Source organism: Maniola jurtina, chromosome 16 (assembly GCF_905333055.1).
Source record: "Maniola jurtina chromosome 16, ilManJurt1.1, whole genome shotgun sequence".
Classification (NCBI taxonomy): domain Eukaryota; kingdom Metazoa; phylum Arthropoda; class Insecta; order Lepidoptera; family Nymphalidae; genus Maniola; species Maniola jurtina.
Genome location: NC_060044.1, coordinates 2,154,677 through 2,226,765, shown reverse-complemented (window position 1 = coordinate 2,226,765; position 72,089 = coordinate 2,154,677). Strand labels below are relative to the sequence as shown.

Below are 72,089 nucleotides of genomic sequence, written 5' to 3'. Positions count from 1 at the left end.
GAAAATAGGTACTATAGTACCTACATGAGACTTATCTTTAGTTCAATGCGAACAGCTGTCCTTCGTCGAGCGGCTTGGAGGTGAGGCCCGAGTTCCTCTAACACCTGCTGGTAGCCAGCCTTGCTCAAACGAAAGTTCGCAATGAACTCCGTTTCTGGCAGCTCCATTGGGTTATACATATCGCGCAGCCTGCGCCTGTGGACCCGTAGCGCCTTTTGTTGGCGCTGCTCTTCAGCATGCCCCATCAATACGGCACGAGCCATATTTTTTTTTAATTATTATCTACAACATTAACATAACCACAAAATATAGTACCTACTTGCTTACAAAATAACAATAATTTAACTCCGACCAACCAACCTTACTTTATATTACTTACCTTTTTACAACTAATAGGTAAGTACCTAGGTACTAGGTATCAATTTTTTATTATAATATATTTTTCTGAAAAACCGAGCGGAATTCAGCCGATTTGTAATTAATAAAAATCCTTCGAAATTAAAACATCCCTACATTCGTTGAGATTGCTAAAAAATTATTACCTCTATAAAACGGACGGATTATAGTGGCGAGTCGCAAAACACTGGTCCCGACTAGTTGTTAAAACGATCGTAGCCACCTAATAAAGTTTCTAACTACAAACTGTCATTTTTGCTTAGTGAATAGAGTTTTGAAAACTATCGATACGAAAACATACGTGAAAAAGCATTTCCGGTTTCTATTCCATCCCATTAATGGCTATGATCGAGAGTCATTGTCTATGACGTCATCTTGGTTAAAAACTGACGTTAGCGAATAGAAAATTTGAGTTTGACATTTAATTATTAGAAATTTTCACGAAATTAGTGTGCCACTGAGATACAGCATAACCCAGCTGAAAATGCAAACGATCTCTAATAAAGTGGGGGCATCAAATATGGCTTACTTGTTATACTATTGACATCCGTGTTGTTAGGTTTCCGTACCCGAAGTGTGCCAACGGGACCCTTACTAATCTACTAAATTAAAAATGTTATTTCTTGTATGGTACGGAACCCTTCGTGGGCGAGTCCGACTCGAACTTAACCGAACCGAACTCTAACTTAAAAAACCGAACAGTATGCGATCACTTTAAAAACAGATTTTCGAATAATTGTTATTAGATATTTAACGTTTTTATTATGGGTACATAAAAAAGGTGTGGCTGCATTCATATTTATTTTCCATCATTATTAACATTGCGCGGATTTTTCACAAGGATTATGTCGGAGCATTCTGTGTCAAGATATAAATTTATTAGAAAAATACCTTTAGCATACCTATCATGAAGCCTTTGAATTCTTAGCAGTATAGATTAGCTTTTTATAAGGAAAAGTTTTACTGCCTTTAATTTTTAGGGTTCCGTACCTCAAGAGGAAAAACGGAACCCTTATAGGATCACTTTGTTGTCTGTCTGTCTGTCTGTCCGTCGGTCCGTCCGTCCGTCCGTCGTATCTGTCAAGGGTACTTCCCGTTGACCTAGAATCATGAAATTTGGCAGGTAGGCAGGTCTTATAGCACAAGTAAAGGAAAAAATCTGAAAACTGTGAATTTTTGTTTACATAATTAAAATTTTTTTTAAATGTGTTTCAATTTTCAAAGTAAGATAACTATACCAAGTGGGGTATCATAATTATGAAAGTGCTTTACCTGTACATTCTAAGAAAAAGGTTTTTATTTAATTTTATACAAATTTTTTTGATTTATCGTGCAAAATGTCGAAAAAGTACCCGAGTACGGAACCCTCGGTGCGCGAGTCGGACTCGCACTTGGCCGGTTTTTTTAATCATTCAGTCATCATTGTCGACCCATCACCGATTCACTACAGAGCACGGGTCTCCTCTCAGAATGTGAAGGATCTACCAAGCTGGCCAAGTGTGGATTGGCAGACTTCACACACCTTTGAGAAAATGGAAAACTTTCAGGCATGCAGGTTTCTTTACGATGTTTTCTTCACCGCTAAAAGTGTTTTTTTTTTACCGCAAGCGTAGTGTAGACCACACGAGTTGATATTCTACCCCCCGCCCGCCCACGTCCTTCAACTCGCTGGACCGATGCGGGTGGATGACCGTCTTTCTGACGGCCTGTAAATCTCTCTATGTCCAGCAATAGATGCATGCGTTTTGGCTAAGGTTTGCAATTCTCTTTCGCGATCTTGTGTTTCCTACCAATTACAATCCGGGTATCTTTAAAACAAAAGTCAATAGGCATCTTCTAGAATCTAGATAAACGCGTCCCATCTTAGGCCACACCATCACTTCCATCAGATGTGATTGCGGTCAAGCGCTTGCCTATAATAAATTTAAAAAAAACCCTTATATATAGTAAAATGACGCTATAGTAATATGAGAGTAAAAGTTGTATCTCATTCGGTGCAATAAATTTGAGTGATATAAACATGTATGCTTTATTTGCTTTGAATAGCTGGTTTACTGCTATGTAGGTACTTAAGAGGGCTCTCTCCGTCACTCATTTCATACAATCGTAGTTCCAATTTCATTTGAATATTAAGCAACCAAAGTCCATGAAATTTTGCAGACATATTCTAGAAACTAATATCTATGTCTGTGGTTTCCAGATTTCTGTTAAAATATTCGGTTTCAAAGTTAAGCGGTCTTAAAAAATTTCATACAAATCTTTGAGCCCCTGTAATTTTAAAACTACATATTTTTAGAAAAATCTAAAACACCACAGACACAGATATTAGTTTCTAGAATATGTCTGCAAAATTTCATGGACTTTGGTTGCTTGATATTCAAATGAAATTGGAACTACGATTGTATGAAACGAGTGACGGAGAGAGCCCTCTTCCATAAATCATTCCTAAAGATTTGAGGCAATATTAAAATATGGTACAAAAAACTGTCGCTAAATTATTCCACATATATACAAATTCCATAATATGAGAAGTAATTCTAATATAAAATGTGATCGTTGCATATTCATACCATTTAGGGTCGAAGTATGAATGAGACTACATGCTTACCATAATTTAAATCTTGTTTTTGTGAAAAAGATAATGTCTCAATCAATAAATTACTATATCTATGACGGCTATGACTTCGCGAGGATGTAGGTTTTTTAACCGACTTCAAAAAAGGAGGAGGTTCTCAATTCGTTGGAATCTTTTTTTGCCATGGGAACTTTTTGATTTTCCGGGATATAAAAAGTAACTTATGTGCGTCTTCAGGATGCTACGTGCTCTTGTGCCCTCTACTCTTTCTTAAAATACTAGACGTTCAATGACATCGTCGCGTCTAGTAAAATTAATAGTTTTCTCAAATCTCTTTCTAAATTAATAATAATAAAAAACGGTCATATTATAATTTAAAATTATACATTAAAATTATATACATGAGCGTTGTATACATGTGTATTGTGTATTATGGAAGCGTTGTATAATACATGTGTATTGTAAGTTATGCATAATTTTCTGCTGACTCTGTGAAACTAGAGTCTTTGACTAAAAGATGAACCCAGATAGAAGAAAAATTAAAACATTTTGAACTGAAAGCTAGTGATATAATTTTCACTGAAAAAAAAAAATCTGTTTTCTATCATCAATTAAGGTTTTACCAAAACAGATCGCTACAAGTTATAGACATAAATATAATTGCACCGTTAAGGTAAGTTCATTTAGTAGAAATGTTGATATATTTTCATATAAATGCAGTTTGGCAACTGCCGTTTGCTCTCGTTATCTCAATTTATGTCGTCCGTTTCGTCGCTAATATGCCGTGGTGGGTTTCGCAAAACTTTTGCAAAATGCCTTATAAACACTGACCTCTACTAACACAAGTACCTACGCTGGACTTGCTTTTGCCGACCTGTTTTTGAACTTGGCTTTTCGATCCACCAATTCTCTCTTGGGAAAATAGGGCAGTGGTTTCCCGTTGCCTCCTGCACCAGTCCTTTTAGGAGCCATTTGGATCCCCAAGGCCGCTGTTGCCTCCTCCAATCGGTTTCCCAGTTGGGGTCTAATGGATATTCCCATTGGTCGGTCACCATAGCGACACCTCCCACGTAAGTTGTTGTATCCCCAAAACTACAACTTTTCAGTAGAGCGTTTTAAAGATATAAATTGAAATTAAAGCTCCATTTTTCAATATATTTTTGTGAAATTCGGTATTTAGTTATAGTTTACAGTACTTTAACATATTCTGAAAGATAATTTATAGAAATACTTCACATTTCTGAGATTTTGTTCATACAACATTTTACGGCGTGTTTCATCTTTGTAAAATGTTGTATAAGATACTTACAACAAATTACGCTGGAAAAAACGGGCTGAGTGTCATCGTATGTGTTAAATACAACAGTGTACGTCGTTTAAAATTAAAAAAAAATTTAGTATGTGTAGTCTAATTCATCATTTCCAACCAATGGATGTCCACTACTGGACATAGGTCTCTTGTAGGGACTTCTATATGCCACGGTCTTGCACCACCTGAATCCAGTGGCTCCTTGTGACTCGTTTGATGTCGTCTGTGCACCTAGCGGGAATCTGTCAACGCTGCGCCTTACAGTGCGAGGTTCCAGCACCTTGGGACCTCGACGTCTATGGGTCCTTCGAATTATGTGCCCCGGCCATTTAAACTTCAGCTTCGCAACCCATTTATGCCGGTTACTCTGATTTTCCTACCGATATCCACATTCCAGATTCGATCAGATCGTAGAGAAACTTCAAATATAGCTCTCTAATTGCCCGCTTAGTGACTTTGAACTTACTTATGAATTCCATTATAATATGTGACCATATTATCTCGGATTTATAATATGTCATGACTGGTAACACGCACTGTTCGAAGACTAATTTAGTTTCCGTCGCTGCCGCCGAGTCGGATTCGTTGGCTGACCTGTTTCTTGAAATTGCACTTACCTACCTGGTCCAGGTACCTGTTCCAGGCTCACACTTTTCTATAATTTCGAGTGCAAAGCCCTCAACGATTACTGGGTGGGCCGAGATATAAGAATTAGACATAATTTTCGTCTTACTCATGTTCATTTTCAGGCCCATCTGTTGTGAAACTTTGCAAAGGTCATTGAGCTGTAAATGTAGAAACTCTGGGAAACCTCATTAGGTTTCCCAGTTTCTGCGATAGTGACTATGTCATCGACAAATCGAAGGTGAATTTCTTTTGATGTTAATGTCAAGTTCATTCCAATCCAAGCTTAAAGATAAGGACGTCTTCCAAAGCAGCGGTAAAGAGTTTCAGTGAATTACGTCTCAATGTGCACTCTGTCACTGCAATTGGACTGGCCTAGTCTGGTCCTATATGTCGACTGACATGGTGTTTTCGTACAGGATTCTATTTCAGCATTTGTATGAACAGGCAGTTGTTTCAGCATCTCAATAGCGACCTTAATACAGCCCCAGTTTCCACCAAATCAAAAACTTTCTCATAGTTTACAAACGCTTAGCAAAGAGGCAGATTATTATAATAGCCTTCAGTTATATTATGCATAACATGTCGCAACTTATGAATGTGACCTATAGTGCTTAAGCTTTTTCAGAATCAAGCTTGTTAGGGATGCTGAAAGTCATCGAACTTATTATTGTGACGATTTATAATGACTTACGATAACAACAGCTTATAAACATGGCTTAGCAGTGAGATGAGTCTATGACTCTTCTTGAGTAATGTTTGTAACTTTGTAATTTCGTTATGCAATGAACTAGATTAATTTGAATATAAGATTCACTAACCTTTTGTGCCCACATTGCAACAAATAAACCATTACTTATTATTTATTACGACATTATCGCCATGACGGGATTGAAAATCCCGTCATGGCGATTGGAAAATCGCTGAAAGACCTTAAGTACTGGTTTGCCACCCGCTTTCAGGAATTGTACTGTGATTCTGATATCACCGAGCGAATTTTTATCCTTGAGTTGTTTGAGAGCCATACTTATCTCGTATAAACTGGCATCTGGGATATCTTGGGTATAGTGTCCCGTCAATTTAGCTCTGGGATCTTTAGCCAAATCTTCAACAAGTCTTTGTATTGTGGTGTATAACTGTCCATAGAACTTCTCCACTTATTTCAAGAGCTCAAGTTTAGCTGAAATGAAGTGTTGTCAGTTTTTTGTCGTATCAGCAGGCCCTGTTTAGTAGACAGATCTTTCGTGAATACTTTGGAGTTCCTGTTCCGCTCTATGGTATCTTTAAAACGAAATTAAAGATCCATAAGTCACGTGTTTGCACAATAGAGATCTGCCAGTAGGTAGGTGCATCTGCTGAAGACTACAGTATTATTTCTGGCCTTTTTCTGGCCATAAGCTTTAAAATCATAAAAAAATATTTGTTATTTTTGGACGATAGGCCGTAAAGAAATTGGACTCCACCACCTGGCAGGTTCTACCAACCTATTTATTGGAAAGGTAGGCTCTGAAATAATATATTGTAGTAGTGATTTTTTTTGTTAATTATATGGTAACCTAGTGGTATGATGAGCCGATTAGTTATTTCATTGACTATCATAGGTTTACGTCGCCATCAAACTAAATTTTAACATAGTTTTATTGTATACAATGTCGTATGTAAGAAAAAAAACAATGTCATAGCAACGTAAAATATAGCATGTAATCATACAACAAAATTTTGAGAAATAAATGCCGAAGTAAAATGTTGTATGTATCACTTAACACAAAATTTATTATAATTCTGCAACGTAAACGGTTGTATGTCATCATACAATACTGTTTTTGGGTGTCCTCAACTACGTAAATTGTTGTATGTAATCTATACAATAGTTTAGCTTGGCATCACTATTAAATTACTAAAATACGATAATGAAATAAAAAAATGCAAACACAACCGTTACATATCAGTGTCTTGAGTTACAAACATTTCATTTGAAGTCCGGCGTGATCTGTTGTATCTGTTACATACAAGGCGCAAACGTGCGACTTCACCCCACATAAAACGTTGTAAAGGTCGATATGATATTTTACGTCGTCCTCGTTTGAAAAATACAACATTATACGCCTCATAAGTACTTTAAAAAACAACATTTTTAGGATTTTTTTTAATTGAACATATAAAATAGATGAAAATAGACATTGTTATGTAAAAAACGCAAAATGGCAATTTTGTGGCTTACAACAACTTACGTGGGAGGTGTCGATAGACTCGTCTGTTGTCTGGCATGGGACACCGCGTGCAGGTGAGGATGGTTTGGGGCCCCTTCAAAGGGTCCAGTTTAAGAAGTTAGTTCTAGTATCGACTATAACTCACAAACTAGTCGATAACTAACTTCTTAAACTGGACCCTTTCAAGTAAAGATTTTTATATAAACCTGTAAGGATGAAACTGCCATTGCCGCAATTAAAGTGCAATAAGCTTACGTTGTCGTATTAGTTTACAAATTGCGAAAAACCAAGTAAAATTTAATTTCGCGGGCAGACCCGTCGCTTCCACCTTAAGTATTTTTGTTATTTTGTTAACAACATAACAAAAATAACTAAGTATAATTTTGTATAGCGCACCTTATCTAGCGTAGGTAACTATTCATGTCTGTGTTTATAAATAGAGGTCCAAGCGGATGTTGTGTATTTTAAGTATCTATGAATAGAAAAGTTTTTCTGTTAGAATTATTCATACAAAGCAACTTTTTATTGGTTAATTTTCGCAATTTATTTAGATAAACCAATTTTACCTAAAATGGCTGCATCTGTTTTGGGAGGACGTCCATAGAAGCAGCTTTACAAGTGTAAATTAAAAATGTATAACACCCCCGACAAGTGAAGGTTACAGTAACTAGAAAAGAGCTGATAACTTTCAAACAGCTGAACCGATTTTCTTGAATTCTAGCTAAGAACACTCTCGATCAAGCCACCTTTTAAACAAAAAAAAACTAAATTAAAATCGGTTCATTCGTTTAGGAGCTACGACGCCACAGACAGATAGATACACAGATATACAGATACAGGTGGTTTGATCGAGAGTGTTCTTAGCTATAATCTATATTATACTATCTATAATCTATATAATATAAATTCAGCCGTTTGAAAGTTATCAGCTCTTTTCTAGTTACTGTAACCTTCACTTGTCGGGGGTGTTATAAATTTTTAATTTACACTTGTTAAAAACTTGCTCACAAGAGTCCGCGAAAAAGTATGTCATTATATTATACTGAAAATAAAAAATAAATTAGCCCCTGGCGAGCCATATAAAGTGCTCTGGTTTTTCATATAAAGGTGTTGTTTTGTTTGCTAAAAAAGGCTTATTACCATACATGGAAGACTAATTGAAATTCTAATAAGCGGGTAACCTGATATCATCTATCTCTCAGATCTATCTAATCAGTAATCATGATCAATCAGGGCCCCGCCGGATAAGCCTGCATGCCATCGAGCAAGACGCCTAGAAGTAGACATAAGTCTACAAACTAGTAGTACATAGTACTAGTAGAAAAGTAGTAGTAGTAGACTAAAAAGTTCTTGCATGTAATGGCAGGGTTTAGGCAATTTAACCCATACCACCTGGGTGCCTGGTGCACTTCGACCGTTCATTGTGATATTTTTTTCCACGCTTATTCATACTGTGGAATAAACTCCTTTTGGCTGTGTTCCTATTAGATTTCAACATGGGGCTATTCAAGGGATGGATCAACAAATTCATGAAAGGCTGGTAACGCATATATTGGCTGTACTTCTGGCGCTGCGAATGTTAATGGGCAGCAATAATCACTGAACATCAGATGACCCACCTGTTCGTTTGATCAGTTTAGTTGGTTGTACGGAGTGTCGTTAGAAATTGAAATTCCGAGTGACACTAATTCATGTAGATCATGTAGATCGAAAAGAAAAAAAACAATATAGCGCCTGTATAGTGCCATTTTTTCGCAAGCAAGTCGTGTTTTCAATTTTTTTTAATTACAACTTGACCTCAGTTAGATGACACGTTCATTTAATTTTTAGACCATAAGGTCCGGTACCTTGGCAGAAAGAAACTTATGGCATTCTGGGGAGGTGGTCATATCTTTTTAGCTGTATACAAATCTGGTGTCGGTACATATTTTAAGGCCGGCAAAAAATCAAGAGGTTCACCTAGTTAGTAAAACACGCATAATCTAGATGAGTTTTTGCGACTCCGCGATCGCTTATAAACGGACAGCATAGACTAGTTCCAAACAGAATGCAGGCTGAACTCGGCATGTCAAGACCTAACTAAGTTTTCCAAAGCAAAACTGCGCACGAATTAATTATTGTTTAGTAGAGTATGTTATGTAACACAGAATTATACAATAACCCCCAATTTTTGATAAATAACGACGCTGCTAACAGCTGATTAATAGTAATCAATATTTATCCGTAATCTGTCAATAAGTTATGTATACTTACCTGATCAACCCATTTCAGCCCCACTATAACTGAATATGGGTCTCCTCTCAGAATGAGAAGGGTTTAGGCCATAGTCCGCCACGCTGCCCAAGTGCGGATTGGCAGACTTCAGTCACCTTTGAGAATATGGAGAACTCTCAGGCATGCGGGTTTCCTCACGATGTTTTCCTTCACCGTTAAAACAAGTGATATTTTAATTGCTTAAAACGCACATAACTGAAAAGTTATGGTGCGTGCCCGGGATCGAACCCCCGACCTTGGATTAGGAGGCGGACGTTCTATCCTTAGTAGTTGTTAATTGACAGAAAAGCCATGCAAATTCCATAGATTACAGATAGGATTCGTCCGCAAACTTATTGGACTAAGAGCCAGCGCGTGCCAGACCTTCGTTATTTTGTAAAAATTGAAAGTTTCTCAGCATATTGTCACCAACACAGGAAGGTACGATCCGTGAATATAAAGTTTGAATCATTTGTGACTTAAGATATAATAGGTAGTAAAGGTGTAAAAAATCTTGCGTTGGCCTGTTCGTTTGCTTGCTATTTTTATATTAAGAAAAATGGCATTTATATTATTAGTAGGTATATACAGTAATAGTTTTTCACACTGTTGGATTTGCTTTACATAATATTTTTCTTCGAACGTACTATAAAAAGTTGCAATTGCCAGTCCAATAGAGCAATCGATACAAATTAAAGATGCATGTGTATCGACTGTTGGCTATGGTAACGTGTCGTGCGACCCGACGCCTATAATTTAGTCCCTAGATTATAATCTAGGTCTAGATACTTAGCTGGGGGCGGACTTGGTCGGGGAAGTGGGTCAAGACCCCCGCAATCGCGTTTGGCCACTGAATAAATGACGGCCGTCGACCTCCCTGGCATATGGGTGAGCGGGAAATCCCGGGGTTTACAGGCGGAATTTGGGGATTTATTACACTCACACTAATATTATGAAGGCAAAAATTTTTGTGTATGTAATATGTATGTATGTTTGTTACTCTTTCACGCAAAAACTACTGGGCGGATGTGGATTTAGATTTTCAAAAATCCCGTGGAAACTTTTTGATTTTCCGGTACAAAAAGTAGCCTATGTCACTCTCTAGGTCTTCAGCTTAGATATCTATCTATGTAAACAGAATGTCATTGTTTCGAAGCGGCGTGATTGAAGTACAAACCTACAAAGCGAAAAACAAACACATTTTATCAATTATATAATACTTAGTGATACTTAAGTAGTGATAAATTTTCTAGACATCTTTCTTTCTTTGTTTCAATTTCAATAATGTTTTATGGAAATGAAAGAAATAAAAAAATTAAGCAAATAATTTTATTCTCTGAAAATATCAGCTTTCTACCTATTACGGTTCATGAGATATAGCCCATTGGCAGACAGATCACGGAAAACGGAGGCTTAGAGTCACATTGGTACTCTTTGTGTACGGAACCCTAAAATGATTGAAAAAAGGATGAGTGAGTTAAATGATAAAAACCCACCCGTTTATTCCTACCTGGTGACGCTCATGTTATCAGTTAACCCTAATACGGTAAATCTATGATAATAACTAATAGCCAAATCCATAACGTCACGTCAGTTAACTTTAAATGGGCTATGTCATGAAATATGTACCTAATGTATAATTTCCATGTAACCTACCTACTTTCATGACAGAGTTTATTTAAACGCTTTATTTTGTACCTAGTTTTATAACAATTTACTATTATAGTCTTTACTAGCTAGGTACTGCCCACAGCTTTGCTCCCGATTTCGAAAAATCTGGCCTCACTTCTTTAAGGTAGGTACACTTTTTACGCGCCTCTCCATACAAACGTATTACATCTATTATTCTATTCTTTGATCTATAACTCTCCATTATCTATGCCTTAAAATAATAATTAACATAGTAAAATTGTACTTATTTCAAAAGTTATGGTTCTTGAAAATCTCTAATTTAGGTCAAATAAGGTGACTTCGTGCGTAAATATAGTAGTATAAAAAACAAGAAAATTAAAAGGTTTATTAGGATTTGGAATACTCTTTTAACATACCTATCTATGTTTCCTCGATTATATAAAATCCGGGGTTCTTTAAAATAAATATTGAATCGCCATCTTACTATACAAACGTGTCCCATCTTAGCTCATATCGTCACTTTCCATCAGGTATGATTGTGGTCAAACGTGTGCCTATAATGAATTAAGAAAATTTGGGAAAGCACACGTAAAATTATATCTCATATTCTCAACGGTCATCCTAAAAGCTGTTCAGTTTGTGCCTTTAGGTACCTACAGTTTTCTTGTTAGACCACAGAATCCTCATTCAGAATCTTTACACACTGATTAGCGACATCTAGGTTTCGATGGTAAAACTGTAACATAACACGGGTGTTGGAGTTTGCGCGAGGTGCAAGTAACCTCGTAGTGGTAACGAATGTAAAGTGTGAACAGTTCTACTTATACCTACTACGAGTATCTAATCAGCGCGCAAAAAGCCAAAAGTTCTATGAAAGTGGCGCCACAAGCAACGAGCTGAAAATAAGGGTTCCATCAACGTGGGTAACTATTTTGAGACCATATATAGACAGGTATTTACTATTTATTTGGACCGGCTAGCATAGGATTGAAGATTTTTAGGTGCCTATTGTCCAAATATACCTAAACATGTATTTACTAGTTGGTGGAAAAAGGAAGGAACACATTAAAAAAACATCTTTACTTACTTAATCGTCAACAAAAGTCATCGTCATCATCATCGTTAGCCGATAGACGTCCACTGCTGGACATACGTCTCTTGTAGGGACTTCCACACGCCTCGGTCTTGCGCCGCCTGAATTCAGCGGCTCCCTGCGTGGTGGTGGTGCGTATTGCTTGCTTGGTGGCCGGCTTTTCCTGCAGGTTTAGCAGTGGGAGAACGGGCGGTGTATATCGCATGCTGCATGTTGCACCGTACTTTTTCTGGTTTAGCAGATTATAGCGAATTAAACTTTTGGTTCCTTGTATGTCGGTTCGTTACCTAGTAACCACGTACCAAGAGTCAAGACCGAACATCACTCCACTGACACTGCATAGGTAATCATCATTGATAATCCATGGTAATCTAAGTCATACCTAGTTAATCACAGTAGTCCACAATAAAGACACATTACACAACGTCAGACGTGACCTGGGCGTGGAACACGGAACCCATATCAACTATAAGTAGGTCCCTACTGTTAACTGTTTTACTTGGGTTGCGTAAACGTGATCGAGGGTTAAGTAGCACTATTATGTGGACTGGACTACAATAAAATAGTCACTTTGGTATGTAGGAGGTTTGTAGTTTGTACTTAGTAGGTTAGCAATTCAAGTTTATCTAACAAATTAAGCATGATTTCTTGCAATACCTGGTTAACTTGAATAAAGATATGAGTAGCTAGCTGATCGTGCTTCGCTAGGCGTCTTTAGATATTTTGATTAAGGTTATCCTTGAATTTTCGCGGGTACTCAGGGAGAAACATAAAAAGTCCCTGCCTAGAGCATCATCTGAACATCCAAATGGATAGAGTCGTTTCCATTTCATCAAAGTCCGTTAAACGGATACGCCGAAAAAGGTAGATAATAGACAGACCAGACAGACAGGCACACTTTTGCATTCATAATATTAGTATGGATAAACTCAGCTTAGATATAGTCCATACTTAATATTATAAATGCGGAAGCGTGTCTCTCTGTCCGTCTGTCTGTCTGCTGCCTTTTCATGGCCCAACAGTTTAACCGATTTTGACGCAATTTGGTACAGGGTTAGCTTATATCCCGGGGACGAACCTTTTTATCTCTGAAAATCAAACAGTTCCCACGGGATTTTTAAAAACCTAAATCCACGCGGACGAAGTCGCGGGCATCCTCTTGTAATTATAATAATAATTCATTTGACTCGGCATTCTGCAATTATAATATGTTACTATAACTGAATTTTCTTCTTCATAAATCACTGATATAGGGCAATGGGTATGTTATAAAATAAACCTGTGTATTACACAAGACCCTTCTGAGAAATACTAGAGCAACTTTCCAGAAGTAGGATGTAATGTATGTTACAGTTTATCTAGTTTGTACCATAACCATAACACTATGTTCCGGCGTGTTATTCTTGAAACTTGTTTTTATGTGTTTCGATAACTAATGTATATATAGGTGATATCTTTTGTAATGGTTTCTATTAATCGTTAATAAATACAGAATTACCTATGTATTTTAACGGATTTAAGAAATCTGTATTAATTTTACCTAATTATAGGTAGGTACCTATCCCGCCATATCTAAAATTCTGTTGCGAAATTATTGTTAAAATATTTTGGTATCATGCCCAAAAACATTTGTTTTCGTAAAACGCTGTAGGGGCAATCGTTCCCTTTAAAACACCGTTTGTAAAAGATACATTTTAAATGGCCTTTACACATAATTAACACTTTACCTACCTAAAACTGTAATTTATTTGAAATTACTCACATCGCTACGATATTGCCCTTGAAAAAATTCTGAAACTTATAGTTTTCGATGCAAACGGTATAAGCGCTGTTAAGTATTTTGAAATTAAACTTTGAACTTTATTCACAACTCCAATTTCAAGTTACTGTATTTTACATTAAATTAGAGGTGTTAAGATGTGTCTGTAAGGTTTGACTGGGATAAGGGATCTTACCTTTGCTTACACAAGTGTAAATTAAAAATTTATAACACCCCCGACGATCCAAAGTATTTGAGTTTTCCAAAACATCATTTTCAAATAAATAATTATGTATTTAGGCAACGTCCATCTTGACAGCTTGACATTTGTCTATTGACATAATATTATGAACCTAACCTTCTTTTCTACAAGAAAACTAGAAAAGAGCTGATAACTCTTAAACGGCTGAACCAATTTTTTTAGATTATAGCTAAGAACACTCTCGATCGAGCCACCTTTCAAACAAAAAAAACTAAATTAAAATCGGTTCATTCGTTTAGGCGCTACGATGCCACAGACAGATACACAGATACACAGATACACAGACACACAGATACACACGTCAAACTTATAACACCCCTCTTTTTGGGTCGGGGGTTAATAAAAGGATATTTTTGAGCGATTTCCACCTAAAGTTGATGAAAATATTGTGGTACTGAATAAATAAAAAATAGATATTAATTCATAAGTACATTTTATTAGCAAAATAAAGGTCCCTCTATCAATAGTATTTAGTCGACTGCGGACGAAATAAACTTGATGTATCAAAACTTATAAACTAGTTCAGGAAATTCTATATACAAAAGTAAAAAACAGGTACATTTATACATTTGAAGCCTTGCCTCTATGGCTGTTACACTTGAGGAGATCAAATGAATGAATTATGTATAAAAAATACATAAAAACATATACAATATACATATATATATAAAAAATGGCAGCATCGATTAAAAATAATTTCACATCATAGTTGATATTGTTTAGTAATTTTATTGTACAAAAAACTAAGTTTATAGTACTAATAAAGGAATTTTTCCATTGTGTAAATAATGTTTCTCATTCCTGTAAATTTAACTTAGTTTTTACAGCTAATTTAACTTAATTTTCCTCAGCCTATTCAAAACAATACTTAAAAATGTATCAAAAAAAGTAAATTTTAAAACATTTTGAACGCCTTTTTACAGCCAAATTACATGATAATTTTGAAAAATATATGACCCAAAAATATTTTTGGTTGTAAAGCTATAAATACTGATATTTCTTTTGATATTACGTAGATATATAGCTATATATCTACGTAAAGGTTATAGAAATTATATAAGACAAAAACATAGCCTCTATACTTCATTGCACATCACCCCTTCCCTTAAGACTTAAGGCTCCAAATACAACACTATACGCACACTAAAACTAATTTACACTAAATCACAAACCTCCAATCAGACACTTATACCAAGCCTTACGCAAAACTCCATTCAAATACCAAAAAAAACAGTAACTCAGATAACGAGAATTATTTTTTACATTAAATAATGTTGATAGATCATGTAATCGCTCCCTTATAGCCAAATATATCAATCATTGCGATTGTCGCAATCCTTTTGACTGACTAACACTTTACCCCGTTGGCAATACAGTTTTAGTAAGGGTGGCTTAAATTCAGCCAATAAACAACAAGTTTCCCTGATCAGCACCTCCTCCTTTTTGGAAGTCATTCAGAAATCGGTTTGCGTAAAAACTTAATACAAAATCGTTAATCATCATATCCTCAAATACCTTGCCGTATTCAATCGTCTACCAGATTTTGGAGTGCAAGTGTCCTCCGTGGATTCCATGACCAATTCCACCGCCATGGATTCCACCGCCGTGGATTCCACCGCCAAGGTATCCGCCGCCGTAGTATCCTGAGCCGATGATACCTGATGAAATTCCAGGGCCGATAGCGGATCTGACGACTCCAACTGAAACTGGGACTGGTTGAGCGACTGGCACGGCAACTGGTCTTGCTACGGGTACGGGGTAGGGTGCGGGTACGGGTACACCGACCTGAAAGGGCAAAACATTCGTTAGTTTTTTAGGTTGGAGGTAAAATATTGTCTATGGTAATTTAGGGATTGATAGTTTATGGATATTGTGACGGCGCTACATGCTTGCGACAAACAGCACTGGTCTCTGCGTGTGGACGGGTTGTTTGCGTACGCTTGCCAACGCTTGGGACCGTTTGCCGTATGGAATTCTGCGACAGACGTAAACTTCCCACTGCCACTCTACGTATTCTTTTGGGGGTATGGCTGCATGGTTTTGCCACAGAGGCTATGGATTTATTACAATCGGCTCAATCTATTAGGGCTTTAAAATATATATTTTTTTTTAATTTAAATTGGAATTGGAACTCGGTTTACTGGTTCATCTCAACAGTGTGACAAGACTTAACAGTCTCAGAAGAACTACGTGAGGGATTGACACTGGCATGAGCCTGTCGACTGGCATAGTGGTACGTAAATTCTTGGGATTGATAATCTAGGACTAAACTAACCATTTCATAATAAAATTGGGACTACAAGTGAGGGATCGACACTGGCATGGGCCTGTCGACTGGCACCGTGGCGCGTATTTCACCTGCCACGTGTTTGGGACTGGTAAACTAGAATTGAACTGACCTGTTTAACAATGGGAACTGGCACTGCGTGAGGGACTGGCACTGGCACGGGCCTGTCGACTGGCACAGCGACGTGTTTCTCAACAGTCACCGGGTAAGGCCTCGGGACGGGCACGGCGTAGGGTCTGTCCACGGGGTATGGGACTGCCACCTGTAATATAATTGCAAAATTCATAATATTATTTTTCTCAGAAACCATATCTATAAAAAAGACATTTGATTTTAAAGATTTTGGTATTCAGTGGCATAACATAAAGTCTGCAAGAATTTACAATGCAAATGTAATGGACTAAGCGTCATAGGTTTCGAAGAAGTGTTGATTTCGTAAGCTGACCACCAACATCTAGACTTTTGTCGTCGTCCACTGCTGCACTTAGGTCTCTTGCAAGGAGTTCCATAGCATATGGCATTTTACCCCTTGACTCCAGCTGCTTCCAAGGACTCGCTTGTAATCATACATCCACCTTGTCCTAGTGATTCTCTTAATGCTGAGTTTTCTGGTGTGGAGTCGCAATTACAGCACCTTGATGTCTATCAGTTTAGTCTATATGCACCGCTCACGTAGCTAGTGCATTTTTGGAAAGAATACTAAGCAAAGATTTCTTTAATCTAATATTTAAGATTGTCGTGTAGCGATGTTTGTTACCAAACTCCTTCAAAACGGCTGGACCGATTTGTATGAAATTTTGTGTGCATATCGGGTAGGTCTGAGAATCGGCCAACATATAAAGGTGACCCACCCCTAAATATTTTTTGGCAAAACTACGTTTGCCGGGTCAGCTAGTAAGGTACTTATAAAATACTTTACCTTGTACGGTACTGGTACAGGTCTGTCAACAGCGACAGGGTACGGAGCTGGTACAGGCACTCCGATGTGCTTGGTCACAGTTGTGTGGACATCAGCGCCAACGAGCGTGCCAACTCCGCCGATGCCCACTGCCCCCGATGATAACGCCAATCCACTTCCAAGTCCACCTGTTCAAGTCAAAGGGTTTGATTTAGAACATAGATACACTGAAATGTCCTACACATTAGATTATATTGTCTTAATTATTCAAAGTATTTTGATAAGGATGGAGGAAGTGTGGCAGTCTTAAACTTGGTGGAGCGTGTGAGGTGGCGCGTTCTTCAGCAGTACACGTAAAATTACACAAAATTATTCTAGACGATCCCACTTCTGATGTCGGATCGTTTAGTGATTTCGACATCACATGTAGTTGATTTTCAGTATCGGCACCTACAACATGTCATCCTTACTCCGTGGTATCTGTTGGTCTTACATCACCAGCGTGAAGGCACAGTTGGTTATGAAAATACCGCTCTCCATCATTGCTACATTTGTTATATTCGGAATAGGCATCAATAACATCGTAGATCGATATGCAGCAATATACTACACCATCTTGTGGGCAACTAAATGCTCAACCAGCTGCTTCCACGCAACTTTGTTATTAGATAGACACAGGTTATAAATTGATTGATACCTAAGCCACCATATCCGCCGCCGTATCCGTATCCACCGCTGATGATTCCACCGCCCAAGTGGCCCAAGCCGACGCCGTGGCCAAGGACAGCTCCTCCGTAATGGCCGACCAGCCCGCTACGCTTCTGGATGACTTTGCTGCCCTCAGGTGCGACTTTGCTCGGCTCGGGCGCAGCCAGAACCGAGACAGTCACGAATAGGAGTGAGATCTGAAAGTTATAAGAATCGACGTTTAAAATATGAACGGTCGATATAGTCTACTCGTACTGTGGTAGAGTTACGTTTAGTGTTTAGATTATTGTAATATCCTTTTTAGCGCATCTTTACATCATCAAATGCAGACCTTTGGTAATATTTTTATGGAGTTTAAATAAAAAAATAGTGAGCAAACAAGCAGGTGAGTCTTCACACAATCTCACGATGTTTTCCTTTGCCATTAAAACAAGTGATATTTTAATTGCTTAAACGCACAAAACTCCGAAAAGTTAGGGGTGCGTGGCCGGGTTAGAATCCCCGACCCCCGACTAATTTAAGGCGTCCGTCCTAACCACTATAACGACAAGTTCCCTTTTAACCGACTTAAAAAAGAGTGATGCAGGGTGTATTTCGTTACGCAATGCAACTTGTCGCCTCAGGTTAACGTCCGAATAAATCAACATTGCCAAAATCGATACCATCAGCCATGCCCGAATGCACGACGAATCGGACGACTCGGACAATCGACATCACTTTTACTAGTTACGTGCGATGACTTCACACTCGATTGGCATGCACTAAGGGCGCGAACGAAAACGAAATTTCATCCATGCCCAGAATATTAATCAATTATGAACATAATAAAGGGGGTTTATGAATGATTAATGGGTGAATGGTTAATATTTTTTTTTTCGCTTTCGTTTGATATGAATTTAAAATGAGGTTCCGTTCTTCCGGCTGTGTTACGAAGATGATTTTATATGGGTGATGATAATAAACGACATAGTAATTGCAGTTTATTGGCATGGATGGTTGCTCAGGATTACTTGCTGTTATCGATTGGCGCACTGTCGATGTGGTAGTCCGTAGTTTAGAATAGACTCGAATTGATAAGCCTTCCTTATTGAAGATTCCTTGAAAATCTTGAAAATGTACCGATGTGTATGTGTATGAATTTTATGTACCTAGTACTACCCAGCACACACTGATTTCGTACTACTGATCGAATTTATCGAAAAACGGCGATTGGTGATATGCTACTGTCAATATTATTTTTATTATTAATTAGAAACTAATATCTGTCTGTGGTGTTTTAGATTTTTCTAAAAATATGTAGTTTTAAAATTACAGGGGCTCAAAGATTTGTATGAAAATTTTTAAGACCGCGTAACTTTGAAACCGAATATTTTAACAGAAATCTGGAAAACCACAGACATACATATTAGTTTCTAGAATATGTCTGCAAAATTTCATGGACTTTGGTTGCTTAATATTCAAGTGAAATTGGAACTACGTTTGTATGAAACGGGTGTCAGAGAGAGCCCTCTTAAGCTACCGTACATAATTATGAGCATCATATTTTGGGTGTATGAAATATTATTTCTTTTCCGAGCTAGAAAATTGCAGTAAACCGTAAAAGGAAAACCCAAAAAATGCTTGTTTGTTTTTAAACCCCGACCCAAAAAGAGGGGTGTTATAAGTTTGACGTGTGTATCTGTGTATCTGTCTGTGGCATCGTAGCTCCTAAACTAATGAACCGATTTTAATTTAGTTTTCTTTGTTTGAAAGGTTGCTTGATCGAGAGTGTTCTTGGCTATACTCCAAGAAAATCGGTTCAGCCGTTTGAAAGTTATCAGCTCTTTTCTAGTTACTGTAACCTTCACTTATCTGGGGTGTTATAAATTAATTTACACTTGTTTATGTTAGGTTTAACTGACAATATTTATAGACCTTGATATTTTAGGCTTAGTTTTTGTGGTGAATTATAGCACTTACAAATGGTTTCATACTTTTCCACTTAACACAGCACTGTACACTGACTGTTCCACAACACTGCTGCTTCATGGAGACTCCTCGAAGGTTATATACTTAGAAGCCGCCAAAAGAGCACCCCACTCGAAATTATACCCCTTTGACGATAGCCCAAGCATCAAGCCAGGAAGTAGATTATAGTACAGGTAGGTAAATGTTACTGTTTGACTAGATTAATTGCTTATTTTATCTATACTAATATTATAAAGAGGAAACCTTTGTATTTTTGTATGTTTGTATTGAATAGGCTCAAAAACTACTGGACCGATTTCAAAATTTCTTTTACCATTACTTAGAGGGATTCTTCCGAATCCGTATAGGCTATATTTTATCCCGGAAAATAGAAAAAAAAAATGTCCACCCGTGCGAAGCCGGGGCGGATCGCTAGTAAAAATATATAATAAACAAATAGGTACCTACCCTATGTTTAAAAGATTAATTGACTATCTTTAACCTATATAATATGGCTAGTATTATAAACTAATGTATCGATATAAACCGCCTTACTAGCCCTAAATGCCAAAATTAGCATGTATGTAAAAGATAGCACTTACAAAGGCCTTCATACTGTTCCACGTAACACAGCACTGTACACTGACTGTTCCACAACACTGCTGCTGCAAGGAGGCTCCTCGAAGGTTATATATAAGCCGCCAAAACAGCACCCCACTCGAAATTATACCCCTTTGACGGTAGCCCAAGCATCAAGCCAGGAAACAAATTATAGTACAGGTAGGTCTGTTTGTCTAGATTAATTGCTTATTTTATAAAAATATATAATAAACAAATAGGTACCTACCCTATGTTTAAAAGATTAATTGACTATCTTTAACTTATATATGGCTAGTATTATAAACTAATGTATCGATATAAACCGCCTAACTAGCCCTAAATGCCAAAATTAGCATGTATGTAAAAGATAGCACTTACAAAGGCCTTCATACTGTTCCACGTAACACAGCACTGTACACTGACTGTTCCACAACACTGCTGCTGCAAGGAGGCTCCTCGAAGGTTATATATAAGCCGCCAAAACAGCACCCCACTCGGAGGACTCGGCGAGCGCAGGTATTAGCAACGCGAACTCTCAACACTGCAGTTAACTTAGCTACAGGCATTTTTGTCTATTGGACATTTTTCGAAGAACCTGATTCCTGTACTCATGAACACAAACGGTTCTTAAAATTAAATCGCATCTCAAAGTAATTTAAAAGTGGTGGTAGCCTAGTGGACGCCGACCTCCTATGAGGTTTGTCTCAGTCCTGGGATTCGATCCTGGGTATACCAATATCTTGTCGATGTTATGTGCGTTTTAGCAAATAATATTTTTTGGTTTTTAATTAATTATCACCACTATATCGTACAAATATAACAATTTCGACCATCAAAAGGAGTACAGTACCTACCTACTTTGAATAAATGATTTTGACTTTGACTTTGGTTTAACAGTGAAGGAAAACATCGATAGGAAACCATGCAGGTTTGTGGGAGCAGCAGTCCGAATACACTTCCCTTGAAAGTCAAATAAGCTTACAATCTTTTTTTTTTTACAAAAAAACTAGTTTTACATTAAATAAAGTTTATTAAAATACAATTCTAACAATCAGATCCGAGCTTATTTGGAAAAGATCACACCTTACCCAACTGGTAATCAAACCCGTGACCTCTGTGTGCTATGTACTGTGTAGGTATTACTATAACATTGCCCTAGATAGGTCGTCGAAATACCTATTAACACTTGTACCTACCTACTACTATTTGTTAATGAAATTAGGCACTATTGCAAAAGGCTGCATTAGCACCACAACTGCAACAGTTTTAGGTAAAATGCCTATCTAATAAATACGTACGCCCAACAATTGCTTCCTGGCCGAGAATTGTGCTAAAAGGAGTGCAATAGGGCCATATTGCACACGGTTTAGATGTATTTCGTAAACTGACCCAAGTTGCAATCGAATCCATGACCATTCGGTACCAAACTTGATATAGGTAGGTACAATTTTGATAATAGGTAGTATCGCATTTGACCAAATCTCTAAGGTTCCATACCCGAAAGGTGCCAAAACGGGACCCTATTGTACTCCTATGCCTCCGCTATCTGTCCGTCCGTTTGTGTGTCAGCGGGATGTATCTTATGAACCGTAATAGGTAGAGTTGAAATTTTCAAAGAATATGTATTTCTATTGATGCTAACTTAATAAATAGTAAACATTTGAAAATGGCTGCCATAAAATTAAAAAACAAAAGTGTTATTTCTTGTACGGTGCAGTGGTACGGAACCCTTCGTGTGGGAATTCACTTGTGAGGTGGGAGGTTCTAGCCTGGACACGCACCTCTAAATTTTTGGACTTAGGTAAAGCTTGTGTTTTAAGCAATTAAATATCACTTGCTAGAACGGTGAAGGAAAACATAGCGAAGAAACTTGCATGCCTAAGAGTTTTCCATAGTGTTCTCAAAGCTGCCAATCTATATACCTACTACTTGTCTAACGTGGCGAACTATGGGCCTAAATCCTTCTTATTCTGAGAGGAGACCTGTGCTCAGTAGTGGGCCAGAAGATGACAATGAAGCGGAGTCAACTACATCCATACTATCCATCCATACTTCTATACTAAGATTATAAATGCAAAAGTGTGTCTGTCTGTGTCTGTTTGTCTGTCTGCTAGCTTTTCGTGGCCCAACAGCTTAACCGACTCTGACGAAATTTGGTACACAGTTAGCTTATATCCCGGGGACGGACATAGGCTACTTTTTATCCCGGAAAATCAAAAAGTTCCCACGGGATTCCTGAAGACCCATCCGCTTAAACGATCTATAGGTTTGATATCGAGGTAGCTTGCGTCCCTGTAATTGACATACCTACACAACTTTTTATCCCGGAGAATCAAACAATTCCCTCGGGGTCTTTAGAAACCTAAATCCACGCGGACGAAGTCGCGGGCATCGTCTAGTAGGTCATAATTGCAAAGACTGTATTAGCAAAATACCTATCTGAATAGATACTACGCCCAACAATCGCTTCCTGCATGAGAATTGTGATAAAAGGGAGTGCAATATGCCCTACTTGTGCGAATTAACTTCAACCTTCTAATCACAGAACAAGGGAAATGGTAGATGGAGCTGGCAACTCGTCTGTCTAAGCCGAACTCAAATTCTAATATATTTATTTCACGTAGACCAACCTGTGCCTCTCATGATAAGTCAAGACTCTACCTAAAACCTATCACACTTCACACTAATATTATAAAGGCGAAAGTTTGTATGTGTGTGTGTGTGTGTGTGTGTGTGTGTGTGTGTGTGTGTGTGTGTGTGTGTGTGTGTGTGTGTGTGTGTGTGTGTGTATGTTTGTTACTCCTTCACGCAAAAACTACTGGACGGATTTGGTTGTTTGGAATGGAGATAGATAATATCCTGGATTAGCACATAGGTTACTTTTTATCCCGGAAGATCAAAGAGTTCCCACGGGATTTCAAAAAACGTAAATCCAAGCGGGCGAAGTCGCGGGTGTCGGCTAGTAGCGAATAAAGCACTTATAATTTACAGGTAGCTCAAATAGTGACAAAAAATTAGGTTTAGCATAGCGCATAGTTTTTGATTTGTGTGATTTTCTTCGAGTTTTTCGTGAATTTTCGTAGGGTTTGAAAATTTTGTTGAGCTTTTTTTGCTTTTATTTTGTTAACATGAACGTTTTGAAGTGTACTTAAGTAGGTACTAAGAGTACAAAAAATGTCTTCCTTAACAATCGCGCGGCAAAATATCTTTAGGTAGTAGGTACTCCTTCGCCGCGGGCGCGCCACAACCACATAGATCGATGAATCACTAACTGAGGATATTCAAGATTATATACTTACAGTTGAGCCATTATAAACGTGCGAACTAGGTCAAAAATCATTTTTATGGAACCTCTTGCTCGATTTTTTTCAGTCACAGTAACTGTGTGTACATCGAGCGGCGTAAGCGATCTACATTGATTTTATTTATTATTATTGAACTCATAAAATTTTCCGTCTGTCTTTATTCTTCACTCTTAGCTTCTAATACGAAATGAGGCCCGTTGGAACGCCAAGAGTCTATCGTTAAATTATATGTTTATTTCTGTTTAATCATAACAACCATTTAACTTTGTGTTCGTGGTATGTATATTTTTACTTAGGTTAATGAGACACAGTGATAACGAAAGGCCTTTAAAGAAAAAGCCTTATGGCCTAATAAAAATTTGGCGACTTTTGGAACTTTCAATTGAAAATTAAAAACAATAACTTTTAAGTTTCAATAATATTAGGTATGTGCTTTTTAATAAAACACGATTGAATACAATTTCTTCGATAAAAAATTATCCGAAAACTGCTCAAAATATATATCTAATTTTTTTCAGTTTTAATCGAAAATTGTCATGAATTTTTCTGTTAGTAATTAATTATAACTTCTTAAAACGCCATTAAATTGTTTTTTATTTATTAACACATTCTTTGTGAAAACGAAAAGAGTGTGAAAAATATTGTGTGTAAAAATGAAAAAAGTGTTTGGGCTCGTCCGGGATTTGAACCCGGGACCTCTCGCACCCTAAGCGAAAATCATACCCCTAGACCAACGAGCCAGCTGTGCAATATGTCGAAATAGTGTAACACAAAACATAAATATCGTTCGCCTCTCACTTATGTGACGTCACATCTCAGCCACCATTATATTAATTTATCACGACTTTAGGAGATTGGCGGCCAAGGGCGAAGATAGATACTTTGATCATAAATGTGATTTGCTATTTGGGTAGGTACACAGTTTCAATCGTTAGTTACTAGATTCTAGGGTTGCCATCTGCCACTTCTTGATTTACGGGTTGCCAGCATCAAAAATACGGGCTTTAGTTTTTTACGTGAGACAGTGTTTTAACAATTATATTGAGTCGGTTTCGGCTAGGATGCTGAATTTGTAAAAAAAATACGGGAGCTTGATTTACCCCGTATTTTATTTTTGCAAATACGGGTTTCTGTATTATCATACCTTAAAATACGGGGTAACCCGTAAAATACGGGGCATCTGGCAATCCATCTGGCATATGACCATCTTCGTTCACTAAAAATGTACCAATGCAGATGAACGGTCCTAGTATGACTACTTAGGTATATTTTCATGGATTCAATAAACAATGAGATTTTTTTTCAATAGTTCAATAATAATTTGCTTCATGCCTAGACTTTTTTAAGACTGGACCATTGATTTAATCTGGAAACCCCTAGCGCAGTGGTGAGAGCTGTGGTCTTATTGGTGGGAGGTCCCGGGGTAGATTCTTGGCAGGAAGGAATTTCATAATATCTAAATATTCGCTGGTCTGGTGAGACTGCAGTCAAGGGCTAACTTGCATCTGAATAAAAAAAATCTAATAAGACAATTTAATCTCCAAATATAGGTACATACGATCATTAATAAAGTCTCAAATCAAGGTTTTGTAGAAAAAAATACTATTTTAGAGAATTCTTTGATTTGAATCGAACCTAGGACAATCATGTCTCTACTATACCTGTACTAGAGAGGTCTACGTCTACCTTCTCTACAACATTCTAATAATTAACTTTATCTAGAAGCGACATTCAGATTCCCGGTGACCAGTCCTTGGAAAAGACATCAGTGAGCTCTGTATATGCCATGAGACCCTTGACAATTTACAATTGATAATAAGCTCTGTTTTTAGGGAATTCACATTGTAAATCGATTAGCAATTTAATGGTTTATATGACTTTTGTTAAATAGTTTATATGCATGAGACCCTTGGATATTTTCAAGCTAAAATCAACTCTATTTTTTATAGTGTTAAAGGTATAAATCGATTGTAATTAATATAGCTTATAAGACATTTTGGTAAGTACATAGGGTTATCTAGATCAGTTTTGTGGGAACCTTAGAATAGTCCTTTCAAAAGGTGTAATTTATGAAGCCAATCGTTACAGATAGGTAAGTCAGTATGCAAATTAGTTGCAAATAATTGTGGTAATACAAGTAAGACACCATTGCTTCATAGACTGAACAAATTATCACATTTTGTATCCAAACATTTTAGTCATAACGGATATAATTACAATTAATAGTAAGGCAATCTAGACCGAGTCCATTTATTTCATTGTACCTACCTAGGTATTTATTTATATCCCAAACGTACACTATTATGCACACATAAAATCTACATATACAGGGTGGTCAAAAAGTCGTGGATCAAACGCAATAGGGAGATAGACCACCAACCTGTATACCAGCTTTGAAATAACTCAAAGTTTAAAAAACCCCCGACACAAAAACATCTATAAGAAAACAAGAAAAGAGCTGATAACTTTCAAACGGCTGATCCGATTTTCTTTGATTATTATAGCTAGGAACACTCTCGATCAAGCCAACTTTCAAACAAAAAAAAAAAATTAAAATCGGTTCATTCGTTTAGGAGCTACGATGCCACAGACAGATACACAGATACACACGTCAAACTTATAACACCCCTCTTTTTGGATCGGGGGATAAAAAGAAGAATTTCCACAAAAATATTTTTTTGAACATGGAAAACGAGAGCCAAAAAAATAATTTTGGCTTATCGAGCGACACAAAGATAGGTATTAGGTATTGAAACCTTCCTGGTGATGTGGGTTGAATAATTCAAAATACTTGTGAGGCTTCTGAGACATTTTTCGGAAAACTGCCCCGTGTTATGACTTCTGAATTCAGGTTTAGGTATGTTACAGAGAAACCCGAGGTGCAAAATCTCAATTTTCTAGACCCTTGAGCTGTAGGTAGGTATATTGATATAGTCAGTCAGTTAGTCAGTTTTCCAATTTTCTTTGGTGGAAAAGGGAGTAAGTAATAAGTATATTAGCCACAGCACACAATAAGTGCATTACTATTTAAACATAGCTAACATTCTTGGTTACATTGCTAATAGGTTCGTATGACATAACGCTCAAGTAACTTTGAGACAATTTTTTTGCTGTAGTGTACTCGTACAGTGTAACTTAGGGCACTTAGGTTACTTAATCGATTCAATACAGGTTTGTGTTTAATTTTTTATCTCTTTAATCATATAACCCTGGTAAGTAAATGCGTAAAAGTAGTCGCGCGGGTATAGGTGTGATTTGGTCTGAAAATTCAGGTGGTTTCAGATTTTTTCAGTGAAACCATCTGATTTCAAAATTTACAACTTTATGACATTATTGTTTACATAATCTTCGATGGTAGGTAGGTATATGGTTTTTCTAGGAGCATAATAACTTGTGTAAATAGGACATACTAAAAATGCTTTCCACTCTCCACCAAGAAAAAGGTTTTCTTGACTGATTAGATTTTTCTAATTGATAGGAATGATACCGACCTCACCGACCTCTGAACCAATAGACTAAATTATAATGAAAAAATTTAGGAAATCTTCAATGGGTTGGAAAAAGGTTGGAAAAGCAACTTAAATTCATATTGATTCTCTACCATTCTTTGAAATGGTAACATGGTTCAGCCGAAGTGCCCCACTAGATTAATTCTGACTCATAGATTGCAATGCTAATACGGTGACATAATATCAGTGCATGCTCCATCAAGACCTATTAGAAAGCGAGAAAATCAAGGTAGTTTTGATACAGTTAGAGATAACTAGCTAATAGCTATTATGTTTGACCTAATTTTATCTGAAATGAACAACCGCTGTTGAATTTATAAAATCATAACCCTTCCTTTCGGCTTTGCCGTAGCCGGGTAATAAGTGTAAATTAAAAATTTATAACACCCCCGACAAGTGAAGGTTACAGTAACTAGAAATGAGCTGATAACTTTCAAACGGCTAAACCGATTTTCTTGGATTATAGCTAAGAACACTCTCGATCAAGCCACCTTCCAACAAAAAAAAATAATTAAATTAAAATCGGTTCATTTGTTTAGGAGCTACGATGCCACAGATAGGTAGATACACAGATACACACGTCAAACGTATAACGCCCCTCTTTTTGGGCCGGGGGTTAAAAAGGAAGATTTTTATATTTTATGACAAGATAACCCCTTGACTGACTTAACTGGGATCTCTCCTGGTGGTGAGAGTGAAGAGAAGAAGTGTGTTAATTTGGAAGGGGCATGTTAGTTTTTCTAATCAAGTTCTTTGCAGCATCCTTCCTCCCTCCTCACCCTCCCTTTGATGCAGTGGTAAGCGCTGTGGTCTTAGTAGAGGAACGTTCCAGGTTTGATTCCCGGCAGGAGTTTGGAACTTTATAATAATTCTCTGGTCTGGTCTGGTGGGAGGCTTCGGCCGTGGCTAGTTATCACCCTACCGGCGATTTAGCGCTCCGGTACGATGCCGTGTAGAAGCTAAAGGGGTTTGGGTTTAATGAAAACTGTCATACCCCTTCCAGGTTGGTCCGCTTCCATCTTAGACTGCATCATCACTTACCACCAGGTGTGATTGCAGTTAAGGCCTAACATGTATCTGAATAAAAAAAGTCGCAAGGCTGGATGGCGACAGCGCAAAACCGTGGTGTGTTGAAGTCCTTACAAGAGGCCTATGCCCAGCAGTGGACAGTAGAAACTGAGGAAATAGAAACATTATGGATAGAGATAATATGACAATATTACATCCTAGGTATATTGTTTCAGATACATAAGTAATCAAAGTACAAAATCATTTCGCACCAATACAATACCGTCCGAATAATGAATGATATTACATCACACGACAATACACTCAAAGCTTAATCGTAATAAAAACGATCAGCTTTGTTGGCAAACGGACAATGATGGTGAACGTATTGAATGTTAATATGGGAATTTCTTTGTATGAAGTATAATACCGCAGGTTGTTTAAAGCGTAATGCCGTGCGAAGTTGTGAGCGAAGTCATTAATGAACATTGAACAAGTCTCCTGAATTCTAAGGTTATTCTAATTAACCCCCGACCCAGAAAGAGGGGTGTTATAAGTTTGTACTTTTCTAGTTACTGTAACCTTCACTTGTCGGGGGTGTTATTTTTTAATTTACACTTGCGTTATTCAACGTTAAAGCTCGATTGGATAATAATAATCAGCCCTACATATATTATGTCTACAAAATCAGTAGCAATGTCAATGTAATCTGCACTCTCATACATACAAAACCTAGCTATGACATAATCCTAGCCCGATTACCAACGTATCAGCCATATACATGTGTTAGTTACAAGTTGCAACCTTGTTACACCACTTGATGTGCTTTGTGAATGAACATAGAATGGCAGTGACGAAGTTGCTAATTTGGTTGCAAAAATTCAACTCAATCAATCAATCGATCAACTCATCGCCTGCTCATATTTACTGAACACGAGTCTCGTTTTAGAAAGGGTTTAGGTCATAGCCCTCCACGCTGGCCCAGTGCGGATTTGCAGATTTCACACACCTTTGAAGGTATTATGGGAATCTTCAAAAAACCTCCGTTTTTAACCCCCGACCCAAAAAGACGGGGGGTGTTATAAGTTTGACGTGTGTATCTGTGTATCTGTCTGTGGCATCGTAGCTCCTAAACTAATGAACCGATTTTAATTTTTTTTTTTTGTTTGAAAGGTGGCTTGAGCGAGAGTGTTCTTAGCTATAATCCAAGAAAAAGCCGTTTAAAAGTTATTAAAAGTTATCAACTCTTTTCTAGTTAATGTAACCTTCAGTTGTCGGGGGTGTTATACATTTTTAATTTACACAATTGTTGATCCACTGGAAAATCCAAGCAAAAAAGGCCTGGAACTATACTGAGATTGTTTCCACAATTCATGATTTCGATTATATTGGTAAGCTTGAACTAGGGATATTCCGATACTAATAAATACTAGTAGGTACTCGATACTTTTGATTCGATACCAAGTATTTATTGTATCGAATCAATTTTGCGATACATAATCGGTATCGAAACAAAAATACTTGGTATCGAATCGAATCAGCAAACGCATCATACAGAACTAAGAGAGCAAAAACGAGGCAAAAACAGTCAGCTAATCAGGTTACCGAGTTACCGGTATTCGTCGCGTGGCGGCGTGAGTGACGCGTTGTCTCGCGCTGGGCTAGCCGAATTCGTCCGACTTCAGCCGAGCCCGCCCGAGCCGAAAGCGAGAGAAGAAAACACCCGCACCCGCTCGCAAATCATCTCGCCATTCCGCCATTGTGAAAGTGTTAAGTGATTGTTTACAAGTAATTTTATTAATTGTAATCATCAAATTCATCGGTTTATTCCAATGTTATCATGGCACCACCAAAATCTATAATATGGACACATTTTACCAAAACAAACGAAACAATTGCAAAATGTAAACAGTGTTTTAAGTCTGTGAAGTATTGTGGGAATACGTCGAATTTATTCAAGCATTCTAAAACTCATGGAATTTCTGTGGACAAAGGCAAATTACAGAAAAAAGAAAATAATAAGTCCAACGAAAGGTAGGATTCTAAACTTTTCTTTTTTTTTGCGATTGCTTTCCTAAGATGTTAAATAAAAAATCCTACCTACTCCTACCTATTTTATTTGTATAAAAAATAGTTTTGCAGCAGTGGTACTGTGATTGTCTTGTCTATATATTAATAATATATGAATAATAATTGATGACCGGTGATGAGATATTTCCTTTGTATAAATACGATTTAAACAATTTAAGGTTATGTGTTTGTTTTTGTTAGTGTAATAGTGTTGTTAAATGGCGGTAGTGTTGGAGTTGGTATTATCGATACTTTGAAGATTATCGATCTATCAAGTGTTAATTTTTGTTATTATGTTTCAGTTCAAAAAATACAATAGTGTTGGCCAACTCAAGGCATTTAATGGAAGATGATCAACCCCAAGCATCAACATCGAAAATTTCAGAAGATCGTGATGATTGCTCTAGTGTAACCACATTAACAAGTATGGACTCGGAGACTGCAAGGGAGCTATGTCTGAGCAATTCAATAAAGAATGCGTTTGAACGAATTTCATCTAATAAAGGTAAATAAATAGATATTTAATTAAATATTAGCAAAATAATATTAATACATATAGAATTAGTGTTAAAGAAAAATATATAAATATTTAATTTAATATTACATGTATTAAAATTGAGTTTTATTTTTAGCTGGTGGTACGAAGTATAACAGAATTGTTCAAGCATTGATATTTTTTATCTGTCAAGATATGCGTCCATTTAATATAGTTGAAGGTGAAGGCTTTTTACGACTTGTAAAAGAACTGGAGCCTACTTTTAAAGTTCCTGGCGCAAAGTATTTAAAGAAAATGACTACCGAAAAGTACGAAGCTTGTATAACTATTTGTAAGTCCAAATTATCCAAGATAGACAATTTCTGTTTAACGCTGGACATATGGACAGAGACAATGAATGAAGTAGGATTCATGGGCGTCACCATACATTTTGTAGAAAATGGTCAAATGTGTATGTATTATCTTGCAACTCGTGCATTAAGAGAGCGACATACAGCTGAATACATATCGGAAAACCTGCTGGATATTTTGAAAAAATGGAATATTCCACTTACCAAAATTCGTGCTGCTGTATCAGATAATGCCAGTTCAATGTTGGCTGCCATACGAATGTCTTTAGGCGAAAAAAAACATTTACCGTGTTTTGCCCATACTATTAACCTTGTAGTTGAAGAGGCACTAAAGTTGCCCAGTGTTAAATCAGCTGTTATAAAAGTACGAGAAATTGTTAATTGGATAAAAAATAGTGTTGTGCAGTCGGATAAGCTACGAAAAATCCAAATGCGTAATAATGTTTCGGCAGGATCAGTTTTAAAACTTATTGCAGATGTAAGAACTAGGTGGAACTCAACTTTTTTTATGTTAGAGCGATTTCTAAAGTTAAGAATAGTAATATCAGAAATTGTAATTGAGAGTGTAGTGGCTCCAAATTTGCCAAGTGCAGTGGAAATGGAAACCTTGAATGAGCTTACAACTGTATTAAAGCCTTTTGAATATGTAACAAGAGAATCATCGGGCCAAAAGTATGTAACAATCTCCAAAATTATACCAATGCTTAATTGCTTAACTACAGAACTGAATAGTATCACTCCAAACTCCGCTATCGTTAAAGAATGTAAGGATGTTTTATTGAGAGAGCTGAAAAGGAGGTATGGGATGATTGAATTAAACGATCATGCAGCCATTGCAACAATTCTAGACCCAAGGTTTAAAAATCTGCATTTCCAAGACCCCTCTGCATGCGGAAGAGCTATTCAAAAACTTAGAACCATGGTTGTCGGACAACTAAGTAGCCCAAGTGAGTCAGAAGATGATGTCTCATCTACTGCACCACCTGAATACGATTTTTGGAAACATCATAAAGAGTTAGCACATGGGCACAAGAAGAAAAAAAAATCTCATCAGGGAGATGAAGTTTCTCTTTATTTATCAAATCCAGTAGTTTCTCTTAAAAGCAACCCATTTGCAGAATGGGATGACATGAAGTTGGTGTTTCCTTGTCTGTACAAGTATGCACAGCAATATTTAATTGTTGTTGCAACATCAGTTCCTAGCGAGTGCCTTTTTTCCAAAGCCGGTGCAACAATGACACAAACAAGAAACAGATTGTCTTCTAAATACCTTGAACAGTTACTGTTTTTGGGCAATCTTAATGCTGAAGAGTTTTTTGTTTAAATTATAATAAGCCTAATAAACATTTATAATAAATAAATCGTTTTTTTCGTCTCAATTTTCTTTAAATTATTATCCTTCAACGTTCATTGATAGCACCCTCAAAATAATAAAATAAAAGTTCCAAAAAGTATCGATATCAGTAAGTATCGATACTTGAGGAGTACTTATTTGTATAGTATCGAAAAAAGATTTGAGTATTATCGAAATGAGTAAGTATCGATACTTAGGTGGTATCGGAAAATCCCTAGCTTGAACTGATTTTCAGGCAAAACGGCTGAATAGTGTGGTGCTAAAAATAAGTCCCAATTTGAGATTTCGGTCGAAACATAGGTATATCAAGTATCAATACACTTAGTAAAGTTTCACCTACTAGGTACCTATTTAATTTTTGGTTCTCCTGTAAAATCACACCATTTTGTTTGCCAGTTCCTCAAATCATTTCGGCGGTTCTATCATATAACGAAGTCAAAGTAAAACATTTATTTAAATTAGGTACTATTGTAGCCTTTTTGATTGTCAATTGCTGGACTTTTAACTTTTGTGTATTTAGTTTCAAACCTATATAAAGTTTCCTTCATCAAACTTTTCCTCTGATACACTTCTTGGGCTCTTAGGCCCCTCCTTTTCCACCGACGTATTACGTCACACTTGCTTAGGAATGTTGGTCTGTCTGTTCGCTAATAAGGCTGAAACATTTCCCGACTCACCTTTTTCTCGCAGCGTCGTTACTGTTTCTTAGAAGCGACTTCCCTGTTGTTCACAATTCAGGTTACCTACTTGTTGACTATCATTAATATAAAATGATACAGTTTATTTATATTTTTAACCGACTTCAATAAAAGGAGGAGGTTCTCTATTCGACTGTATGTTTTTTTTTTTCTTATCTAAAAGAAGGACTGAAATGAAACTGCTACAATATGAATCGTCTTAAAAGCTTTTTGATGGCGATTTCAGGACAGAACCTTACAGGCCATTCATCAAGTTAGTTCAAGACATAGTTACCTATTTTGTCCGCTGCCAAATTTCATGATTCTAGGTCAACGGAAAGTACCTACCTTAAAGATTTTCAGGACAGATATGACAGACGGACAGACAGACAGACAGACAGGCAGACAGACAGACGAATAACAAAGAGATCCTATAAATAAGGGTTCCTTTATTCTTTTTGAGGTACGGACCCATAAAAAAGTACATAATGCACTTTTTGAGAACCTATGTACTATGTAGATATACCTGAAATCCAAATGCCGACTAATGTAGTCGGCATTTGGATTGTTACCTACCTACGTTGCAACATCAAACCATCTATTGAATTAAAACTCATCACTCATTGACAATCTGATGAAATTTATCGAAAATGTAGGCTTCTGACCAGCTGGTGCTCTGGTTTTACAGAATGATAGAAATTCAGAGTCGCACCATGAGACGTGACAGTTTTTTAAAACCACCTACAAAACGATTCGTTACACCACGAGGTAAAAATAGATTTTCTGGCACACAAATTAGTTTAGACATAGGAACGGCCATTAAGCTTGTACTTGTATGGCATTAGAAGTGGTGTAAATAGGCTTCCGTCTACTGGCATCATTCTATTATGATGCATTTCAAGTTAGAACAACGAGACAAATATTATAAATACGAAAGTGTATCTGTCTGTTTGTCTGTCTGCTAGCTTTTCACGACCTAAAAGCTTAACTAATTTTGATGTTTGGTACAGAGTTAGTTTACATCCCGGGGAAGGACATGGGCTTTTTTATCCCGGAAAATCAAAGAGTTCCCTCGGGAATATTAAAGGCCCATCCGTTTAATTTCGTATATGAAATTTGGTGCAGAGGTAACTTACATCCCGGAGTTGACATAAGTAACTTTTTTCCGGGAACTCACAGAGTACCTATACGGGAGTTTATAGGGAAGCAGCATATAGTAATAAATAAATTAACCAGCAGTAAGTTCTTGTTATTTGCAATATACAAAACAGGTCAAGTCCGAGTCGGTCTCGGACACAAAGGGGTTCGTACCATCGTACAAGATATTAAACGTTCCTAAGTAGGTAACACTTTTATGTAGAAAAAGCTGTAAGTTAATGTGATTTAGTAAATTATTATTTTATTTCGTGAACATTTTTTTTTTTTTGCGATGTTACTCCAAATTCTTTGATTTTTGGATTTTGTCCTTTAGTTCCTGTAGTTGTAGGTTTTGTTGACAGACACGCCAGATGGACAGACGGATAGACAGCCGGCCAGACAGGCAGACAGAAAAACAGGCAGACAAACAGACAGACAGACAACAAAATGATTCCATAAGGGTTCCTTTTTCCCTTTTGAGGCACGGAAGTCGGAACCATAAAAATGTAAAGTTGTAATTAAGCTGGAATTGTTGCATCTTGGAGGAAAACTCAAATGCGTCTAGACAGGATATTATGCCATAATGTTCCAGTACCTTTAGGTCTACGTGCAGAGCACATCATCGATTACGTTACGCGTTTAAAAAGTTAGCAAACGTTCCAAAGCCCTAATAAGGCGGCGATATTTCAATCGGACCACGTGATTGGCGGCATCCCAACTATCTCCCGATGATGTTACGACAGGGAAACTTATAAATATTCATGAGTTAGTAAGTAAGTCAACTTCACTTGTACTTACAGTACCTACACTTAGACTGATCGCCTATTTGACTGCAACATACGGGTCACATATTTACGGCATTTCGTATTGGGTTCGCTTGCCGGATCTGGCCAACACGTAAGGCCATCGATCCTTGTCTGATTTCCCTTCGGTCTTGTAAGTTCATGAGGGAATGGGAATTGCACCTGGTTTGCGCACAACTTGTCACACTTCACACTAATATTATAAAGGCGAAAGTTTGTATGTGTGTGTGTGTGTGTGTGTGTGTGTGTGTATGTTTGTTACTCCTTCACGCAAAAACTACTAGATGGATTTGGGTGTAATTTGGAATGGAGATAGATAATATCCTGGATTAGCACATAGGCACTTTTTATCCCGGAAAATCAAAGAGTTCCCACGGGATTTCGAAAAACCAAAATCCATGTGAGCGAAGTCGCGGGCATCAGCTAGTACACTATAATATCTTGCACAGTTGGCTAATCTGTATGGAGGTTGGCGACCTAGGGCGAAATTCGGGAGGACATTATTTATTATAAAGAATAGTACGAAATTCGATGCGCACAGCGCATGCAATGCATATAAATGTGCGACTGGCTTTACGTACCGATCAGCGAATACTGCAAATTTGCGTAAAGTGACGAATTTCGACACAAACGCGAATCATACTTGCGTGGGTTGCATGGATTGACAAATTGAAGCTGAATGAAATATTGAGTGCATCTTCCAAGGTCTTTTCCTTGTTGAATCATTATTATTTAACGATTCTCGTACCTCGAAGAGGACATGCAGCCGTAAGTCCTGCGCCTGATCTCTCTCCGATCGTGTCGGATTTGCCGTCCCATCGGGGTATGAGAGTAAGGGAATAGAGAATGGACCTGCGTGTGTGCACATATTGTGCACTACAATATCTCTTGTGCAGATGGCTAAATCTCTAAAGATTGGCCGTCGGCGTGGCCGAAATTCGGTCGGGACGACATTTTTATTATACTAATAAGTCTCGGGGATAATAGCAAGCGACATGGTCTGAAAGATAGAGGTGCATGCCCGGGATCGAACCCCCGAACTCCCGAATAGGAGCTGGACGTCTATATCATGGCTCGTAAAGTTTTAATATTTAACATCAGTAAAACACAAGTCTAAATTAAAAATTTATAACACCCCCGACAAGTGAAGGTTACAGTAACTAGAAAAGCGATGATAACTTTCAAACCGATTTTCTCGGATTATAGCTAAGAACACTCTTGATCAAGACACCTTTCAAACAAAAAAAACTAAATTAAAATCGGTTCATTAGTTTAGGAGCTACGATGCCACAGACAGATACACAGATACACAGACACACAGATACACACGTCAAACTTATAACACTCCTCTTTTTGGGTCGGGGGTTAAAAACCTGTATAATTAAATCTCTGTAGTTATTTTATTAGATCGTTTAGTTACTTAACATTGGTTACAGACACAGAATGGTTACAGACGGTTACGTCCACATCTGGACCAGACGCTGTATGCCTTTGTAAGTGCAGGCAACTTCGCTATTAACTCCGGGTGATAGGCGGAAAAGTAATTAGTTAGAGCTGTTAAAACCACCACTCATTTCTGAACTGATCACGTAGAGAAACTCTAAGCGCCCGAAGACCTCCCTGGCGCAGTGGGAAGAGCGGTGATCTCATAAGTGGGAGGTCTCGGGTTTGGTTCCTGGCAGGGGTTTGCAATTTTATAATTTCTAAATCTCTGGTTGGGTGGGAGACTTTGGCCGTGACTAGAAAGAAAGAAAGAAAGAAAGAAAATTCATTTATTCATCTTGTTAGTAGGTTAGTAGTTTTTACTAATTACTTAATAATAATCGAAAAACTTCCTGCACCCACATGGCACAAGATGAAAAGGCCCCGGCTCAGCATTAATGCTGCAGTTACTATACTACCAGCAGAGCCGTGCTGCCACCGAATTAGCGTACCGTAATTAGATTAGGCAATCCTAAGTTTTATATAACACTAGCTGATGACCGGGACTTCGCATGGACATAGGTTTTTTAAAAATCCCGCGGGAACTCATTAATTTTCCGGGATAAAAGTAGCCTATGTATGTAGCTCCAGAATATAATCTATCTCCATTCCAAGTTTCACCCAAATCCGCCCAGTAGTTTTGCGTGAAAGAGTAACAAACATCCATACACCCATCCATACATTCAAACTTTCGCGTTTATAATATTACTAGCTGAAATTTGGGATGGAGATAGATAATATCCTGGATTAGCACATAGGCTACTTTTTATCCCAGAAAATCATAGAGTTCCCACGGGATTTCGAAAAACCTAAATCCACGCGGGCAAAGTCGCGAGCATCGGCTAGTTTCCGATAAAAAGGATGTTTCGTGCGACACTTGTCAGAATCAAAGCTGTCTCGCTCACGCATAATTATGGTGTTTCATTATGGCATTTGTTCGTTCGTTTGCTTAACATTTTTCATTTATTCATACGACCACAATGCGCTCCGCTTAAAAAAATTATAGCATCTATAATAAGTAGGTATTACTAATAAATAAAATCGAAGTGACTCTCTGTTTAAATGGGCTCATCTTCGGAATGGCTGAACATATTTTGACGGGACTTTCACAGACAAGTAGAGGATTAACCAAGGAGTAACATAGGCTACTTTTTTAACCGACTTTAAAAATGGAGGAGTTGTGTTTATCTACCTATGCACTGATATCTCCTAGATATCTGAACCGATGTACGTAATTTTTTTTAATCGATAGAGGAACTTTGCGACATTGTTCCAAAAAATTTTGGATTCCAACTCCTCAATCCTGATGCTGCAGGGGATCTGACCAATCCACGCGGGTGAAGCTGCGGGCATCATCTAGTTTATAGATAAGTAGGTAATAACAACTTTAGTAGTTCCCACATAATTTTCTTGCTTTCTTCCATCTAGCGAGGTGTAGAGCGCCTAGTTTCCGCCCAGAATCGGGTTTAATATGGTTTAATCACATGTGACATATAAATACCATGCTTTCGTAAATTGCACCACTTTCCAGCCAAGTCTCACTGGCACTAGACCGCAGGGGACTATCTTAGAAATGTACCGGCATCAATTTGTAAGTTTTCGATTGTATATTAACGAATAACTTTGATTTAATGTACCTATTTTATTAGAAACCAGACTTCGAACATGTGGATTTAGCTTTTTTTAAAAATCCCGTGGAACTCTTTGATTTTCAGCTCCTCCTGGCCATATGCCTGATCATCACACAAGCAAGAGCAGAAAACAAGAAGCGATCCCCTTCCGGCTACGGTCACATCCCAATCCGACATAGCTACTCCGAGTACAACAACCGAGTGGCCATCCCCGTACCACACCCCGTACCAGTCAGCGTACCACGAGCCGTACCAGTGCCGGTACATGTCAGCGTGCCCGTAGATAGTCCCCGTCCTGTACCAGTGCCCGTACCTCAACCTGTGCCTCACATAATATCCCGACCTATTGCCGTGCCAGTTGATCGACCAGTTCCCGTACCAGTGTCTCAACCAGTACCAGTTACAGTTACACAAGGTACCATTTTACTATTATGTAATTTTGTATAGATGCTTTATAATGGCTAATAAGACCTTCTTCAGCTCATAATTGAGGGGAAAATATACAGCAGAAGACTCCTTGGCTGAAGAAAAACTACTTCTTTGACACAACATAGAAAAACAACAATTTTGTGTTAGGAGTGCTTTGTCAGTAACACCACAAAAGAATAAATTCTTTTTTCTTTTCAGGAGTCGGGATTCCTGTCCCTCAACCGTATGCAGTCAGTGTACCCGCCCCTGTACCTGTGAGAGTGCCTGTACCTGTGCCAGTAGCTACACAAGCGGTTGCCATTGGTTCAATCGGTTCTGGTGCCGCTGTCGGTGGACTTGGCGGCCTTGGCATTGGTGGATATGGAGGAATTGGTGGAGGATATGGAATAGGTGGAGGATATGGAATTGGTGGAGGATATGGAATTGGCGGCATCGGCATTGGAGGATTACATTCAGGCGTTCCTGTAATATCATCAAAAATAGGTTCTATTGGCCATATAGGTGGTTCAGTTATTGGGTCTGGATATGGCGGAATTCTACATGGTGGCTACTCTGGATATGGAGGTGGAATTCTCCATGGTGACCATTCTTTATACTCACATCATTAAAGTTACCATTTGTATTGAGTAGTTTGTGGAATGATTTGCCAAATATTTGTAGATATTTTTGTAAATGTAATTTTTTGGTAAGGGGTCCCCTTGTTTTAGTTGATCTAGTCCAATGCCTTTTTTGAGTTGTTTTGTTTTGTGTTTTGGTGTTAGGGTGAATTGTGTAAAATGTGTAAAAGACTGAGATGGTTACCTACTGTAAAGGCTTACATACTGTTAAGCATATTAAGAATAGTTTGTGAATGGGAAGCTGGGGTCTTTGTCCACAAGGTTTTCACACGGTGAAGTTATGGGTCACAGGCAATTAAAGCGAGTTACGAACATATTAAGATAGTTGCAGCCGTTCAATATCAGTGTAGTATAAATTAACAAAACATATTTTCAAAAAGTGACTTCCAAAGCCACAACAAAGTACAAAAAGTATTTTTTGTTTGTATGATCAAGACGGTGGAGCGAAATGGGTGGTCGAATTGATGATCATTCATCATCATTCGTGACGAATGATTCATGATGATTGATGATTGTATATCACTGAGCGATATACAAATATAATATATCGTAGCATATCTTCAATGGATTAAAAATAAATGTCAAATGAGCCATAAGAGAATCTTGACAGTTAGATAAAGTCAAGATAGATTGAAAAGGTTGAAGAGTAGCATCAGCACTTTATAATAAGTAGGTATTATGTACACGCAAGAGACTTGAGAAGATAGGCCATTTAAGTATTGATTGTAAATTGTAATATTGGAATGATATATAACACTCCCACCTATTCAATTTATTTTTATTGCCATGTTTTATATTATATTATAGAATCTTCTGTGGTGAAAAACTCAACTAATAAAAGGATGAGTTAAATTATTGTTTTTTTATTTTATTTTCTCTTGATGGTTTTATTATTTTATAAGCTTAGTGGAGTTATAACTAAGCCTCCGCTGTCCGTCCTTCTGTCCGTCTGTCTGTCAGCGGGCTATATCTCATGGATCGTAATAGGTAGAGAGACTTTGTTTTATGATGAGATGTCGGTAGCCTAATAATAAAATAAGTAGCTGTGGCTGTCCAGTTTCCAATAAGGACCGTAGTTAATTTATTATTTCATCTCAATTTAAAGTTAAACACGTAGTTATTTGAACAAACAAAAATTATCGAGATATCTTCATAGTTAGTATTATTAATAAGAAAAATTGTGACGCACTGTCTGTCTAATGAACGCCCAGCCCAAACCCTTAGGCCTAGAAACCTGTGCAAGGAGATCCCCTTTATAATGTAGACAAGGAATAAAGTCGAAATTTTTTCGAAATTCCCACTCGATAAAGAATAAAGAGAATTAATATTTTTGCCAAGCGAAGCCGCGGGGATGGATAGTCAATAGGCATCTCCAAAGGGGGTTAAATGGCGGATGAAAGTTTACATGAAAATCCGTCATTTTTCAAGTTGTCTGTGAAAATTAGTTTTTTGGGATTTAGGGCAATAGTGAAGAAGTACGTAGGTATTTCAGGACTTAAAGAAAATCCACCCCTTAATGATTATCAAAAATTCTATCCGAGTGAAACTAGGGCTATAAACAACCCTGCTATACCCCTTCCAAGTTAGCCCACTTCCATCTTAGATTGCAACATCAATTACCATTAGGTAAGATCGCAGTTAAAAGTTAACTTATAATGGAATAAAAAATAATGAAAACCCGGTCAAGTGCGAGACGCACTTGCACACGAAGGGTCTCGTACTATCAAAGATACACACATACAAAAATTATACTTTTTAATTCATTTCATCATTCAAGTATCAGTATCTCAATGATCGTAATAAGTAGGGCCATGAAAAGTACCTTCTACCTAGGTTTTCTATTTTTGATGTGTCTTGATCTTAATATAAGGGCTCTTTTTTTATCTGGAGAATGTAACCCCAAAGAATACATTACAATATAATCACTTAAACACATATCGGTAATTCGGGGGACGTTATGATAGTATCCATTATCTAGTACTTCGCGATTAAAGTTTGTTTTGATAACGTATCAGTGTCCATTGTTAGCACGGATGAGTTTGTCGTTTATCACTAGTGCAGTGATAGTGGATACTTGAATATCACTTCAAGGAATTACTGTATCCTGCGGGATATTATTGGCGTATTGGAGCTTGTGAGGAAGCGAAAATGAAGTCAAGTAAGTGATTATTTTTTTGCGTATATTTACTCCGGCCACTGTGTTTGTTGACTTCCTTTTAGATAAAACTATGATAACGCACTTATTGATTATTTTGATTATGGAAATGGGAATTTATTCCTTGACCACAAAATATTTAGGTTTATATCGTCGTATATCGTTTACAATTTTATTTAAGTAGGTACATAATATTATAGTGTTTACAATTTACATAATATAAAATTTAAAAAATCTCATTTATTTTGTAAGAAGATTCACCTTGTAAAAAAGGTTCTAGCTTCGATTTTTGGTTGCACAATTATTGTATGAAATTAGGTACCTTTTCTGAAATTGTGTAAATTCATGCAGGCTAATCAATTATAGCACTTCTACGTCTTTTGATTTATCAATAGTACCTACTTATTGCACAATCTAATGCAAAGTGATCTTAGTTTGTTGTAAGCTTCTTCTCGGACCAGGGAGGGTTTAGAACGTATCCGGTCTGAGAAGCTTGAGGTTTAGGTTGACGTGAATAATAATAATTAGCTGATTGATTAATTAATTTGCTGAAAATCACGCTGATTTTTTTAATATGCTATTTATTGTACCTAAAGTAAAATTGAATTCTTGACATTCAAAAACTGTGCTAAGTAGGTACCATACTACATAATATGTAGTGTGATGATAAAAGAGCGTGGATTTGACCTGCAATTCGCTCCAGCAATGCGCGGGACTTCAATTGCTTTTATACATGGCATAATATTGTATATCAAATCTTTGAAAAGAGCAACCACCGAGTTTCTTGCTGATTCTTCTCGGTAGGAAAGGCATTCCGAACCAGTGGTAAATGCTTTTGACGATTTAAAAGAACTTGTAAAAGTCTAATTGAATAAAAATATTTTGAATTTTCAATTTTGTAGGTACCCTAGTTACTTTCACTCACTAATCATAGTGATTTTTCAGAATTTCAACTATCCTTGGAGAACATTCCGAGGCAGTCGAGTTTCGCCTGTCTGTCCTTGAAATTTGGAAGCGTTTTGTCCGCTTTGATTTTGATTGTAAGTAAAAATTATATAGGGTGCAATTAGAACTCTAGCAAAAACAAAGACAGAGGGTAGTAAATTGATGATTACGGATAAATTACTACATCAAAAACGCAGAAAAAACTTCAATTATATAAAAGTTCGCAATGTATTGCAAATAAAACATCTGGCTGACGCTAGAGGTCAACGAACGTTGCATGGACGTCGAGGTAAATGCCACGTTGTTGGCAGGCAATGACCCCGAGTTCTGCAAGCTATACATTGCGTGTTTGAAAATACTAAATAACTAAAACTACAAATATAAGGGAAATAATTATTGGTATTGGATTGTGTTTACATAGTATAATTAATCCCCGACCCAAAAATAGGGGTGTTATAAGTTTGACGTGTGTATCTGTGTATCTGACTGTGGCATCGTAGCTCCTAAACTAATGAACCGATTTTAATTTAGTTTTTTTGTTTCAAAAGTTGACTTGATCGACAGTGTTCTTAGCTATATTTCAAGAAAATCGGTTCAGCCGTTTGAAAGTTATCAGCTCTTTTCTAGTTACTGTAACTTCACTTGTCGGGGTGTTAAAATTTTTAATTTACACTTGTCTTCCACATACATATAACATTCTTCTAGTAACATGATTTTCATCCCTCTGCATAACATTCCCATACCATGCCATTCTATTACCCCTCATCTTTTCATTTTTTATTAATTCCAGCTATACTCTGTATTCGTGCTAGCACAATGTCTAGCGGCGCTCAACATCCTGCCTCAACACTGGACGCCAGAGGACGTCGACGTCATGGTGTCATATGGAGTCGTCGTGGGTGTCACCATTGCTCATACTATCACGCTGTTTCTTAGCACGATCATGCTGATTGGTGTTCTGAAGGTATGCCTGTGTATTCCTAGGGTTCCGTACCTCAAAAAGAAAAACGGAACCCTTATAGGATCACTTTGTTGTCTGTCTGTCCGTCCGTCCGTCCGTCCATCCGTCTGTCCATCCGTCCGTCGCATCCGTCCGTTGTGTCTGTCAAGAAAACCTATAGGGTACTTCCCGTTGATCTAGAATCATGAAATTTGGCAGGTAGATAGGTCTTATAGTACAAGTAAAGGAATAAATCCGAAAACCGTGAATTTGTGGTTATATCATTTTACAAAATTAAGATGTGTTTAAATTTTCAAAGTAAGATAACTGTACAAAGTGGGGTATCATATTATGAAAGGGCTTTATCTAGCATTCTAAAAAATATTTTTATTTATTTTTATGCATAATAGTTTTTGATTTATCGTGCAAAATGTCGGAAAAAATACCCGAGTTTGGAACCCCCTGGGCGCGAGTCTGACTCGCACTTGGCCGGTTTTTCTGTTTGTTTCTAGTATACTACAGAGTCCACTTTTATTTTAATACGTTTAATATTTGTTAGGCTACTAGTTTTAACACAGAGAGATTGCGGGCATAATATAATCTTTGATAATATTATAATTGAATGATATAAATGGGCATGTCATTATAACCTGTAAAATTGAGTCAACGCTGAGTCGACAAAATTTAAAGATAAGTAACTAGGTGTTTATCCAGAAGTAACATAGGCTATGAATGACATTATACATAATATATGATATACCTTGGACGAAGTCGTGGGCAAAAGCTAGTAATTAAGTAAATTAATCAAAAGAAAACGTTTTCAGGAAAAATGCCAGCTAGTTAAACCCTGGATAATCTGGACGTCTCTTCAAGTGCTGGTCTCCATACTCGTGTTCGTGTTTTGGTCAACAATGAGTGTCATCAACCACTATGGAAGTAACACCCTCCTGATTTACGTTGTCGAGTTTTTGGGCCTCAGTAAGTTTACTTTATATTCCTCAGTGTTTGAAGACCCGTCTTCGAACAGTACTTCTTGGCAGGACTTAACATGGATATGAGACATGGTCGCTAACTATGTACTTACATTGGGCTTCATAAGAAAGCTCAAAGTCACTTAGCGGGCGATAGAGAGCTCAATGTGATCAAATCAGAAATATGGAGATCCGTAGGAGAACCAGAGTAGGTAACCGATATAGTTCAACGGGAAAATATAAGAGTAACAAGTGTAAATTAAAAATTTATAACACCCCCGACAAGTGAAGGTTACAGTAACTTGAAAAGAGCTGATAACTCTCAAACGGCTGAACCGATTTTCTTGGATTATAACTAAGAACACTCTCGATCAAGCCACCTTTCAAACAAAAAAAACTAAATTAAAATCGGTTCATTAGTTTAGGAGCACCGATGCCACAGACAGATACACAGATACACACGTCAAACTTATAACACCCCTCTTTTTGGGTCGGGGGTTAAAAATACTGTTTTGAGCTAGAGCCACAGATCACTTAAGGTTATTATCAAAAAAATATACCTATTTTACTAGCTAATGCCCGCGACTTTGTTCATGTGGTTTTTCATGAGACAAAAATAAAAATCCACTCCCCAGGTCTTTTATTTCTATAACCATGCAAAAACTCCCATAGAAATTCAAATTGGCGGTGACGCTTCTAAAATCGATGGTTGCTCCGTAGTCCGTTGTTAGTAGTAGTTAGCCCTTGACTGCCATCTCACCTGGTGGTAAGTGATGATGATGGTAAGTGGTGGTAAGTGAAGTTTGGAGGACAACAAATACATTTTCGCATTTATAATACAAGTAGTGATGTATAGAAATCGCACACTAAAGTTTTGAAGTATAAAGTAGGTATAGGTACTAACTAGAAATAATTTTCATGACAAATTCATAATGTCGTATTTCCTACGTATTTTCAGTGGTCCGGTTCTACATGCTAATGATAGTATCAAGCTTCTACAAGAATCTAGAAGAGAAGACCCAAGAAGAGAGGGAGAGGTTGCGAAATTTAGTGGTATCTGAAAATTGGTATAATTCAGCTTGAAATCTTTTTTATTTAATTAAGGGCATTTTCTTTATTTATATTGTTTGTTTATATTGTTATTTAATAATAAATTTTATTCTTATACATACCTTCTTTTTCATTGGTTTGAATCAGTTTTTCTAGGGTTGCGTACCCAAAGGGTACAAACGGTACCCTATTAAATGTCACTCTGTTGTCTGTCTGTCTGTCTGTGTCCAGCTCGTAGATGAAATAAGTTACCAACGTGTAAAACGTTGACCCAACCAAATATTGAATTAAAAATTAAATTATATTATATTATTCCTTTATATTGACCCAGAGTATTAGCTCTGAACACGTATGCCATGTGCGTTCAAATCTGTTCAGTAGTTTCAGAGTGAAACGTGCACAGATAGACAGACAGAAAAAAAAACTGTTTTGGGCTCTATGTATATCATCAATACCTGCTTTCTGGGATTAATATTTCCAAAATATATTTAGGACCGATTTTTCAATCGTTAAATAACTTTTATCTGAGGAATAAATTTAAGGTTTTGATAACTTTTGTGTAGGAAATTTATCAAAACGTCAAATTTATTCCTCAGATAAGTTATTTGACGATCGGAAATTCGGCCCGTTGTACAAAAATCGTCTAGCTTAACTTTTAGTATGAGTAGGTATAGTAATAGACAGGTATTCCCTATAAAAATATACAGGAAGTGAAACATAATTCCAATCTATAAAAATATTTTATTTGGCGTATAATTTTGTATATCTTTTTTAATCAATATAAAATTGACTATAAAAAAATAATGCTATATTATATTTTTATGTATTATATAATTATATTTACAAAAAATATCTTAAAAAATATTTTACTCATATTTTTTATGTTATTAAAATAATATATTTTATTTAATAACGGACATATTTTTTTCAACCATCACAGTTAATGTTTACGATAAAATAATGTACCTATTTGTAACTTTTCTACACGATTGTGTACAAACGATCTATAGTTGCGAGTTCTGCGTTCCGCTAGTAATCATCATCATCATCAGCCTGTGGACGTCCACTGCTGGACATAGGCCTTCCCTAAAGAGCACCACCACACCCGGTCCTCAGCCTTCCTCATCCGCTAGTAAAACTGACTATCAAATACCAATACATAATTAAACTTTTGCGTGAAAAAAAAATTGTCGTCGCATATAATATTACACTGAACACAGAACGCAGAACTCTGAACTCTAGACCTTTACCTAATAGTAGGAATTTGACATTGTTGGTAGGTATAGGTACTTAATATGATTACGAAAACTTGGGATTTACTCCTAGGTATTGTATAAAAGATATAACATTAGTTGCAAAATTGCCTGAAATATATTATTAGGCGATATTTTACAAGGCAATAAATTATATCGGATATCTACCTATTTTTTCAGAAACTAACATTTTTACGATCAGTCACAATAATTCTAATATATATTTTATATATTTCAAAGGAAGTAATATTTGTACATTCTTTAGTAACAATCAACATTTAATCAACGTACCTAATAAAAATAATTTAATATATGAAAGAAAAACTTGAAATAAGTATAATGAAATAGACACTATGAAAAATTTACACGAGGAACTCGTATAGTTTTGAGATATTATAAGGAAAACTAGTTTCCTTAGAATATCTCAAAACTATTAAATTATTTGCTTCCATATTAATTTCTGAAAGTGGAATAAAAAATCACAATTTGACAACCGATTTTTATCCCACTTCTGATAAAAACGTATCAATCGAATATATTCTTTGAAAGGAACTTTTCACTAAGGTGACATTATTAATATCAGTATTGTATTGGATTCTTGGCACATAAGAGACACCAGTTGGTCTATAAAAATGATAAAAGTGAACATTTTTGAGTTTAATTTTTGATTGGTGTCAAAAACGCCAGGAAATGCATTTCGCGGGTAGTAATTAGTGTAAATAGAGAACCTTATTTAATATTACGGTAACTAATTTAACCTACGCTACGTTAAAATAACATTATTATATTAAAATCTGAACGTCTATTTACTATTGATGGTCTAAATCCAGTATAATCACAAGGAGCGTTTTTACATTATTTTTTAAAATGGTAGTGACGATGATAAAAAGCGAGTAGATAAACGTTCGTAAATCCCATATTTAGTTCTAATAACGTAAATATCTATAACTAGAGGATGCCCGCGACTTCGTCCGCGTGGATTTATGTTTTTAAAGATCCCGTGGGAACTGTTTGATTTTCCGGGATAAAAAGTTGCCCTTGTCAATTACAGGGACGTAAGCTACCTCGGTACCTCATGCAAATCGTTTAAGCGGATGGGTCTTTAGGAATCCCGTGGGAACTGTTTGATTTTCCAGGATAAAAAGTTGTCTATGTCAAGTATGTATGACAGGGACGTAAGCTACCTCGGTACCTCATGCAAATCGTTTAAGCGGATGGGTCTTTAGGAATCCCGTGGGAACTGTTTGATTTTCCGGGATAAAAAGTTGCCCTTGTCAATTACAGGGACGTAAGCTACCTCGGTACCTCATGCAAATCGTTTAAGCGGATGGGTCTTTAGGAATCCCGTGGGAACTGTTTGATTTTCCAGGATAAAAAGTTGTCTATGTCAAGTATGTATGACAGGGACGTAAGCTACCTCGGTACCAAATTTCTTGCAAATCGTTTAAGCGGATGGGTCTTTAGGAATCCCGTGGGAACTCTTTGATTTTCCGGGATAAAAAGTCCTATGTCCGTCCCCGGGATATAAGCTGACCCTGTACCAAATTTTGTCAGAATCGGTTAACCTGTTGGGCCGTGAAAAGGTAGCAGACAGACAGACAGACACACTTTCGCATTTATAATATTAGTATGGATTTAAATATTCTTAAACTATACGGTGCCCTGCTCGCGTGTGTACTTGACAGTTCCATCTCTCTCCATCTTCACTATCGAGCTCCAGATTAGGATCACCAGGTAGATTTGTACCACTGGAAATGAAGAAAATAAACACATAAAACTAAATGTTTTTTACACACGAACAACACAGTGCTGCAACATGTAGCTGATTCTTTGAAACTGAGTACATAATCTCTAAACTAAAATGATAGGTCTAAAATATATATCATTTAACTTTATAATTTATTATTTATAACATAAAGAACATACTCAGTTGGAAAACTCGGTCAGAAACAGAACTCGGTCGCAGGGTATAAGTCATTTATTAGCTGTTAATCTTAGAACTTTCTTAGTTGAAAAAGTATCAGGAACGGTTCGCTATCCGCCTCACTGGCAAGAAAAACAAGGCTATACATGAACCCGATGTTTGAGAACACCATCCCGATTTACAGATAGATCTTCATTAGAACTACTTGTTAGTCAAATCATTTCATGAACTTACTCAATTGGAAAAGTATCAGGAACAGTTCGCTAGCCGTCTCCTTGGTAAGGAACGCGAGACTGTATATGAACCCGATGATTGAGAACACAATCTCGAAATACAGGTAGATCTTCATTAGCAGCACATGTTTCTGGAATTAGACAAAATTGCATTTATAGAACGCATCAGTGGCTCAATTACGGTACAATGTGCTACAGTGTGACGATTGCAATCACCTCTGATTGGCCGACACTCTCTCGCTATTGGCTAGAATGCAAAATTCTATAAATTCTACCAATCCCAGCAATTGAGATTGTCACAATGATTGATGCAGCTCTTTTGCGTTTTTCAGCGAGAAACTACTTGTTTAATTTTAAGTAAATAAAGAAAACAAAAGTATAGGTAGGTACTCTTGGGTTAAAAAAAAGTTAGATAACTAACTGGATCGACAAACTGTATTCCGATTAGCATTTTAATGATGTCAGTTTTACTTTTATGAGAAAAAAGCATTCTTTCTTTTCTTAGTGATTTCCATTCATTATATTTCACGAGCAATGGACCGGCAAGGCCGTTTTGCCGAGCTAGTTTGCGTATAGGCTTTTCCTCTTCCAGGTAAACACGTTTTACCCAAATCATTCATTTCAATCGGTGTTGAACAACATTAATAAAATTGTTAGTCGCTCCTCGGAGTTTCTCTACGCAATTAGGTAAACCAGAAATCAGGAGATCCGTAGAAGAACTAGAGTAACCGACAGCTCAGCGGGTTGTGAAGCTGAAGCGGCAATGGGCAGAACACACAGTTCAAAAAGCCGATAGATGTTTGGGGTACCGAGGTGTAAGAGTGGCGACTTTGCACCGGCAAGCGAAGTTTATACGATCTTTTTTTTTTTTTATTATTCACTATAGGTAAGCGCTTGACCACAATCACACCTGATGGAAAGTGATGATGTGGTCTAAGATGAGACGCGTTTACCTAGAAGGTGCCTATTCACTCTTGTTTTAAAGATACCCGGATTGTAATTGGTAGGAAACACAGATCGCGGAAGAGTATTCCAAACCTTAGCCATGCGTTTGAGGAATGAAGACGCAAAACGTTTTGTGCGTGTAGATGGAATGTCGACGACATAAGGATGGAAACTCGCCCGACGTCTTGCCTTTCCTCACTAGGTGGGCAGACGAGTAACCGACAGAGCCCAGCGGGTTGCGAAGCTGAAATGGCATGGGCAGGGCACACACTCCGAAATGCTGTTTGGGTATTGAGGTGCTGGGATGGTGATCTCGCATCAAAAAGCGCAGCGTGGAAGATCCTACACCCGACATCAAATGAGTTTCAGGGAGCCACTGGATTCAGGCAGCACGGTCATATACGTGTAGAGGTCCCTACAAGAGACCAGAGATGTAAAACAGTGAAGGTCTATCGGTCGACGACGATAATGATGTTGTACAGAAGCAGGCGTACTTGGCGGAAGTCAATGATATACAAGGAACCAAAGGTTGAATTTGCTATAGTGTATAAATATAGTCAGACAAAATATGTATGGTGCAACATACGATATACACCGCCTGCCCTCCCACTGCAAAACGTGCAGGAAAAGCCAGGTACCAAGCGAGTAATACGCACCACCACCACGAAGCAGCACACAAATCCCCCATATCCCCATTCCTGAGGATGCTCCGGTGTTGGTGCGAAATGTGCGTCGAGTGTGTTTTAGGAGATTTGTGTGGTGCTGCGTGATGGTGCTGTGTATCGTACCACCAAGCAAGCAATAGGTATGGGTAGGTGACCCATACCTATTGCTTGCTTGGTGGATGACTTTTTTGTATGTTTAGCAGTGGGAGAGTAGGCGGTGCATATCGCAAGCTGCATTTGTACCAAACATGTGTCTGTTTAAAAATTAAATTTTGTTTCCTGGCAGATGAAGATGATGAAGTATTTGGGCTCATGCATTTACCTTGTGCAATGCCACTATGAAGACGATAGTCATCCCGACTTCTAGCACCAGGGCGGTGGTGTCTGCGATGAGTCGAGGGTATTCCGAGCCATCTTCGAGTTGTTTCCCCAAGTTCCTGATGTAGGAGATATACATCGACAGCATCGTCGTCACCACTACTGTTAGCACCTGGAATGGAAAGGAAATAAAGCATTAGGAACTAATAATAATCATATGTTCGTGATTAAAGTTATTTAGATGGTAGGTACTAGTAACTAGATGATGCCCGCAACTGCCCGATTTGGGTTTAAACGATCCCGTAGGAACTATTTGATTTTCCGAGATAAAAAGTAGTCTATGTCGATCTCCAGGACTCAAGCTATATCTCTGTACCAAGTAGATGATGCCCAGTAATAATTCCATGTGGATTTAAGTTTTTCAAAAATCCCATGGGAACTCTTTGATTTTCTGGGAGCAAAAGTAGCATGCAAGTCGAGATGCAAGCAATCTGCAAATTTCATCGAAATCGATTAAACGGACTGGCGAAAAGCTAACAGAGAGACAGAGAGATACCTTGGCCAGTATTTTTTAGTATGATGGTTTTTTAAGCATAATTATGGAACCCTACCTCATGCGTGTACTGAGTTCTGACACCCACAAGACCAGTTCACGGTATCTTGTACTAAGTATTATATTAGATAGTTACTTGCGACTTCCATGAGCTATTCCTAATTAGATGATGTGTAAGGAAGTATGTATTTACTTACTAAATTGACGTAAGCGAAGGCGATGAGGCCCTTCCTCAGCGGCACGCAGAAGCAGCATTTTGTTAGTATGGGGATCTCCACGTGACTGCATATTTTATCTCTGAAAATGAAAACAATTTCATTAGATTCTTTCAATTGGTCAATTCAAAAAGCGGTTTTAAGATAAAGGCCTCCTATTTCTGGAAATTGAATTTTTTTAATGGAAAAGGGGCGCTACCCACAGCACTGAAATTCGACCGCAGCAGAGAGAATAAGGCTGAGATCTATAGAGCGCACTTTGACTTTGTTCAGACTTAAGATACCGTTAAAAGGAGACAGCGTTATACCGCTGGCATAAATCTATCTCGTTTAGCTGAAATTTAAGTTAAAGTCCAAAGGTTATGCGTGTCGTAGAGGCGATGGCCGTTGGAGCCAGAAAGTCCTTGAGTGGAGACCGCGATTAAGCAAGCGTAGTGTGGGACGTCCTCCAGCACGATGGACCGACGATATAAAGCGGCTGGCGGGAAGTGTCTGGATGAGGAAGTTTGAGGACCGGGTGTGGTGGCGCTCTATAGGGCAGGCCTATGTCCAACAGTGGACATCCACAGGCTGATGATGTTGATGATGATGAAAGTACGCTCTATAGCTTTCAGCCTAAGCAGGTATTAACTAAACTCGGAAATGTAATTTATTCGAGATCAAAAATGTAAACTAAAATGATTTTTTAATACTTACTTTTTCACAAACTACATGGACAAGGTTATTATTTTGAATTGGTCATGCCACTGTTTACATTTTTGATCTCGTATTACATTTCCGAGTATTTAATACCTGTGTTTAAACTTTAAACACCCGGTTATCGCTAAAATAAAAACAATGCTGTCATAAGTGTAAAAGTCAGTTGTCACCAAAGATAGTGAAAATGAAAACATCGGGTTGCTAGGTACGCTAGTATATATAAGAGTTTAAAGTTTAATAAAAACCTATGTCTTAATCGGTTGCTTACCGGAACCAATACCAACGCTCTATACAAACACAGATAGGAAGGTACAAGCGCGCTGATTTAAGTATCTGTGACTACTACCGAAACACCGGCATGTCCGCACACGATTTGTGTACCTACCACGTGGTATCTACTAACAACTCTACATTAATAATTAATTATTGTAGAGTTGGTAGGTCTGAGCAGAGTCTAAGCGTAGCCAATCGAGCGGGACAAGGGCAACGCTAACGTAAAGAGGTGGGAGGGAGGGAATGGGGAGGAAGAGTGTCGCTTTTTTCTATACTATTATAAAGAGGAAACCTTTGTATTTTTGTATGTTTGTATTGAATAGGCTCAAAAACTACTGGACCGATTTCAAAATTTCTTTTACCATTACTTAGAGGAATTCTTCCGAATCCGTATAGGCTATATTTTATCCCGGAAAATAGAAAAAATAAATGTCCACCCGTGCGAAGCCGGGGCGGGTCGCTAGTCTTATATATTTTGATGGTAAAACTTAGACCTACTTGAACTTATCTGCGAATTTTGAGGAAAACTACGAGCTGCATTATTCACAAACATTCCAGACGCATGACAGCGTTCCCAGAATTAATATTATTCTTCATCCATAGATACAATTTTATGTACATACCTACTTATTCGTGTATTTAATGGAAGTCAACGATAAATAATGATCATATTAGTTGAGGTATTGTTCCTAAACGGTTGATAATGAGTCTGCATACATTAATAAAGATAAGAAACTCAAATAACTGCACTGTAAGAAACTCAACAGTAGACGACACTTGAATTTGTTATCTTGTTACAGAAATGATATTGCAGTCGTAATTGGTTTTTTCTTGTAATTGATTGTGACAATCATCGATGGTGACAATGCGATGGTTACGATTACCATTTAAAATTATTATCTATGGTCGAAATGGGCTGGCTTGGCTGTAGGAGGAACCAGATTGCGCTCATTTTTTTTGTACCAGAAAGTTTTAATAATAAAGAGAATAAGTGTAAATTAAAAATTTATAACACCCCCTACATGTGAAGGTTACAGTAACTAGAAAAGAGCTGATAACTTTCAAACGGCTGAACCGATTTTGGATTATAGCTAAGAACACTCTCGATCAAGCCACCTTTCAAACAAAAAAAACTAAACTAAATCGGTTCATTAGTTTAGGAGCTACGATGCCACAGACAGATACACAGATACACACGTCAAACTCATAACACCTCTCTTTTTGGGTCGGGGGTTAAAAAAGCTGAGCTTATGCTAATATAATAAGAAACCGCGCCTAGGTGCCACTCTGCTTCGTCCGTGGCCCGTGGGCGCTGCATCTAAGTTTTCATGTTTTCAATTTGACCGCGGACCACTAAGTATAATTAGCTAATCCGCGGAGTAAAGAAAATCTGTCAAAATTCTATGGTCAATGCAGTCAAGCCAGATGTCAAATGACAATATTTTCCCTTCTAGACCATTGATACCATTAACGCCGCGATTACACCTGTAAGTTTTACTAACGTAGGTAATTGACAACAACTTTATTAAGGTAAATGTGCATAAAAGAGTGCTCGCATTAGTAAATTTGTCGTAAGTTAGGTAATTATTACTCGTACGTAAGCTACTTGCGTGAGTAAAACTTACAGGCATATCCGCGGCCTTAGGTTATAAGCTAACCTAAGGCCTAAGCCTAACCTATTCATAAAACATTGCGAATTGTTGGATTATAGAAGATTTCACGATCAAACGATAGGCATTTTGTTAAATCGTGATTCTATTGAAGAGGATTTCGCCGTGAGCGTATTATGCAAGGCTACGTTTGCACGCTCAATGAAGCAAGCCCTCGATCACAGAAACAATATACAAGTGTAAATTAAAAATTTATAACACCCCCGACAAGTGAAGGTTACAAGAACCTAGAAAAGAGCTGATAACTTTTAAACGGCTGAACCAATTTTTTTGGATTATAGCTAAGAACACTCTCGATCAAGCCACCTTTCAAACAAAAAAAAACTAAATTAAAATCGGTTCATTAGTTTAGTAGCTACGATGCCACAGACAGATACACAGATACACAGATACACACGTCAAACTTATAACACCCCTCTTTTTGGGTCGGGGGTTAAAAATATGCACTATATTGAATCAAAATATATTTCTAGCTCGGACGTCACAATATGGAGGACACGATTTCTTAGTTTGGATGCGTTATAGTAACATATCTATTTTTTAGCTAATTCTGTGGTTACATAGTAAGCATTATTATTAATTATTTATTTCGCAATGCGCGACACACATTTTTTGCTTAAATGTACAAAATACTGGCAATTAATGCTGAAAATGATAAATTGTTTACTTAACATGGTTAAACCCGTTGCATGTTTTGTGTTTCTGAAGAATGATTGTGCAATTTTGGCCTACATGCACAAAACGTGCAAAACAGCCAGTTTTGTAGGGCATAAAAATGTCGTATGGTGATGAGGAATAGCTTACGCAAAAAAAAACATTGAAAATTACGTTTACAATCACAGAACATAACCTACTAATGTGGCCCAACCACGGTTGCAACGCGAATACATATAGGTAGGTAGGTACAAGTAGTTTCCCTAGTGCGCACCCCACAGCGGTCTCCATACAAACGTTGCTGTTCTCATTTGATATTATCTGGAGGATAAAATTGGAGCGCGCTACCAATAAACTCCTCTTAAAATCACACTAATATTATTATAAAGGCGAAAGTGTGCGTGTATGTGTCTATGTTTGTTACTTTTTCACGCAAAAACTACTGGATGGATTTGGCTGAAATTTAGAAAGGTAGATTATACCTACCATGGATTAACACATAGACTACTTTTTCAAAATCAAAGAGTTCCCACGGGATTTAAAAAAAGTTATATCCACGCAAACGAAGTCGCGCGCATCAGCTAGTGTGGTATAACTGCTTTGTTAATTTAAAAACTGTGGGATAGCGTTGTCGCATTGATAGTGCTTGTGATAAGTAACTAATTTTAAATTTGCCGCTTTTCGACGAAGTCCCTGGTGCAATGGGGCAGCAGGAATAAGGGAGGTTTTGGGGTTCGATTCCCGGCACATGCAATTTGTGATCTAAATATATTTTGGTCTGGTCTAGAAAGAGGCGTAATCCGCTTCCATCTTAGTTTGCATCATCACTTACCATCAGATGAGATCGCAATCAAGGGCTAACGTGTATCAGAATTTAAAAAATAGTATTTGGACGGCACAAAACATCCCCGCGTGTACATTGACCACGTTATCAACCGCCATGATGAATACAAAGAACAACGGGCAGAGGAAGGCCGTTTCCTACCGATAACGATATCAGAACCATTTGTTTGCAGGCGCGGAAAGTTCCTACTGTTTCATCGATCACACAGATCATTTCACACTGATCCCTAAAATCTAAACTATCAACTTACTAAATAATTTTTAAAGATGTACCTACATATCAAAAATGGTGGAACCGGCAGGATTCGAACCTGCGTCTTCAGGGAATCGCGCCGGAATCATGCGGATGACGTCATGGGCACCATGATCTAGTAATCCATACTAATATTATAAATGCGAAAGTGTGTCTGTCTGACTGTCTTTTCGTTCAACGTAATATTAATGAAATGTACAGATTTAGCTAATATCCCAGGGAAGGACATAGCCTACTTTTTATCCCGGAAAAATTAAAGAATTCCCACAGGATTTTAAAAACCTAAATCGTTTAAAAAAATCTATATCAATTTCATAGGTGCACTTTCTATTCCCTCACTCCCATAATTGATGGGACGGCAATCCGACACAACTAGAGAGATACGTATTCCTAAACATGGTGACAATTTACGAATAAACATTTACCTAACAAAAGTTGTTGTGTAAACGACTTCATCTCACAATTGCTCTGATGACAACAATTATCCAATAGTTACCATAATGGGTGGAAGCGTAACCGCAATACAAAACTAACATAACTGCGGAAGAAGGGACTATACACACTTGTCAGTTTTTGTTCGACAATATTCGGTTTAGATGTGCCAAAACAGTTGGGTAAAATTTTCGACATTATTAATAGTGTTTATCATTCCACCAGTATTTTTAGGGTTCCGTAACCTAAGGATGCCAACAGGATCGTCCGTCCGTCCGTCCGTCCATCCGTCTGACCGTGGGCTGTTTCTAGTAAACCGTAATAGATAGAGAGCTGAAATTTCCACACAATGTGTATTTCTATCCGTTTTAACAAGAAATAATAAAAATTTCAAAATGGCCGCCATGAAAATGAAAAAGTTAAAGAGTTATTTCTTTTACGGTACCATGGAACCCTTCGTGTGAGAGTCGGACTCGCACTTGGCTGATTCTTACATTAAAAGGAAATCACTTTTTACTGAGATACGGCCCATTGACAGACATACGGATGGATGGACAGACGGACAGAGAAGGCTTAGTAAAACTAAAGTTTTTCCATAAAAAGCAACAGAAAAAACTTTCTACTTAAATGTAAAGTCTACATCTAAAGAAAACAAAACTAGTTTACTAAGAGTATGCTTTTGCGGTCAACATAATACATAATTATATGAAATAGGAAAGCCTGAGAAAGCTTAACCGTCAATTAGAAACTTCAGTTCGTAAGCACATATACTAGGGAACGAGTTTTTGGCCTAATCATGGGAAATAGTTCGCACAGGATATATCTAATATGACATACCTACCTAGTATTAACTGATTAAGATTATTTTTAGAGTTCCATAATATGCCCGAATGAAAAAACGGAACCCTTCGGAATCTACTCAATATGAATTTCTGAAATACGTGACGTGCCTGACTTAATGATTTTTGAGTATGGAGGTCACTTTTGAGGGAATTTTTTTCTGTGGATGTTTCAAAGAAAATAAAGAGATAACTTACCTAGTTTTTACTTAAAATTTACAAGAAAACCTTTAGGAATTATATAATATAATATGATCTTAATATATCACGTTAAATCCATGTACTTATAACACCTATTTGCGTACCAACTTACATATTCATCATACTTACGGAACCACACAAATTCAGCTTGCACAGGTCCGGATTTTGAATAAATTGGTCCTACCTGTACCTGTGCCTATCTGACTCTACATTTTTGTAGTAGCTGTTGATGATGTTCCTCGTTTTTTTGTGAGTGAATGATAAAATAATGATAAATGTGAATAATCCCTAATCTTGCAGCTTAATAATTCAAAACATAATGATATATAAAGTGTTAAGTTTTCCGCAAAGGAAGTTGTTATTTTAGAAAACAAGAATTAAGTAGGTACCTAGACTTAATATAAATAATTCGCATATTATTTATATGACAAAACTATTAGGTACATTTTGTACATTATACGAGAGCCAACCAAGTTTAAAAACGTGCCATTTGAGTTACGAAAAGTCTTTAGGGTTCTGTACCCGTAGGTTGCTAAGCCAACGGGACCCTATTACTAAGACTTCGTTGTCCGTCCGTCCGTCCTTCTGTCTGTCAGCGGATTGACTGTATCTCGTGAACTGTATCTCAGAATGTGTATTTCTATTGCCGCTAAAACAACGAGTAAGAATTTCAAAATGACTGCCATGAAACTTAAAGAAAAAAGTGTTATTTCTTGAATAATGGCACGGAACCCTTCGTTTGCTAGTCCGGCTCGCACTTGACCGATTTTTTAGTCCAGTCCAATTGCATGACAGGCGGTTAAAGTTACCTACATGGAATAAAGAAAAAGTTTTTGTTCTAAATATTCTATTGACAATAATTCATTGGCAATAGAAATAAAGTAAATTCCCAAGCTCCAAGATATTTGTTTAGGTACAGTCAAAGGCCGTAAGTCGTTTAGCATTGCTACTTGAATTCTGAGGCCGACCGTACCAGGGTAGCTTCTGAGGCTTCGCTGTGCAAGAGAGGACGTCAAATTTTAGAATGATATAAATCAGATAAGTACCCGTCTGTGTGCATAATCCAACATTGCAGTAATCCCCGGCAGCGGCGGTAGGTATAATACCGTTATATAACACAACCTACATAAGCCTTGTTGGAAATTACATCAATTTATCTCGACTCGCGTAAGAAAATATAGGAAATTAATTTCCGTTAGAAGTATGTAGTAGTAGTTGCAGTAGTAAGTACATAAGTAAAACTTTATTGCAACAAAACACAGAAATATACGAGAGGCTATGTAAAGCCATAAAAACAAGAAGAGAAATAATTGTGCTAGGATGCAAGCCTTTGCTGACTTTTTTGCTTTGAAGACTTTAGTGCTAAGACTGCCTAGTCTTAGCACTAGTCTTAGGGTCTTGAACATTATGCTAAGGTTTTCTTGGAATTATACTCCGATAGTCTCCCAGGTGCTCAGCAGTGAGCCAGCGATGGGTTGATAATATATTATTTATCATAGATGAGAGATAATATATTATAGCTATTGAAGTATTTGGGAATGCCTTTCCGTCTGCCGTTTTCCCGCCAACTACAATATTGGGACCTTCAAAAGAAGAGTGAATACTTTATAGGCATCTTCTGTGCAGGCGCGCTCCAACTTAGGCTGAATAATCACCTGCTATTTGGTGTGATTGCAGTCAAGTTCATGCCTATGCCTATATTGTTAAAAAAAGTGTCTATAGATTCTGTAGGCAGGCATAATATTATGTGCAATCGTACATTAGTAACATACTTAGTTTCATATCATTCCATTTAGTAATTACTTATCTCTACATGTAATTTCGTAGTTACCACGGGAGTAGCTAACACAATTACAGACGGACATAATGTGATGTTTTGTAAGTAAATTATATGTTATTCATATACACTGCAGCTTGGTTGATGCAATTTTTTCCATTCTCACGACATAATATTATACCTAATCGTATGTGATTCTATTCAACTATGCCTTTTTACCAACTTTTTGTTTTTTATACAATCGACAAAAACTATTTTTCGTGATGATTGGCATTTGATTCCTGTAAAAAAAAGCGAAAACCGTGAATCTGTGGTTACAAAAAAAAAAACTGCACTTTACCGGTTTTTGGTAAGTAGGTACATCTACACATCGGTCCTAACCTAACCACAGCTTGCCGGGATGTCACGGACATTATAGGTATAACACCATGTATAGTACGCGACAGGTTGAGATGGCAATCGGAGTATAAAGCGGTGGGACGCCCTGCACTTCCGCAAATTACCCGCGCTTACACGCAGCGAGTTAGCGAGCGCCCGTGCAGGTGTGCGGGGCGTACCCACCCCAATTGCCATCTCAACCTGTCGCGTACTTATAGCTAGATGCATCTATCAGCTACAGCTCCTCACATTTTTGCTAAAAATCAGCTGCATTGCGGGCCCTATTAATTATACCTATCTAAATTCTGAAGTATGTATGTTATAAGTATTAGCTATGTGCGTACCTAGGTACCAAATCTTATGCTAAATCGCAAGCTAATTTAGAAACATAACGACTATGTAATTAATTATAGTCTGACCATCACATATCCGTAGAAGGAAGAACCTCCAAGAACACGTTATAAGCAATGACCTAGGCAAGTCGAGCAAAATACCTAATTATATTATTAATATAACATTTTATTGACCCCTAAGGTGCAGTGGTGAACGCGGTGACCGTATGGATCCGGGTAGGTCCCGTATTTGATCGTCGGTTGTCAATTTGGAAAAGAGTTGACTATATTATTTCCTTTTTTTCCTCTCTCGTCTGGCTTTACAAAGATTAGCCAATGTCAAGTTTGTAGTTATTTGTAACAAGTTAGTTAAACTATACAAGTATGGACCCCGTCTGTGCCGGCGCTCGCCGACATACGCACGGCACCCCCTTAGAGCGCTTTCCAATCAGTTTTAACAAAAAAAAAACACTCTCAAGAAGCAGAGCACGCCCGCCAGCTAACACCAACACAGACGAAGTCCTATATTATTTCATACTTGACACATTTTTTTTTGTTTTTGTACCTACCCGTGATATACTTATTTAGTTTTACCCCCGACCTAAAAGAGGGGTGTTATAAGTTTGACGTGTGTATCTGTGTACCTGTCTGTGGCATCGTAGCTCTTAAACTAATGAACCGATTTTACTTTAGTTTTTTTTTTTGTTTGAAAGGTGGCTTGATCGAGAGTGTTCTTAGCTATAATCCAAGAAAATCGGTTCAGCCGTTTGAAAGTAATCAGCTTTTTTCTAGTTACTAACCTTCACTTGTCGGGGGTGTTATAAATTTTTAATTTACACTTGTTCTGAAATAAATGAAACGTATCCGAAGTCCGATCCCACTGCATAATAATTTACTTTAAATAATCAGGGGGCACGGCAGTGCCCCCGCCAAGACGAGCCAAACGGCGGCCGGGGCGCTACGTACCTTTTTCTCGAAGTGTTTCGCCGTATTTTCGACCCGTCATAACTTCGGTCTGGATGACGCTAGAAAGCTGAAATTTTCAGTATAAGGTGTCCTCAGCAAATTTACTAAATATACTAAATATCAAATATCTAGCTTTTATGGTTACAGATTTATTGATACCTAAAATACGCCGATTTCGTCCCTCACTGATGATCATCAAAACCTCTACTCAAAACCTCTAAGGTACTTCCCGAAGTCCTAGAAGACTGAAATTTGGTATGTAGACTAGAAATTGACTACAAACTACAGGAAAATTAAGAAATTGGAAATGCCCCCCCTCTACGCCTCTTACGGGTGAAGCAAATCTGTAAAATCTGTCGCTAGAAAGCTGATATTTTCAGGATAAGATGTCCTGGGCAGATTTATTAAACGCATTGAGTATCAATTGTCTAGCTTTTATAGTTTCAGATTTATTGACAGTCAAAGCTTCTAGTCTGTAATTCTAGGGTACTTCCCGAAGTCCTAGAAGACTGAAATTTGGTGTGTACACTAGAAATTGCATACAAACTACAGGAAAATTAAGAAATTTAAAAATTTCCCCCTCCACTCCCACGTATGGGGGAAGCAAATTATTTGTAAAGTCTATCGCTAGAATGCTGATATTTTCAGGATAATATGTCCTTGACAGACTTATCAAACGTGCCAAGTATCAATTGTCTACCTGTTATGGTTTCAGATTTATTGCCATTCAAAACCCCTCTAGTCAAAAGTTCTAAAATACTTCCCTAAGTCCTAGAAGACTGAAATTTGGTATGTAGGCTAGGGATTTCATTAAAACAACAGGAAAATAAACTTTTCCCAGTCTGTACATTTAAAAAATGTGTTTCCTGAAGTCCTAAAAGACTGAAATTTGATATATCTGCTTTAAAATTGAGTTGCAAGATTCCACCCAAACAAACATAGTTACATACATTGCAAGAATAAAAGCTTTTAAAAAAAGAGGTAACGATAGAGAGCGGGCCATGAAAATGATGTAGGTACCTACAAAAAATAGATCCAAAAAAAAAATCTAGGGCACCTGCCAAAAAGAAATGAAATCCCACCAAAAACATTTCATGTAAAATGTTGCCAAGACTCACAAGTTCATAATGCTTTCACTGTTAAAAAGTGATGAGATCTCTAGTAGAGCCAAGCCCCTAGCTGAGCTTAGAATTGCGCTGCCCATGGGACCTATCCCAAGTCCAAAGTATATAGCTCTTAAATGCTCTTGAGTATATCACATTTATAACAATAAAGAACAAATAACTCTACTTACAAGCTCTGATTTTACAAACCCTAAATCTTGATTAAAAAAGTACGGCTTGGCCGTTTAATGTTCGTGGTACTTTTATCTGACGAGCCAAACGGCGGCCGGGGCGCTACGTACCTTTTTCTCGAAGTGTTTCGCCGTATTTTCGACCCGTCATAACTTCGGTCTGGATGACGCTAGAAAGCTGAAATTTTCAGTATAAGGTGTCCTCAGCAAATTTACTAAATATACTAAATATCAAATATCTAGCTTTTATGGTTACAGATTTATTGATACCTAAAATACGCCGATTTCGTCCCTCACTGATGATCATCAAAACCTCTACTCAAAACCTCTAAGGTACTTCCCGAAGTCCTAGAAGACTGAAATTTGGTATGTAGACTAGAAATTGACTACAAACTACAGGAAAATTAAGAAATTGGAAATGCCCCCCCTCTACGCCTCTTACGGGTGAAGCAAATCTGTAAAATCTGTCGCTAGAAAGCTGATATTTTCAGGATAAGATGTCCTGGGCAGATTTATTAAACGCATTGAGTATCAATTGTCTAGCTTTTATAGTTTCAGATTTATTGACAGTCAAAGCTTCTAGTCTGTAATTCTAGGGTACTTCCCGAAGTCCTAGAAGACTGAAATTTGGTGTGTACACTAGAAATTGCATACAAACTACAGGAAAATTAAGAAATTTAAAAATTTCCCCCTCCACTCCCACGTATGGGGGAAGCAAATTATTTGTAAAGTCTATCGCTAGAATGCTGATATTTTCAGGATAATATGTCCTTGACAGACTTATCAAACGTGCCAAGTATCAATTGTCTACCTGTTATGGTTTCAGATTTATTGCCATTCAAAACCCCTCTAGTCAAAAGTTCTAAAATACTTCCCTAAGTCCTAGAAGACTGAAATTTGGTATGTAGGCTAGGGATTTCATTAAAACAACAGGAAAATAAACTTTTCCCAGTCTGTACATTTAAAAAATGTGTTTCCTGAAGTCCTAAAAGACTGAAATTTGATATATCTGCTTTAAAATTGAGTTGCAAGATTCCACCCAAACAAACATAGTTACATACATTGCAAGAATAAAAGCTTTTAAAAAAAGAGGTAACGATAGAGAGCGGGCCATGAAAATGATGTAGGTACCTACAAAAAATAGATCCAAAAAAAAAATCTAGGGCACCTGCCAAAAAGAAATGAAATCCCACCAAAAACATTTCATGTAAAATGTTGCCAAGACTCACAAGTTCATAATGCTTTCACTGTTAAAAAGTGATGAGATCTCTAGTAGAGCCAAGCCCCTAGCTGAGCTTAGAATTGCGCTGCCCATGGGACCTATCCCAAGTCCAAAGTATATAGCTCTTAAATGCTCTTGAGTATATCACATTTATAACAATAAAGAACAAATAACTCTACTTACAAGCTCTGATTTTACAAACCCTAAATCTTGATTAAAAAAGTACGGCTTGGCCGTTTAATGTTCGTGAAAGCATTACATGGCATAACATATTATATTAAGGTCATAAGGAATAGTTTGTTCGACAATTACTAATTTTTATTATACTTCATGATTGTCGCACAAGCTATTCCGGGCTTAAATGTCATATCAGATAAAAGTACCACGAACATTAAACGGCCAAGCCGTCCTTTTTTAACCAAGATTTAGGGTTTGTAAAATCAGAGCTTGTAAGTAGAGTTATTTGTTCTTTATTGTTATAAATGTGATATACTCAAGAGCATTTAAGAGCTATATACTTTGGACTTGGGATAGGTCCCATGGGCAGCGCAATTCTAAGCTCAGCTAGGGGCTTGGCTCTACTAGAGATCTCATCACTTTTTAACAGTGAAAGCATTATGAACTTGTGAGTCTTGGCAACATTTTACATGAAATGTTTTTGGTGGGATATCTTTATCTATTTGCCTAAGAACAATATTTAAGTGTGAAAACAATGTACAAACAGTAGGTAAACAGTACTTAGAAGGACAGACTAAAATATGTAAACATATTTAAATGTAAACAAAACTTGTTTATATTTTATTTATCTACAAATTATATGCAAATTACAAGAACTCACTAATTAAACTTATGTAGTAAGTAACTAATGACCTAATTAATTATAATTAGGTATGAGTATTTATAAATTACAAAATAATCTACACATCCATATACGATTAACTACACATAAATGCGATGGTGTACATAATATTATGTCTGTCTGTCAAGTGCTATGACCTATCCGTTTAACGATTCTGACAAAGGTGCAGATATTATACAGGTAGAAGGACGTAAGGTACTTTTTATTCCAGAAAATCAGAAAGTTTCTAAAGACCTAAGCATTCCGTGATGGACATAGACTTTTATCCCGGAAAATCAAAGAGTTATTTGTCTGCAGTATTATATAATTTTCATTTCTTATAATTAGTTGTTATATTTTTTTTAATAACAAATAGCGAGCAAACGAGCAGGTAGGTCACCTGATGTTAAGTGATTATCGCTGCACATGAACAATTGCAGCACCAGAGGTACCGTCGATGCGTTGCCGGCCTTTCAGGAATTTGTTGGTCCGCCCCTTGAATAACCCCATGTTGTAATCTAGTGGGAACACCATAGATGGGAGAAGGGAGTTAATTCCACAGATTGTGCTTGGAAAAAAGGATCTGGCGTAACGGGCGGTCGATGTGCACCAGGCACCCTGGTGGTGAGGGTGAAATTATGTACTTGCGGTGGCGTGCGGTGCGGTTGTAGAAATAGGAGGGTGGAATGAGGTGGTAATCATATTATTTTCTAATTCTATTCTTTCAGCTAAGTACATTGAAATGTAAATGTTTTCAAACGTAATTCATAATGATTGTGCAATAGGTTTTACACAGTGTGTCAAGCATTCAGCGTTTCAGCTTGCGTTAGGCACTAACTAGGCACGTTATAATGAATGTTACGTTACCTACAGTAGAATTTAATTTTATGACTCATTTGTTACTTTGATGTTGTATGTGAGTAAATGGAAGGTTTTAACTATAAAAATGTCTAATATTACAGGACTGTCCAAAAAAGAAGTAGGTATAATATTTTTAGGGTTCATGTAATATGTGAGTTTCACCATTTCACCATAAACTCTAAATGCCTGAACAGATTTAGATGTATGCGTAGAATCCCAGACAAACAGACAGACGAGCGGAAGGGCGGACAGACGGACGGATGGACGCATGGACAGCGGAGGCCCGTAGGCCGAAGGTTGGTTAGTGCCGTTTGGCACTCTTCGGGTATGAAACACTAAATATTGACATAATCAATCGCTTGCGCTTGTAGTTTGAACCAATTGCAATGTTTAGGCCAATGACTTAAGATTGTCCCAGTTAATGAATAGGGCAGAAAATGACGGTCATGAGAAAGTGGGCTCGGGGCTACCTACTACCGTGCTACTACCTAGGTGTCGTATCGTTGAATTTAAGACTGCTCAATGATTTTGATCGTTATTTTATTGGAGATAGAGTTAGTTTTAGTTTGACAGTAATAAGTTTTTGTGGATCTCGTTTGTATTCTTTTATAACGTGATGTGTGAATATTAAGTAAATACATATAACTTTAATTACAAAAATAAGTAATTTTTCTTTGTTGTTATTAGAGTAAAGAATATGATTAACATTTGATACCTACCATACCTACTCTGTGACGTCTAATAGGTATTAGGTACTAGGTATGCCGTCATGCTTGATGTCTGCCTCTAGTTACTAAAGTCTAGTCTAGCATTGCAACTAATATCTCATATTATAAGCAATAAAATACTGATTTAGTTTTTAGTTTTAGTTTATCATGTCTCGGATCCATAATCACTGGCAGTAGATACCGTTCGAAGCACAGGTTCGAAGACTTTGGTCTTCAAACACTGAAGAATCAACAAAACATTCAAGTATTTAGGAAGGTATCTTACATAGGTACAATACCTATTCACTTTGGATTCGCAGACCAGACCAGAAATTTAGAATCTCCCATGATATCACGAAACGAGGATCATTATACGTATTTGGTACATCTTACATCGGCCCTAACATCAGTTTGCCGGAATGTTATGTCTAGTAAGTAAAATGTTAAAGGTCACTTATTTCCTACTAGATGATGCCCACGACTTTGTCCGCGTGGATGTAAGTTTTTTTAATCCCGTGGGAACTATTTGCTATCCGGGATAAAAAGACGCCTATGTCAATTTCCGGGACGCAAGCTACCTCTGCACCCATATAAATCTATTAAACAGATGGACCTTTTACAATCCTGTGTGATTTTTTAATTTTCCGGGACAAAAAGTAGCCCATGTCCGCGTCCCCGGGAGGTAAGCTAACTCCTGTACCTTTCATGAATAATCTGTGAAACTGTTGGGCCATGAAAAGCTAGCAGACAAACAGACATTCAAACAGACACACTAATATTAGTATGAATGAATAGGTATTTACATAAACACAAAACCGAATCGCATATAAACAAATATCCAAACGCAATTTACAAGACATCAATTCATAAATAAACACACATTGAAAGACAATTTATAAGGCATTACTATCTGAATTATTACATCAACTGATCTTCTAGACACATCTCCCGACTATTTATAGAATGTAGTTGTAAATAGGTAATACATGAAGGTAAAACCGTGTTCTACAGTGTATCTAGGTATATAGAAAATCAATAACGCATGAAAATTGTGGTATTGATTGCAGTTTCCTATTTAAATTTCAATTAATATTGTGAAATTTTCCTTCTTTGGAAACCTAACTACCTAATACCAAAATAGAACGTAATTTATAACCGAAATTGTTTTTTCTCGAAACTCTTTTATTTTCTTTGCTTTCCAAAGGAATAGTTACTTAAATAGACTGATTGCTTTTGTGTATTGAATCGCTACTGATATCTTTTATACTTAAATAGTGATCAATCTATCTGTAATCTGTTGATAGGTTACATAGGAATCTTTGAAGTCAAAGTCAAAAAAGACTATAAAATAATTTTTGACAAAATGTAAATAATAAGAACATTGAGCTAAGAAATGTATTGATAGATTACAAAATGAGATTAATCAATTTCAATTTGTTCAAAACTAATAGCAAATAATAGAAGTGTAAATTAAATAACACCCCCGACAAGTGAAGGTTACAGTAACTAGAAAAGAGCTGATCACTTTCAAACGGCTGAACCCATTTTCTTGAATTATAGCTAAGAACACTTTCGATCAAGCCACCTTGCAAACAAAAAAAAAAAAACTAAATTAAAATCGGTTCATTAGTTTAGACGCTACGCTGCGACAGACAGATACACAGATACACAGATGCACACTTCAAACTTATAACACCCCTCTTTTTGGGTCGGGACTCGGGGATTAAAAATATAATAAACTCAAAGAGCTAGTGAAAAAAGCCTAGTGTTGTATGTTTAGTGTTTTATAGGTACATAATGATTTGCATAGTTTTGCATAATACTTGTATAACTTTAATTTAGCGTAACGTTTGCATTTCAACGTCAAGTTCAAACTCTTCTGGCTCTAAGGCCTTCAAAGTTAAATGGTTTAGGGAAACACTATTTATTCGAAATGTAGAGAATAGGATTTTTTTCCATATAAAAGTTTACCTACATTACGTAGATTGTAAGTACCTACATTTCTAACCGTACTTTTAATTGCCTTAATTAGGTAGTACTGATTGATTGTTGAGAACAGGATTTTCTATGTAAATGTATATGTTACGGGCAACGTGATTAACTGGGAATTATTAATAAGGACCGGCCATTATTAATAATGCCCAAGAGCGATGGGCAAAGTGATTAATTTATCACTTTGACCGGCCCTTATTAATAATGCCCGACGGCCCGTGGTCCATGTAATAAATCAGTGTTTGAGATAGCTTGAATTTATCACTTGGACCGGGCAGTATGAATAATTCCCTACTTGTAGCCGGGCAATTTGATAAATTGGACCGCGGCCGTTGGCAGGTGCGCGTACGTGCGGGGGGAGGGCCTTAGGTTTGGTTAGGTTAGGTTAGGTTAGCTCCTCTTCCATTGGCAGAGGAGGCTCGAGTCACCCACTGCTGGTCATAAGATTATCGAAGCTATCCATCCCATCCTCGAGGATTGGACGAGGAGGAAGCATGGAGCACTCACGTTCCACCTTGTACAGGTTCTTACGGGGCACGGGTGCTTTGGAAGATACCTGTGCAGGGTGGCGCGAAGAGAGCCCACAGAGGAATGCCACCAGTGCGGTAGTGTCTCAGACACGGCACAACATACGCTGGTTGAGTGCCCGGTGTGGACGGAGCCTCGCCAGTCACTGATGGATATTATGGGGCAGGACCTCTCATTGCCCGCCGTGACTGACTGACCATGGTATACAGTGAGAGGGCCTGGCAAGCGATGGTCTTCAGCGAGGAAGTAATGACGCAGAAGGAGGCAGCGGAGCGGCTGAGAGAGGAAGCCGAAAGCTCTCATCCCATGCGCCGCAAGAGAATCGGGCGCAGGCGAGCTGCACACGACCGTCGCTTACCCCCTTGAGTAGGGCCTCCAGGTAATAGACACGGGGAGTCTGTTACCCGCGGGAGAGTAGGTCCTCGAGTTACAAGGCAAGCCCTTGTATCCGGCGAGCCTTAAACGGTATTGGGGCCCCTTTTAGTCCCAGAGCTGGGCCTGCCTTGGCGGGCGCCGTTAGCTGGGTCGCAGTTGAATACGTTCGTGTCCCCGTGCCCAGCAACAACGATTGAGACGGTAAGCCGTCGGTAAGAGTCTGACATAACCACCTCGCCTCCCCGAGCACGGTGGTATCCATGAGGATTTTCCCACGTATAAAAAAAGCTTAGGTTAGGTTAGGTTCTTTCATTTAATAAACAATAACTATACAGTTCACCTATTTTATTACTTGGCCCAAGATAGGGTGGGCATTATTCATAATGGCAGGGAAAAGTGATTAATCATGCTGTTTTAATCACATTGCCCAATTGAGTTGGGCATTATTAATACAGACCGGCCATTATTAATAGTGCCCGGACTTATCAAATTGCCCGTAACATATACATAGCGTGTATACTTGCATTACCACCATACCTTTCATACCACTATATCAAACTTATTAACATTGAATATTATATACCATAACTTTTATCCATACTAATATTATAAATGCGAAAGTGTGTCTGTCTGTCTGTCTGCTACCTTTTCACGGCCCAACAGTGTAACCGATTCTGATGAAATTTGGTACAGGGTTAGCTTATATCCTTATAAATATACTGCTTATCCCGGAAAATCAAACAGTTCCCACAGGATCTATAAAAATCTAAATCCACGCGGACGAAGACGCGGGCATCCTCTAGTTTCCTATATCTAACTGAGTTTCCGTGGGGTAGGACCTTAAATAAAGTTTTTATATTTTTTCAAAAATTGCTATAGAAATGGTAAAAATTAATGCCAGCTATCTTTTTACGAAAATGATACCGAACTTGTCATAAGGAAACATAGGCAGATTTTTTTTAATTTATAGGTTAGCGCTTGACTGCGGTCAGACCTGCTGGCAAGCAATGATGCAGCCTTAGATAGATCATGCTAGGCTAGACTTTTTAAAATTAAAAATTTAAAAAACTCCCGACGGAAAAACCTTTAAAAAGTAAAAAATAAAAAGCAAGTACGTATTGGCTGAACAGATTTTCTTGGATAATAGCTAAGCACACTCTCGATCAAGCCACCTTTCAAGCAAAAAAAATACTAAATCAAAATCGGGTCATTCTTTTAGGAGCTACGTTGCCACAGACAGATACACAGATACACACGTCAATCTTTATAACACCCCTATTTTTGGGTCGGGGGTTAAAAAAGGAGGTGGACGGCGGCCATCTTTGCACCCTTCCATCCCCTCGCTACCACTTTTTTAGGGTTCCGTGCCGAAGGGGTAAAAACGGAGCCATATTAATTAGATATGGATTGATCATAATATCTAGATATCTAGAATCTAGATATCTAGAGTTTTAATGACATGTATGGCTAAACCTGTTATAATACTTGAATGTTAGTGGTTTAGGTATTATGAGTTTAGTTCCGCACGCTACCGTATAATGAACTACAATTCGTGTAATGGGCATAATGAGATCGCAAATCATCTCCGCAATGGACATTTTACTACGTCATACCCATAATATACCAGCAGACTAGAAATTAGAGTAATGCCAATGTAGTTAATCTTTTTATAGCGTGATCCCAGCCTTGAAAAATCGTTTGTAAATCTGCTAAGTATAATAAATGGGTACACCACAGTTAAAATTTTTATTTCTATTTAAAAATCTGGGTTGTCGGAATTTCTGGAATTCGATACATTTAAATTCAGTTAAAAAAAAATTAATCGCATACCCTAAAATAGCCATAAAAATTGGCAACAAATTGACTTAAAATTACAGAAAAAAGAAAATAAAATGAACTACCTTGCAATTTTTTTCAGAAAACAGCAGTGACCCTTTAAAAACAAGTTAGTTTTGGTTTTCCCAAATAAAAGGTATAATTTGTTTTTTGTAACGGTACATAAATGTAACTACAAAACGATTTATTTCATATTTCTTTTCAAGCTACGGAATCCCTGGTGGTCGAGTCTGACTCGCACTTGCTGGGTTTTCTCTATTTAGATACATGTTATAGTTTTTACATTACATGAATACAATACAAATATAGGTAATTTAATGGTAATAATTGGCAATTAAAACGCAATCGTATAGTATTATAGGAATTAAGTATACCTATCTAGTATCTATGTCTTATCTAATAGGTACCTAATACTTTTTTTTTCACCTACCTACCTACTCAAAAGTTTTAATTTTGCATTCAAAAATATGTAAGGCGAAGAAAAATAAAAAACCGCTATAAAGAGTTTAAATAGATGTACCCTATAGAGTAATGACTAAATTTTTATCAGTAACAAAATGTTTTTATAACATAATGTCCTTGAAAACATCATAATATTACATCATGATAATAAACGACAACAAAATCAAATTAACAAAAAAAAGTCAACCACAGGCCCCACAGGCGAGGTAGATACGTCATACGAGTTAACCATATTCAAAGTAATCCTTAGCCAAAAACCGGCCAATCGTAAGTCGGAATCACATACCGAGGGTTCCGTACCATGAAAGGTTAGCTGCAATTATTTTCAAAATCTTCGTCAATTTGTCACTTTTATCAGTGTTTGACAGTTAACGTCAACTTGGAAAATTACACTCAAAGGCTCTAGTGTTGGGTAACTCAAGTGTCATGTTTTCTTAGCTTCAAAGCTTATTTTCAGAGGTTTAGTGTAACTTTTCAAGTTAACGTTAACTGTACTTTCATCAATCTGTTATTTACTTACTAGTTATAAATGGAAAACTTAGGAGAAAATGACGAGATTCGACAACTCCGTAGTATTATTTTGACATTCACACGCAGTTAACGTTAACTTGAAAAGTTATACCCAAAGACTTTAGTGTAACTTTTCAATTAAACATGAATTGAGTATAAATCTGTCATTTAGTGTAGACGGAATACCATCGCGATATAGCATCACTATACAATTATATCAGATATACGCTCAGTTAACGTTAACTAAGAAAGTTACACTCAAAGGCACTAGTGTAACTTTCAATTTAATATTAACTGAGGTGGATTTAGCATCACAATACAATTTCGGCATAAGTATCCTCAGTTAACGTTAACTTGTAAAGTTACAAGCAAAGGCTCTACTGTAACTTTTCAATTTAACATTAACTGAGGTGAATAGCATCACAATACAATTTTGGCAGACATACGCTCAGTTAACGTTAACTTGTAAAGTTACAACCAAAGGCTCTACTGTAACTTTTCAATTTAACATTAACTGAGGTGAATAGCATCACTATACAATTTTGGCAGATTTACGCTC

The 72,089-nt window shown here is 37.3% G+C and overlaps 5 protein-coding genes and 1 non-coding gene across 9 annotated transcripts in view; 3 read left to right on the top strand and 3 right to left on the bottom strand.

Moving 5' to 3' along the window:
* Positions 1-14,529: 14,529 nt before the first annotated feature.
* LOC123873035 (adult-specific cuticular protein ACP-20-like) lies at positions 14,530-20,600 on the bottom strand. Its single transcript, XM_045917692.1, has 5 exons — positions 20,556-20,600; positions 17,996-18,203; positions 17,320-17,486; positions 16,513-16,662; positions 14,530-15,898 (listed from the first exon to the last, which is right to left on the bottom strand). Exons 1-5 carry the CDS (start codon positions 20,565-20,567, stop codon positions 15,647-15,649), a joined length of 789 nt encoding a protein of 262 aa, XP_045773648.1. The 5' UTR covers positions 20,568-20,600; the 3' UTR covers positions 14,530-15,646.
* Positions 20,601-24,526: 3,926 nt separating this feature from the next.
* Positions 24,527-24,598, bottom strand: Trnap-agg. The gene has a single exon. It is a non-coding gene; the product is annotated as a tRNA-Pro (tRNA).
* Positions 24,599-29,772: 5,174 nt separating this feature from the next.
* LOC123873010 (E3 SUMO-protein ligase ZBED1-like) lies at positions 29,773-32,727 on the top strand. Its single transcript, XM_045917656.1, has 3 exons — positions 29,773-30,409; positions 30,748-30,950; positions 31,078-32,727. The coding sequence occupies exons 1-3, from the start codon at positions 30,216-30,218 to the stop codon at positions 32,613-32,615; spliced, it is 1,935 nt and encodes a 644-aa protein (XP_045773612.1). The 5' UTR covers positions 29,773-30,215; the 3' UTR covers positions 32,616-32,727.
* Positions 32,728-38,188: 5,461 nt separating this feature from the next.
* LOC123873343 (tetra-peptide repeat homeobox protein 1-like) lies at positions 38,189-39,796 on the top strand. The gene is made up of 3 exons (XM_045918163.1): positions 38,189-38,335; positions 38,460-38,790; positions 39,003-39,796. Exons 1-3 carry the CDS (start codon positions 38,318-38,320, stop codon positions 39,410-39,412), a joined length of 759 nt encoding a protein of 252 aa, XP_045774119.1. The 5' UTR covers positions 38,189-38,317; the 3' UTR covers positions 39,413-39,796.
* Positions 39,797-41,417: 1,621 nt separating this feature from the next.
* Positions 41,418-45,599, top strand: LOC123873349. Its single transcript, XM_045918169.1, has 5 exons — positions 41,418-41,579; positions 42,522-42,616; positions 43,312-43,485; positions 44,286-44,439; positions 45,391-45,599. Exons 1-5 carry the CDS (start codon positions 41,570-41,572, stop codon positions 45,513-45,515), a joined length of 558 nt encoding a protein of 185 aa, XP_045774125.1. The 5' UTR covers positions 41,418-41,569; the 3' UTR covers positions 45,516-45,599.
* A 1,957-nt stretch (positions 45,600-47,556) lies between these two features.
* LOC123873353 overlaps positions 47,557-72,089 on the bottom strand; it is a 30,536-nt gene continuing 6,003 nt past the window's right edge. For 3 of the 4 annotated variants that reach the window (XR_006797665.1, XR_006797667.1, XR_006797666.1), the window contains 2 exons: positions 51,571-51,670; positions 50,975-50,992 (listed from right to left, as the gene is read on the bottom strand). Coding sequence is in view for 1 of the 4 variants with exons in the window: in XM_045918174.1 (XP_045774130.1) it covers positions 48,386-48,483; positions 48,894-49,023; positions 50,825-50,992; positions 51,571-51,670 (496 nt within the window). In the remaining 3 variants the exon portion in view is untranslated. Of the gene's footprint in view, positions 47,684-48,369; positions 48,484-48,893; positions 49,024-50,824; positions 50,993-51,570; positions 51,671-72,089 lie in introns of those variants that run through there. The other variant, XM_045918174.1, reaches the window with a different exon arrangement.

Bases quoted from the DNA above. Each gene is read 5' to 3' on its own strand.
- LOC123873035 (XM_045917692.1), bottom strand. The intron at 17,487-17,995 runs GTATCAATCAAT...TGACTTGAACAG, and splicing joins CGGCGGATATGGTGGCTTAG to GTGGACTTGGAAGTGGATTG. The intron at 15,899-16,512 runs GTCAGTTCAATT...TTGCCCTTTCAG, and splicing joins CAGTTCCCATTGTTAAACAG to GTCGGTGTACCCGTACCCGC.
- LOC123873010 (XM_045917656.1), top strand. From the start codon at position 30,216: ATGGCACCACCAAAATCTATAATATGGACACATTTTACCAAAACAAAC. The intron at 30,410-30,747 runs GTAGGATTCTAA...ATTATGTTTCAG, and splicing joins AATAATAAGTCCAACGAAAG to TTCAAAAAATACAATAGTGT. The intron at 30,951-31,077 runs GTAAATAAATAG...TTTTATTTTTAG, and splicing joins ACGAATTTCATCTAATAAAG to CTGGTGGTACGAAGTATAAC.
- LOC123873343 (XM_045918163.1), top strand. The intron at 38,791-39,002 runs GTACCATTTTAC...TTTTCTTTTCAG, and splicing joins ACCAGTTACAGTTACACAAG to GAGTCGGGATTCCTGTCCCT.
- LOC123873349 (XM_045918169.1), top strand. The intron at 42,617-43,311 runs GTAAGTAAAAAT...TATTAATTCCAG, and splicing joins TGTCCGCTTTGATTTTGATT to CTATACTCTGTATTCGTGCT. The intron at 43,486-44,285 runs GTATGCCTGTGT...AAACGTTTTCAG, and splicing joins TGCTGATTGGTGTTCTGAAG to GAAAAATGCCAGCTAGTTAA.